Here is a 72,089-nt window from a genome sequence, read left to right as displayed (position 1 = left end):
TAATATATATGGTAGACCATTATAACCTTGATTAAACCTATCAAATCTACACCTTAATCTAAATATGTTTTTTGATCTTAAATAAGACTAAAAGTGGTATTTATCGACATCTCATTAAATGAGACTGTTAATGAAATTTGAATCTTGATGTTTGTCAAATATGCTAATGAATTCAACCAATCCATATTAGACATGATTTTATGCTATTCTTCCTTTCCAATCTATTTGAAACTTTCTCTTCTATTGAGAGTGTTATATATGCATATATCTCAGCCTCCCTTGTATTTTGCTCTCTCTAGTTGGGAGATGAAATGAGTTTCACAAGTGCATTCAAATGAAAGAAATTCAGAGCATAACTTTAGGAAATGATTGAAGTGCATGTATGATCCACTTTCCCCTTTCCATTAATGTTTCTTTCTTCCACTTTAAGCCATGTTTTTTCTAACCTATGAGGATACATTTCAACATATCAATCATGCATTTTGATCCTACTTAGATAAGGTGCACCAGCAGGCATATAGAAAGCATAGGAATTGCAGTGAACATTTCATATCTCTGAGTGGATATATATGATGAATTAAATATAAACGGAGGCACTCAAATGTTTCATAAAATTAAGAATGCAATTGGATGACATCAACTTATTGCTTTGAAGTAGCTGGGAGCTGCTTTGCAGCTATCAAATCAACACCTGCATCCATTTATTTCTCAAAAATGCATGCAAAGACAAGCATTTTAAATAGGGTAAACTACGTATTTAATACATGAACTATTAATTTTAATTCGTTTTTGAGCCTAAACTTTCAATTTTTTAAATCATACTTAATATTTAGTTTTTTTTTCATTTTAGTACCCTATTGTTAAAAACTTATCGCATCTAGTACCTAAACTATCAATTTTGGTTCGTTTTAGTACCTAAAACTTACATTTCTTTCAAAACTTCTGTTAAATTTTGAACTTTGAACAGAGGTACTAAGATGAAACAAAAAGTAAAAGTTATGTATGATTTCAAAAAAAAATGAAAGTTTAAGTACTAAACGGATCAAAACTGATTGTTTAGGTACTAAACATGTAAATTTACCCTTTTAAATATATTAATCTATTAACTAATGTATGTCTATAAGATTATTTTTGGGGGGGAAACGGAGATCATTGAGTTGGATATTTTGACTGGAATTAGTCTCTAGAACATACTTTAATTTGGTTCAGTTAGTTAGTTGCTTGTAATTGTTCGAATTATTATTACTTGTAAATATAATAGTATGACATGATTATTATTTTGAAAAATTATTAAAAAACAAAAGTAATTTGTTCTTTGATTAGGTGTGGTTCGATTAATATTTTATTAGTGCATTGTTACTCCTCAAATGTTTACTTTGTACATCACTCTTTCTAAAAATATTATATCTTGCTGAGAAAAAAAAAACGAATTATAAAGAGCCTGAGAAAGAAGTACATCGCAGAGATAGAGCATACAACTTTTTAGCATATGTATTGATATTTATTAGTATTATCATGAGTAAATTATATAATAAAAGTTTAGGATGTTATGGCAGCAAGTATCATTACGTGTATAGAGAATTGATGGGTTTTGATTATCGTTCTCATGAGTTGATGGATTTGGATTTTCGTGCTTTGTATCGGTTTGTTTACATTAAATTCTAAAAAGGAAACCATGAAGTTTTCACTCAAAAAAAGTGCATGCTTGCAAAAAGTAATGAATTGATGGCATAAACTCAAAGAGATCTTCATACAGTTTTGATCAAAGATGGTATCCAGTAAATAATAAATGGGCTCGTGTTTTAGCTCATCTAAGTGAAAAGGCTTTTAAAATTATATTACATTTTGACGTGAACTATTATACAAAATTTATTAAACACAAATTTGATCTTTTGAAATGAGGTTTTAATTGTTTATTTTAAAAACTGTACAAGTATAAAATGCTCCCAAATTCATGTCCCACATTGCATAAATTATATTTGACATACTCCTTCCTTTCAAGGTCTTTCGTTAATAAAATTCCAATTGAGTCGTATAACTATAACCAAATCCTTTCTTTAGGGTTGACCATATGTTTGAGTATCAAATATCAATTCAGATTAAAGGTGGAGCATACCTACACTACATGAATCTAATTTTTTTTTTAAAAAAAATCACATGATGCAAAAATAATTTAGATATGACGTGCTAAATGCACCGTTGAAATTTAACGAGGTTATTTCCTGCTTTTAACAACGTGTTAGTGATTCATATTTAGAGCCAAAAAAGTCCAAACCTCTATGGCCATAACCCTACTTTAGCTATAGCTGAGAGAGTGGAGAAAAGACCTCCATTTAGACCCAAAGGCCGAAGGCAAAGGGTAAGCGTACAACGGTAAGAGCAAACTTGTGAGAATAGTGTTTTGCTTTTCCCTAAAACTATCTCCAACAAACTAAAAGTAAAATGATTCATCTACATATCTACTCACGTGAGGTGAAGTACACCTAGGTATGCATCTGATTCTGATCATCCAAAAGAATCTCAGCCCTTTCTCTATACTCAGATTAGCACCCATTTCTGGGAAAAGGAACTGAAAATGGTTTGATTCTTTGATTTCTTCCTTCTATTTTATGCTCAAACTCCAGCTTAAACGCACTAGTTTTCATCCCCGTAAAGCTAAAAAGGAAATTTTTACGACACTGTGTCCAATGGAGAAAGAAACAAAGCCCTAACCCTAACCTGTTATCTTCCACAATTTTCGTTGGTAGACACAGATCAGGTGAAATGATTTAGTTCCCTGAGAAAACACTGTTTTGCCCTTGATATGCCCGTTTTTCTTTTGAACTTGTAGGTTTCAGAGAGAGAAGGGGGATTCAAGAATTAATCAACCCAGCAAACCCTAGTGGACAGAGAAAGACCAAAACCTAGAACGTTTCATAAAGAGAGAGGGGGGGAGATCTGATTCATGAGACCACTTCTGGGAAAACCCTAAGAGAGATGGAGGGAGGAGAAGAAACCCAATAGTTGAAAAAGCTTGAAAGTTCCATCATCAATGGAACTGGAAAAGACAGGCTAAAAGTTGTTGTGAGGCAAAAATCTAGGGAATATTATTTGTGTCTGAGTGGTTGGAGCAATTCCAGTGGTGGGGATTTGCAGAAACAGGTAGAGATATACATAGAAAAAGATAGCGAACCAGAAACAAAGACATGACCCTCTCTCTTTCCCTTATCCTTTCTTCTACCCAAAACCGGTGGGTGTATGTAACCCATTGGTAGTGCAGCCAAAATAATTGCACTTCGTGTTTCGAGTCATTTTCTTCATCAAAAGTACCTAATCCTAATCAATCTCTAACATGTTTTTGGTCTTGCCCTTTCAAATTTCTTTTTCATCTCTTTTGATAAGTATTGTTAGAGTTTATGGTGTAAATTTTGTTTTGATACACCTTAAAATTAGGGTAAAAGAAGTAGACTGATTTTCTGTCTTTAGTTTTTCTTTTCTTTTTTTTAATGTAAATTACGAAGTTGTTATTTTTCATCTCATATATATTGATTGTTGTTATCTTTTCAAAGGACATTAGGTACAATATCTACTTGCAAGCAGGGCCACACACATGCGTTCAATGAACATATTCACAACCTGTCTTTGTCTTTAAGTGTTTTCTGAGGTTATCAGTTGAATGGAATAAGTAAATGGAGTCATGACGCTGCAAGCTTTGATACCACAGACTAAAAAGTGAGAGCATCATTGATAAATGTTTTTCCACAGACACGATGGAAATGCAATTATCTCTTCTGGTTTGTGGGATTCCCTAATGCACGTAAATGAAATTTTGATGTTACATCTCAAAAGTCGAAAGTACAAAACATTTCCTTTAATTGAGCCCTAGGTAAACAGCTGAAAATATAACTATTATTATTATTATATCTATTTAGAGGCACAATTTCAGCTCAGATGCAAATTACAATTGACGTTCCAAGATCGGTCTGATTACCAGTCTTGCTTTAAGCTGATAGAAAAATGCTAAATGCACAATATAAACATTCCTCGGGTTTTATTTGTTTGAGCATCTAGATCACAACACTAAACTGTAACCACTAAACAGGCTGGAAATTAAAGGAAAAGAAGCAGTAGAAAAAACCCATGTTTAAAAGCAAGGAATTCATGTAGGACGAAACCAAAACAGAGGGATTGACAAGACGGAAGATTACCTTGGATTCTTCGACATCCACCCTTCACTTGAAAATCTTTGATTGGCGAAGAAATTGAACTTTGAAAATACCCATCCTCCAGCTATAAAGAAGGGTGTGAAGTAAAGGAATTTGTGGTTCATTTTCCTCCCACGATTTATCATCAAACACCTACCGTTTTTATGGCAATTTTACTCCAAAATTAATGGAATGAATTAGCCTTTTTTTCCTCGACAGTGAAAGTGGTACGATACAACCGTTCTTTTTGACCGTCTGCACCTGTCCTTTTGGAGGCTCTAGGTCTGCAGAACCCGAGCGAACTACAGCCACACACGGCATTGTTGCTGCCTAAACCTAAAGCCGAAACTAAAAATCAAACAGAACTAGAAGCGAAATGTAACACAAGATCAGCAACAGGCAATCGATGAGCTCAAGTGTATAAATCAAATCAAATGAGCCGAACAAATCTCCCAAAATCTGTAGCCAACTGCTTCAAATCTAAACGACTTTCCTAGGCGGGCTAGCTTAGCCTGAACTACTGTTTTAAGTTTTTAACTGTAACAAACACCTCTTATGTATGTAAACCGAACCAGGTTTTCTCTCTCTTTTTTATGTAACCCGCAAGTTTTCACTGCCACACTTAAATCTATTATTTTTCTCACATAATCAATTTAGTCAAACGACTCCGTTGCTAAACACCACCGACTTTTTTTAAATGTTTTTTAGTACACATCAAATATAATAAATAAATTATTTTACAAATAATTTTCTGAATGTGAGAATTGATTGTTTATACATTCCACATGGGCTTTGGTGGGAGGTTTTGACTTTTAAAATGTCCATGAAGTTTATAATCACCAACAACTCACTTTGCGTTGTATTCCAAATAGTTAATGCATGGTCAACATCCCCACGCGGCACTGCCATGAGTTCCAGTTGGGCTCCTTTTTTGTCTTTTGAAAGTTCGGTCCGCACTTTGGGAGGATATGTTGAAGTAAGAATTTTTTTGGTTAAGAAAATGGTGGTGAGCTAGTGTCACACTCTACCATAATGGATCTCTGTCTTCCGCTCTTTCTTATGCATTCATCTTTAGGTTATTTTTCACCTTAAATTTATGATTTTAGGTTATTCAAATGATATGATCTCATAAGTTTAGATAAAATAAAGATACGATATCAATTAAGTTTTTCGTTTCATAAAAAAACTTATATGTTCTAATAATAATTGAATGTTTGTCTTAATAAAATGCCATTAAATAAGGCGTCCTCTCAGCGAGAGATCCTAAGATAATACATTCCCATGAAAAAGGTGTTTCCCTCGCGTACAACTTGATCCCTTGGATTGTTATAAAATTAAAGTCAACGAAATACATATGCTATGGCAAACGGGTCCGGGGATGGGCAATTTTCCAAGTGCTTAAACTTTTGGATGTCGGCCAATTTAATAACTTGAGAATTTTTCTACGAGAATATAAATGGAATCCCCTGACTTAATAATTAACAAAATTGAGCCATGTGTTTACCAAGTTAATCCAGACTGTTACCACTGTCAAACACACACACACACACTATATATATATATATATATGCACCCTCTGCCACAGCCGCGTAACGTGTGTGGATAAAACATCCTAATATATTTATGGGTTAACTACATGATTTGTCACTTATTTTTATATTTTGTTTACTTATCTTCACTGATTTAAAAAAAACATAATATATGGTTATTTTTTTTATTAAGATGTGGTCACCATAAATTAATTGTCGTTAACAGATTAGATGACATGACAGTTAAATATTTTTGTATAATCACACATTTAATCCATGTTATTCACACATTTGGTTTCTCAAGTGACCCAGGTTCGAATCTATGTGGTCTCGATTTACTTTGCTTTGTTTTCTTTCAACCAGAGAGTGACGTATGTCACCAAATATGTGATTAAACCAAAATATTTAACCATCAAGTCACCAAATATATTAATTGTTAACGGCAGTTAACTCGTGGTGATCACGTCATAATTAAATAAAAATGAACGTGACATATCTTGATTAATTAAAAATGAAAGTGATCGTATATTATGTCTTTTGAAATCAATGAGAAAAAGTAGACAAAACACAAACAAGTGACAAATCATGTGTTAACCCTATATTTATTTAAATTAAATTATACAAAATATATGTTAATAATAAATTATAAGCATCATAAATGACCTTCTTTTCCTCTCCAATAGATCACTAGCATTGAAGCAACCCAATCTCTCTAAAACCCCCCATAACATGCAACACTCTCCTCATGAATCTCCCTACCAATGGCCCTTAACACTACCATTCTTCGCCTCTCTTTCTTGCTTTTATTCTTTGCCTCATTCGTCAACGCTAATAATAGCAGTTGCCACACTTTGAGCACCAACCGGAAACTCTTGTCTACCAAATTCGACTTCACTCCATTCCTACATCATCACCACTACCACCACAGACATCGCCCCGACAACGACAATGCCAAACCTTCCGGTAATGAGATCGATCCTCGTTACGGTGTAGAACAACGGCTTGTTACTACTGGTCCAAATCCCTTGCACCATTGAGGTTCCCTTGTCTCTTCTTCTTCGTGATTTTCTTATTTATTTTACTCTCATGTATTGAAATTCATTTATATGAATTCTATGTATATTTGTTCAAATTCCTTGAAATTACCATAATTCAGATATAGTACTGAAAACTTCGGATCTCTCGTTTATTTATTTTATTATTTTTCAAATTTAGGATGTTCATGTGTAATATTACAGTTTTAGTTCGTGGATTAACATGCGAATAATATATTGTTTCTTGTAATTTAGTACGTTTTATTCCGTGCTGTTGAGAAATAACCGGAGGAAGAAGAGTAGCAGTGACGACACGGCACATCACGGGAAGCGTAATTTTAGCAACGCTGCCCATAAGAAATCTGCATATTGTTTCATTTAGTTACGATAGGAGCTCTAAAAACACTTTACTGCAAATAGTTGAATAGGTAAAGAATAATAAAATTTAAAATTATTTTATGCTAATATTTATATACTTTTATAATTAAATATTAAATAATACTTTTGAGTTTTGTCAATTTACACCAATGGAGACTGATCCATGTTATTGATTTGTTGGGTTTTAAAGATTTATTTCTCTATAGAGAGCCCATTTTTTAGAAAACTTGTTTGGGTTTTTAATTGACCCCATTTATTATTGTCTTTTTTCGAAATAATTATAACAAATAGTTGTATCGAAAAATAAATAAATAAAAATTTCTAAATTTTATAATTTTGAGAGAGAATAGTTTACGAAATTAGAGGTTAATTAATCATATTAGTTGATTATGTATTCCAAAATCATTAAAGAACAAATATTGACTACTGAATGATGTAGATTTAAATAACTATATAAGGAAATTAAAAAGAGTTAATCAAGCAATTCAAAAGGCATAAGATACAAACAAGTTACATTTCGTTGCACATTTCGTTGGTGAAAGATAGGTTTCATCAACATTAATATAATAATAGAATATGGTAATAGTTGACAATATTACAATTTAAACACGACGTATTTGAAGTGATTGTGAATCCCTATTAATAAAAAGAATATTCAAATGATTAAAATGATGACAAATCAGTAAGATAATCAAATAACCACACACTAAATTTGAAATAAGAACTTTTCTAAATCAAGAAAACAACATGGTAAGAGCAAATAACAACGTCCACTATTTTTATTAAAAAATCTGTTAAAAATGATTTTTTTTTTAAAACTTTTGAGGTATATTTTAAATGGGTAAAGGTGAAAGTTTGAATCATAATATTATAATATTTTATTTTACTCCATGAGATTTTTAACAATTACAACAATATATCATATACACAAAATAATTGATTGATAAATAAGAAATTGATGTTAAAAATAAGTTAATTAAGAATATGTTGAGGAAAATAGAAAGTTTACGACCCACATTGATGTGATACAAAGCATGCAAAGTGTTTATATACGTGAACCAACTTAGATGTTGTAGGATTTACAAGACAAGATTTTGATGTGTGCAACAGTGTATATTGGTGTGAATACAAACTTAACGGAATTAGGCAAAGTGTCTTGAACATGTATTTATAAGTTGGAATGAGTTTGAAGTCGTATATAGTCGTTGGGATGTTTTGGAGCCGTTGGGGATTCATTTTCTACAAAATAAAACTGCCCAGAATAAGTAGTATCAGTACCCCTTCAATGGGTATCGGTACTACCTTTGTAATATTTGAAATTTTTTATCATTGGGCTTGATTTTACTGTAGCAGTATCGATACCCATTTTGCATTCTGAAATTTTTTAGCATCATTACTGTTCACACAGTATCGGTACTATTTATACAATATTTGTACTATTCATACAGTACATTACTATTCATATAGTATAATACTATTCATAAAACATTTTTGTGCTCAATTCCAAATTAAATGGACTTTGAATTATTTTTGAAAACTTTTAATGAATTCAATTCAAGTCCAAAAATATTTTGTTATAAATTTTAAAAAATATATAGTTCAACAATCTCCCCCTTTTTGATATAAGAAAACATTTGAAAAATTGTTTTTGGCAAAACTTCCCCTTAATAAAATGTTTAATGAAAAAGACACCAATTGTTTGGAAAATATATGAAAATGTTAAGTTCCCTTTTTAATTAATAAATTGAATTTTTCAAACCAAACTTCTCCCCTCTTTTTGTTATATAAAAAATAATTCAATCTTTAAAGATAAAAATAACAATAGAGAGTAAGTGATAATTTTGATATTAAAAAATTATTTGAAAAATCAAAGCTCCCCTCAATACGTGCATTCCAAACAAAATTTAGCTTTAAAAACTTGACACTTAAACAAAATTGAATTTCAAAAAAGAATAACAAACATGTTAGTAGCACATGAAATTCAATGTATCCAAGTTTAAAATATTTTATGCAGTATCAATTGTTTAAATTAAGTGCATATGCATAAAGCTTTCAAAAATGCTATGCATTTGAAGAATTTGATATCAATTGTTAGAGATATATCTTTTGCATTTAAAACACATGCATAATCATTTAAATTTAGGTCAAAAATTTAAAATTTGAAAAATCAAAGTATTTGAAAAGTTTATATCAATTTTTAGAGAGATATCATTTGCATTTAAAATCAATTTTGACCAAAATTCATTATAATGAACTAAATATTATGAAAAATCATTAAAATTTTAAAATGTTCATCATAACTTGCTTTTAACATACATGAGCTAGAATTTTAACACAAAATCATTTAAGTTCAAAACTCATGCATGTACAAACCTAAATGAGCAACCAATTAATGAAAAACAAAAGTTTTAAGTTTAGAGGTTACACATTTCTTTTCCAAGTGTGACTTGAGCATTTGAATATCTTCACTTTCATCACCATTGCTCCTACACACCTACAAGAGACATTTATTTCGATTTTGGTATCCAAATTGCTTTGGATCCTTGGACGTTAGTTTCAATGCCCCTTGTTCCCTTAGGAATCCATACTTGTCTAATTTTAAAACGTTTTTCTTTCTTCAAATGACAATTATGTTCCGTGTGACCATAATAATGGCAATATGAGAATTTTGCCATTATTAAACTAGATGAATTATTTAAAATGATTTCTTTTTCTTTTGTTAATCATTCAAGCTTAACTTTTAAATCAAAATTTTCTTTTTCAAAACTTCCAATTTTCATTTTTGAAAGCTCAAAATCCTTTTTCAACATTTCATTTTGATTTTCAAAATCTATTTTTGCTTTCAAAAGGAAATCGTTTTCGATTTTAAATTTTGAAATCATTTTTCTATATTTGGAGTTCATGGTCTCAAACTCCGAAAATAATTCATCGTAGGCAGCTTGTAACTCATCAAAAGAATATGAATTAATTCATTTGAGCTAGAAGATACCTCAGGCTCTTCATGAACCCTTAGAGACACCACCTTTGTTGGTTCTTCTTTCTTGTTTCCATAAAGCTTTTCAAGCTTATTACAAAGCTTATTGACATTTGAACAATAAGAAACTCCTTCATATATATATGGACCAAATGCACAAAACAACATGTGCATGACCTTGGCATTAAGTTGAGTTTTCTTCCGTTCTTGGTCACTCTACTTCTTATCCTTCTTCTTAGGAGAAGAGTAGTCGTTCTCGATCATCTCCCATGTATCAAGATCATTGGATTGTATGAATAGCTTCATTAATTTCTTCCAATGACGATAGTTTGCTCCATTGAAAAGTGGAGGCTTGTCAATCGGTTGGGAATCTTCCATGTAGAACGAGCCGGAGGTGGAAGCCATTTCTTGTCGGTTGCTTTGGAAATTGGTAGAGCTACTTCTAGGATCGTCTCAAGATGGTTAAACCTTCTAACGAGTTAGGCTCTGATATTAATTGTTGGGTTAATCGATCGGATGAATCGGCCAAGAGGGGGTGAATTGGTAATTAAAACGTCAGTGGAAGCTTTTGCAGAAAATTTAAAATATTAAAATATAGTTCAACAAAACTCTACGGTCTCACCAGCGATCCATGTACGATAAATCCAAAATTGAGAGGAAGAGATATGATTTTTTACATTGAGTTCTTTGAAAAACAACAAGATTGCAACTACGGTAAAAGTAATCACGAACGATTTGAATCGCAAGCCTCCACGATAAACGTCTCAACCTCTACTCAGTTCACCTAGTTGAGAGCAAATATTTTCTTTTCACAAAAACGGTTTTGAGAAAAAACGGCTAAAGATAAAAAACGACTGCTAGACCTTGCTTATCTTTATATACACAAGTTATCCTAAACTTTAGGGTTTATAATTATGAATTAATTAAATTTGTATTTAATTATTCTGAAGTAAATGCCCATTAAAAGAGTTATAATCAAAATTATATTATTTTAATATTCATTTATTATATTTGGGGCAATTAATATTATATATATTAAATATACATATATTAATTATATTCTTCAATTATGTACAATAAATTGTACAATAAAATTCATTTAATATTTGCTCATTTCAACAATTAGGTGTGACCCTATAGGTTTCTGTAATGTTAGTAGTAATAACTAGAATCATTCTAATATTACAAACAATGAGTGACATCTAGCAATATATCATTGTTACCTAAGTTACAGGAAGTAATGACTTGATCCATCATCTTCGTGACTAACTCTTTTATGTATTACATCATTTTGTCCTTAATATCTAGAATATGCACAAGTATTGAAAAAATCACACTTGTATAAACCATCTATTATTTTTTTATATCTAGAATATATTATAATTAACAAATAATTTGTGGTATCTCATATCAACTTATTCGAGCATGACCATGCATGTTTAAATGTATAAAAACATACAACAATATATGTTGAGATAGCAGTGATCTCAAGTATGAGGGTCATACATATAGTCATCATCATGAGCAATGTTGTGATCATCACATAATAATCAAAGACATATGCTCATAGTGGGTCAATCCAATATGTCGTTCTCTAACAACATATTCATGCATTGATTCTGACATCTCTATGTCAATGATAATGCATTGTCATCAATCAACAACATGTTAGCCTTAAACGTATTATTATTGTCCATGCCCATAATAATACTTGACTAAGGACATTTCAATAATAATCATATCATTATATGAACACTATTATTATTTAGTTTATTTAATACACAAATATAACAAAAAAATAACGGTAATGCATTTATTCGATAAATACGGTAAAGATTGCATGTCAGTACAATCATCATATGATTAGTCTTTGGGCATACTCTAACACTATATCTATATGCGAGTAAACAATTTTATTCTTTTCTTTTAATTCTATATTTATTATATTTGTTTAATTTAATAATAATATCCACTTATTTGTATTATTTTTATTTTATATTTTGAATTATCGTTTTGTTTAATAAAATTAATTTATAAAATAAAACAACTTAAATCTATAAAACGAAACCTAAAGGTACAAAATAAGAAAAGGAGATGAAAGAAAGATTATGCAGGGATGGAAGGACTGTTTTCACACAATATGTTTTATTTTAATATTGCGAATCAACTGAATTAAAATTTATAAGCATACTCTTTTTATTATTATTATAAATCATTATTAGTATGAGGTATATTTTTTCATACTACAATAATATAAATTTTCAAATAAAATAAATAAAAATCATTGTTTAGAATTTAAACACATACTCCTACTAACTTTATATGTATTAATCCATCAATAATTATTTGGTCATTTAAATTTTTAAATGTACTTTGTTAGCAAATTTGCTGTCACGGTTACTTTGAGCAATGTCAATGATGGTGGGCTGTGGGTTCGGCCAATTTTCTACCTTGCCAACTATAATTCTAAAGAATTTACGACGTTAACGCGGACCCGCAGAGCTTGCCTCGATTTCTACCCGCTTCGAATTCGTGTTTGACGAGTCAGGTTTAAACTTTGTCGGTCAAGTTTTTAATCATTAATTACTATAAACAAGATGTAAACATTGCATGCTAAAAATTTCAAAATAAATATTACTCATCTCTACAAAACAATCTAAAGCCGCCCCTGGTTATAATGATTATGGTGGGTGCGTATAAAATAAGCGAGGTGCATTCCCGGGGGAAGAGGAGACTTGGAACCAGGCATGCCAAATGAGTCGACTCATAAAATTCTTTTTCTTACCTCGGCTGAGTGAAAGACACGTTGAAAGCCTTTATCTGGGTGTTTTGCTTCCGTAGCGTCCTCAAATTGCACTAACTACTCAAGTTACTACACGTGGAATCTAGTTTCTTTCCACTCTTGACTTTGTGTCGGGGCCCGGGGAACGAGAATGGAAGAACGTAGAAGACAGTTTTTTTTTCACGATTTAAAATGACATAAATCGTTATTAATATGAGAACTCTTCATCTATATTACCATAGATGAAAGGTTTACTAATTACAATCAACCTTAGATCTAAAACGGAATGTAAATCGACCTAAACTTAGATCCCATCCAACCAAGCTTGGGTAAACGATTTCAAACCACGTCCGACTCCATGGGTGAGTTGATATTTTCAGACACGATTAACATAACACATTTAATGCCCGTCGTATCAGATTTTATTATTTTAACGTATTTGATAGGTTTACGTGTACACTAACCAGCAGTTCTACGTCCATGATAAAACACCTCAATGAAACCATAAAATGAATGTTGAAGCACCAAAGCATTCCCAGGACCCAAGTGTCGCATCCACCTACGAGACTCAAATAATTAAGTAGTTTTCACAACGAATAACCGCTCAACTGACTCTCCCCAGGCAAAATCCCTCTGAAGCCGCCAAATTTTCTTTAAAAAGAGAAAAACAGAGATAGAAACGAAAATGAAAGAGAGGATCATGGATTCACCGGAACACGGCTCTACCACAACAAAGCAGCGGTTAACCCTGGGCTTCGTCGTTTCATTCATGGCTCTATGCGCCAAGCACGCCAGCCGAGTTCCCAAAAAGCTGAGGTCAAGCCTAAAGATCATTTCGGCTTACGTTCTGATTCTCCGAAATTCTTCGCGTCGCCGAAATCTGCTCTAGAATCGCCGAGGCCGAAGCAGCTCTTGACGACGCTGAGCAACAAGGCGGTCAAGTTTATGCATCGCAAGAGGCACGACAAGGCAGAGGCGGAGGAGGATATCGGTGACGGTGGAGTATTATGGCAGAGGGCGATCCTGATGGGACACAAATGTCAGCCGTTAGATTTTTCAGGTGTGATATTACGGGAATCAAGTGGAGGAGTTGCCATTTCGTTCCCCACGCGCCAGTCCAATGCCTGCTTACCTCAGCTCAAAGAGGGCGATGATCAGGTAACCTATGTTTTAAAAGGCGAGAGGCGTTCAAAGACGATTAACTTCTCGAAAATTTTAAATTTTGAGACGTTTTGAAACGAGAGATTCACGTATGTAAGACACTTCTTTTGAATTACACAGAACATTTTCTCCTCTCTTGGATTTTAAAATAATTGTATTAACACCATGATCCTCGTCACCCCTACTCGACCCTACAGACTATTACTAAATCAAAACATCATCCGTTTCAATTTGCAACTCACAATTCTATCCCTCAATAGACTTCTCGTTCCCAACCCACTTAACATACCCAGTATGATTGGATTTCCTAATTGAAGTAGGTGCAATATCATAGTCAACTGAACGTGCAGAATCATCCGAAAAGTTTGTATTTCTTGATTCCAGACTTACGTGCTTTCTACTTATTTTTGTCCTATTATCACTGTCAACTGACAACCTACTAACTTTTAACATACTTCTTAACATTGCGCCCATCTTCTTTATCAGTTTTATCTTGGCTCAAGGTGACGACTCTCATGCTTAAACTCCTTTTTCTCCCATCAACAAAAACCCCCGACACAATCTGCTGTCCTGAAACTCCATCTAATACTATCTCCTCAGAACATAAATGGATCATTGTACGTGAATCGTTAAAAGTATCGCCTCGTTGCCTCTGACGACTGAATCGCCTCGTCGCCTCTCGCCGCCTCCGTCGACTGAATCGCCACCTTATGTACCCACCATTACCTTGATGGTCGGAGCCTTTCTTCTAAACACCTCGCATCACCTAGGGCCTCAAAGCGCTTTTTAAAACACTGCAGGTAACCGCTCAAGGGTTGTTTAATAAATAAATGTCTTTGTGTTAGTCCTGTAAGTGGGTGTTACCTATCCTGCCAAATTCGGGGGCGGTCTCTTCGTCGTTTTAAGAAACACTCGTTAAATTTAATTTAATTCGTTAATGAGAATAAAAAAAATTGTGTACCTAAATTTTTAGAATAAAGAAAAAATAGTTTAGATTTTATAAAATTTATAGTATTTAATACATTAATCATGTGATTAATGTATTAAAAGTTGATATATTGGATCTTTAAGTCCGACAACCATAGAAAACTCAAGAGTTAATTTTGGCTATAGTTTTCCATTTTTTAGTCTCGAGTATATAATGTGTACAAAGCTGTGGAGTTGGACAAAAATCAAAATACATATATTCGCGGATCTTACAAATCATGACATCGGATCTATTATATCAAAAGTTTCAATTAACAACAAAGATAAAAAATAAAAATGAAATCTAACATTGCTCAAGCACCAGGAGCAGCATTCTTGACCCTGTTTTGCAAGTATCCACTATATTCCATAGCATAATCCTTAACATGGCCAGCCGTATCATAAATCGCTGAATCAACCCGATCCCACCCAGGCGGCTGCATGCCCCAAAGTATCGGTACATCCAAGTCGTCGTCCCGGCAACCACAGCGACTCCGAAGACCCACGCCGACAAGAACCCGGCGGCCGTGAGGAAGGCAGGGCACATATCGGGAACCAAATGGGGCTAGAAACGATTACAAATGGCATAACAAACATGAACCCGAAAACAGTGGAGGCGAGGGCGATGCCGGTGAGGATTAAGAGGATGGACGCCGAGACAACGAAGAGTACCAAGAAACCGAGGAGTTGGGTGGTGTTTGGTGCGTGGGAGTGGATTTTCTGTAGGAAAGTAGAGGCAGGGGAGGCGGTGTGGTTAGTTCTCGGGGTTTGCTTGTGTTGGTCCGTCATGGTTTTGGGAAAGCGGGAGGCGGGGAAGATGAGAGAGAGAAACAGAGAGGCGGAGATTGTGGTTAAAAGTGATGGAAAATGAGTAGGACAAAGACTGCTTTTGAGTTTTGAATGACAAGAGTGGAGAAGGTATGTTTTGGCATGAAAGGGAAACACGTGGACACCTGGCGGGAGCATGATGGCAAACAAGCAGGTCTGGTGCGGATACCTTATCCCCATTTATATATCTATCTAATATTTTTTAATCTACCACCCGCTCATCACCATGATGGGTAAAAATTTTCAAATCCACACCCGCCCACGCGGATACATTCTCAAATCTATCCCCACATCCACTATCCAACTAGAGATGTACCCGGTTATACCCGTTTGACAACAAACTTAAGTTATACATAAGCAACAAACACATAAATAAAACTAGTACTTACTCATTTTGCCCTAAACTGATATCAAGTAGTCTAACCTCTATTCCAATTTGAATTTCAGTACGTTTCCACAGTTTCGATAAGTTTTGAACTGTTCCAACCAGTATCAATACATGCAGATTGATATAAGATTTCAACATTTTAACTAAAAAAATGAGTATTTTATTATGCAATCCCTTCTAATATTCTAAGACAGTGAATCCTTTATACCAAAAACACCACAAAATCCAACATCATTTGAAGATCGGCAGAAACTTGATATTAATATATGAAATTGAAAAATACGTAGAACCCAAACTACTTTTGAAGATCGACACAGTAATGAAAATGAAAGGTTTGAAAGTAAAAATATTATGCATAAACTTAACTTATCCCTAATATTTGGTTAAATAACAAGTTATATCTTATACAATATTATGATTTATAAATTAGTCTTTAAAATTACACCTAAATTCATAATGACCAAAATGTAATAGATATTTAGCTAGGCGGGCGGGCAGATGCGGGGCGGGTAAGGTGTCAAATCCATTACCCGCCACTACCCGCGACGGGTACTACTTTCTAAATCTACACCCACCCACTACCTATTAAAATTATACCCATCCCCGCTCCAATTGGAGCGGGTGCGGTACGGAATCTATGAAATTATATCCGTTTGCCATCCCAGGAGTTTTTGGAATTCCTGTATGGTTTGGTTAGCTGAGGGCTTACGTCACCATATATATACGGATTGAATTTTTTTTTTCTCTAATCATAAATTCGAACTGATCCAACTCCTATTTTTCCAAAATTCATTTTGATCTAAAATTTTTAAAGAACTCACTTTTATCGAATCAAATCAGGACCTCAAATTCAGATGATTTTACCATCAAAATACCTACATTGAAGGCTGATGATCAAGACTACCCATGACGAGTATATCAAATCAATCTGTCTGTTTTCTCAGGTTAGCATCCCCACACTCTGAACTGTACATGAATACATAATCTTCATATCATACATACAACAATAACAAGGAAATTTAACGAAAACTGGGTTCACTTTGGTTTCTTGTCGATACCAGTTGTGCTAATATCTGCAGCAGCTGCTGCAGCCATTTCCATCAATCTCTCGCAGTCGATCTCAGCTGACTTGTAATTCAACTTGAGACCTCCTGAGTCCACGATTTCATACAAAGGATGGCTTATGTGCTATCATGTGGCATACAGAAGCGTTGCTTCTCCATCTCCTCGGGTTTCACTGAAGTAGCTTGGACAGCCAAGAAGTCTCTAGCCATGGAAGAGAGCCGAGGGTAACGCGTGCTGTTGACCTTCCACCACTCCAAAACATCTGTCTTTGTAGGAGCTGGAGACTAGGAGAGATACTGAGTGAGTTCATCGGCGGCGTTGCTCATGCTCGCTCTTCGTTTCTTTCCAGCGATTTCCTCCGCGAAAGAAACAGTTCCCCATCTTCAATATCTTGAGTAGTATCCGCTCGTGGTAGATGAAAAATGGTTGGTATAATAATTCCTCACAAAATGGGCTGTCGCTTCCTCAAGATTGTTTTCTGAGTTGAGATCCTTGGGTATGAGTTCACATTTAGCTCGGGGATCAAGAATGGCTGTCATGTAGATGATGTTGCAGACTTGATTGTTATAACTTGTGAGCTTTTTTACTATGTCCTCAGCAGCATTCTTTAGCCAATCCGGAAGTTGCCGTGTTGGAATTGTATCATAAATGTGATCCATGTAGACAACAACCATCTCAATAGTAGGAGGGTGTCTACACATCTCAGTAACAACTTTGTACAAGGGCTCCAAGTAATTGTGAACAATATTCTTCTCGGCAGCATTCAACATCCTATTGTCCAGCATTTCCTCGTTCTTACTTACAACGGCTTCCATCTACCTCCCAGCCTGCTTCAATATTTAAAATATCAATATCGAATTTTATCATTAGCCACCAAACCCCATACCTTAATTGGAAGAAAACGGATTCCAAATGCCTTGTACTAAATGAAAAACAGTATCTTCTGAACAAGATTAATCATTTAGTAATTGCCACTCCACCTTGCCGAAGCATCTAGCGGAAACTGCCAACTGCCTTCTTTATAAGCAGTTGTAAATTGAATGAAATCCTCTGAGATATCTGAGGATGCATTTAACTCTTGTAAAAATTCCCTGACCTTGGCGATAACAGGTTTCGTCGTTCTTAATGCGTCGTCTATAATTAAACTTAAAGTACGAGCGCAAGGGATAAAACAGAAGGGTCCCATTTTCTGAACATCCAAGTCCTCCTTTAAAGTATGGCATTCTGACTGTTTCATGGGTGACTGATATATTTCGGAACCCGTACACGGATAAGGTACGTGGCATATATCAAGAAGCACCTTCTTGAAAGACCAGTTTTCGTCAATCCATTGACACGCAACACTCATAAAATATTTGCTCATATAAAGTCCAAAAGTCAAGAGCGATCGAGACTTTGGAAGACCTGTTCCAAAGTTGCTCTAACATCTTCTCTCATGCTCTTGAAAACTTCAAGAAACTGCTTTGTACTTGTCACCTGGCCATAGTTGTATCGATGGGTTCAAAAATTTAAAGGAGTTCGCTAACCACTTTTCCTCTAAAGTCGATGGAGGAAGAGTAGCTAAAGCAAGCCATTTAACAAAAAACCAGTTCAGATGATTATAATCAATCTGAGATCTCTTGCTTGTGGTCGAGGTTTCATCATGACAGTGGCGGTGGTGGCAGGTGCGGTGGGCATTGGTGCTGAGCTAGTGACATTCTCGTCCGTCTTATCATATCCAGGATGCCGATTATTAAAGTGTCTTCCTAAATTGCCTGCACAATGAAGGTGTATAATCAGAAGATGAGATGGATGAAATAAGAATATCGTGTGCATCATGATGACATGATCATAAGCTAAAACATGGCAATAAGAAAATTGAAAGATACTGGATAATAAAGTGCCTATGAATCATTTTAAATGAAGCAAAAAAAGGTAAACGGCAAACAGAAGCAAGTCCACAAGGCTTACCTGTTGCAGTTGCAATAGAATAGCTCTGTCCACAAAACTTGCACCTCCTAGTTTTCCAGTCTGGAGCCGTCTCAAAATATCTGAGGTAAACTGATGTCATTGTCTTCTTCCTGGGTTTTCACTATTTCCCTTCTCTGAAGAACCAAGTACAATATCTATCGAATCCATACTAGGAATGAGCACCATATCCATTGTGGATTTCGGTTCCATGTCTGCTACAAAAAACAACAATTAAAAATATATAGACTCGTAAAGGAAGCTGCGCTTAAGTTTGAAATCATAATTCCAAAGTGAAATAAACAGATAACAAATATAAAAGTTTTGAAATTTAAAAACAAATCAAGCATAACCAGCTCAAAAGCACAATAATGGAGATCGTGTTTTTTATCCTTCTCAATAATTCGGATATTCCATTTCCCTCACCTTATGTATCAGTAGGTCTCTTGCACAAGAATGAAAAGGAAATTCTCTTCTCTGTAGAGTTCTAGCTCAAAGGACAGTTACAACACACCCATATCTAATGTGTCCAAGTAATATAGCTGTAAAATGCATAACCAACAGTATCTCATTTCTAATTATCCCAGCAAAACCAAACAGCAACCTCCAGCCTAAAACTATATTGCTCCGACTCTTGATTTTACTTTAAGTATCCATGTCCAACACGTGTCCAATACATTTCTCAAAAAAACTAAGGGAAAAAGAACAGGTCTGTGTTTAACAGACAACTATATCTGGCACTAAGATCCGAGTTCGAGAAACCTAGCTATAAAAGGTGAAACTCAACAGAAATCACTGGAAACCTCACTGTAACCTCCAAACCAAATTAGAAATAGAATCCGTTGGTAAGGTTCAATGTAGGATTATCATGGAGCTTGAATGGATGCCACACTCATAAACCATCTACATCAATGTGAATTAGACAAAAATATCTTATGTTAATGTTTGATCACAGGGAATCAATATATGTCCAGCCACAAAAAGAAGGATTAGAAGGTACCTTTGTAACTTTTGAAGGCATTGTTTACACTCCACTCCATTCTGCTTCCAGCTCTATCCTTAAAAAAATTCAAACAAACTGAAAAAAGTGCAGCACAGCAGCTAATACAAAACACTTCAAGTTCAAGAAAATGAAGTTTACCCCAAAAGTTATATACAGTGCTAAGATCAGCTGAAGTTCAGCTTAATTTGATACCCAAAACTAAAATTAAAATCCGGAAAACAGAAGAAAAATATATTAGAGGCAGTTTTAAAGAATGGGTTTTGTTTGTTTGTTTCCAAAAAAAAGAAGTTTGTATTAGAGAGTAGCCTTGATGACAATGAATCTGGGCTATTGTTCTTCAATTAGTTCATCTAAGCTTCGAAAATTGCAGAAATTAGAGGTGAAAGAAGTAAAAGAAGAGGAGACGAACGCAAAGAGAAAAAGGAGGAAGAAATTGGAGGGAAAGAAAAGAGATCGGCGTAGATATCAGCTGGATCTAAGCCGATGAAACCAAAGAGGCAAAGACGGAGAGAAAATAAATAAAAAGAAAAAACAAAACAGTAGCTAAATTGAAAGGAGCCGTGGAGCGAGTTGAGTCTGCGACGCGGATGTGGCTGGGCGGGAGGGAGGGCGATGAATCCTTTCTTAAAAAGTATGTGGCTGGCTGGCTGGCTCAAGGTTAAGAACAGTTGGTTCGGTTTGTTGTTCCCAAGCCAGGCTAGGTTGGTTGACTCGCTTAGAGCTTGTCAAAGGTTGTGTGTCTGGCTCAAATCAAACATTCAAATTTTATTACACAAAAATTTAAATATATGTGGCAATTAAATATATTTTCAAAATATAAAAACTTAATTATTTCCCTAATAATATACATACTAATAATCGTTAATTATTTTAATTAAATTATTGTTATTTAGCTCATGATATTATAACATAATTATCTTGTTTAATATAAAGGGCAATATTTATATATTACCACATTTTCATTTTAAAAAATAACTACCTACTATAAACAAATTTATTACTTACAATCAAATTCAAATAAAAAAAATAAATTAACAAAATATAAACTACAATTTGAACCGGGCTTGTACCTATATTTAGTCATTTGTTGATATTTGTCTTAACTCAAAGCCCAAGCACATTTTCCAGTTTTCTTTTGTGAAAGCACCGCACTGCAGGATCCACCGCCGCCCGGTCCATTTCCAGCACTCGAACGCTCGTTTCTAGGCCTTCGACAACAGCAGCAGAAGCTGTGGTGACCGGAGGGCAGAGCCGCTATCACGAGCACATAAATGTGGAACTTTATCAGGAAGCGCGATCCGAATATCCATAAGAAGCGTCTACTTGAACCATTCCTTAGTCACCGCCATTTTCGAACCCGCGCTGTTGATAGACAAAACGCATCCCCCACCGGTCTTTACGGTTTTGATCACTTGAAGTCCCCTAAAGGTTTCCAATGCTTCGTCGACGACGCCATTGAGAGGTAAGGAGTCTCTCCAAATTGCTTCACGAATAACTTCAATATATATATATATATTATCCAAAGTCTTGGCATTTCTTTGGTAGCTTTGAGATTCAATAACTTCGATCAGCTTTATGTAATCAGTAAATAATTTGAATTTATAGTCATGGCTTCATTTTAGGCTCACTTTTAATTTCTAATAAATTTATTCTTATTTCGGCTATTAGGTCTGCTGAGCTGGTTGATTATATATCTGGCATGCCATCTTCGGCTGAAATAATCCGAGCCATGGATGAGATTTCGGATACTGTAGGTTAATTTTATATTCATATATATATATATATATATATATTACTTAGTTAATGTCACTTTTTAAGAAATGTCTTCATTAAAAGTTTCACTTTTGTAGGTCTGCTCTGTTGTTGATTCGGCAGAACTCTGCAGACAAACTCATCCAGGTCTTTTATTGTTATTATTGAATGAATATAGTTACGTGCATTGATTTAGAATTTCATTTTTATTCAAATAGTTTTTACTTTTGCTGTTGCAGAGGATTTGTAGAGGAGGCTAACAAAGTATCGATGAGAATTAATGAATATCTACATGTGAGGTGACTGATGATGTTAACCATAGAATTCCTTTCTCCCTTGTGTGTATGATTTTTTCTCTAAATCAATGATATCTTTCCATGATCGTTCGGGATCAATAGTTTATTTTGAGAAGACTACATTTCAAAAGTAATTTTGTTGTAGTGTTGTAGTGCGGTCAAACTGCCATATTTTGCTTTTATTTTTTAGAACTTTCCATGTGCATTGATGATTTATGTTCTACTGGAGAATAACAGCTTTGCTGTGTTTTATTGTCATTACAGTTTCTCAATACAAATCATACCCTTTAGAATGCGGTGAAAAAGGCAGAGCAGGATGGTCATTTGCTTACCGCAGAAGCTCGTAGAGCTGCACTCCACTTACGCATTGACTTTGAGAAAGGTGGCATTCATCTTCCTTCGGGTATATATTCTTTTCATACTGACAATTATGTAGGAGCATAATTTTTCCCCATTTAGGAACTAACATGTAAACATCCAATTCCTATTGAAGGAAAATTAGATAGAGTTAATCAGCTAAATCTGAATTCTCTCAAGCTATGTAGTGTGTAAGCATTTTACCCATTTTTTTCTGGTGCTCTGTCTGAATCTCAGTAGCATTATCATATATTGTTAGAACAAGTGCCTACAGGGTTGTATCATGTATGCTGCTGCATCCTCCCAGGTATGGTGAAAATATTATGCTTGACCCAGGTCATGTGGATGTCTTTCCAGCATCACGCATCCCGAGACAAATATAACATCTCCTTAAGCCTATCTATCGGCTAACATCTGGAGATGAACAATAAAAGGGTTTCCGGATCATAACAGAGCCACGGACTCTATTCCCTGTTCTACAATGGACAGCAGATGAACAGGTAGCTTTCATCTTTTGGATTCAAGAAATCAGCAACTTTTTTCTGCAGTTTATTGACTCCGGAACTTGCTCTGTTAGGAAAATCTGTGTTCCGGCTGCTATATTTGGGCAAATAATTTCTTTCTGTTATTGCTATTTATATACTCTAATATATTTTATTAATCAAGACACTAACCTTTGAGAGCAGGGTAGAATTTTGAATGGGGTGTCATTTAATTGTAATTATTAGTAAAATCTAATTTGTAGAACTAACCAAATCACTTCATATACTTTCTCAGGTTAGGAAAATGGCATATTTGAAAGGGAATTCCGTTCCGTGCAAACCACAAGGTTCTTGATGAACTTATAGATTCCAGACATGAGTTTGCTCAGGTAATTTATACTCATGAACGAATTTGGCAAAAAACAATAACGAAATTGGAATTTTTATGGTGTGAAGTTTTGTTACAATAATTACTTCATACATACGTGCATGTTTTCCGAATGTGGATTACTACTATAAGCTTTTCTAAACTTTAAAAACTGAAAAATCCTCTGACGTTGCTTCTAAAACTTATTTAGTTTTCTATATTGGTTGTAATTCACAAGGAATTTTGAGTCTGGTTTTAGGGAAGATAATATTGATAACAATACTGGAAGGTGATGTAACAGAGCAACAAGATCAAGATATCCCTCTAGGATCAGTTGGAATGTTGGACTATATTTTCTTATTGTAGCAGTGATGCATCCCTTCTTTTTTTCGGCTTTGTTTTAGTAACTCAAAACTATTTTTGATGTTTCAATCTTTCTATTGTTTAAAACTTACTTAGTGTTTCCTGGAATTTTACCATAGTCTTTTAGCAACATAATTGCAATTAATTTTAGGATAACTGTGTGCTTGATGAGGAGGAAATTTGTATCAATTTGGTTTTAAATGGTTGTTGCTATATGTTTAGAAATAATAACCTGCTATATCTTAGTTTCTTTGAATATTTCGAAATGGTTGTGATGTGGGTAAAAATTAAAGTTGGCTGGGATTATTGATTATTTTCACATTATAGAATATAATTTTTAAACAAATTCTTAAATTCGCGAGCTACTAATTTTCTGCTATCGAATGATGCAGATAATGGATCATAAGTCCTATGCTGAATTTGTAATGCAACTAAACATGACTTCATCACCAGAGGTGGTTGTGTCCTTTTTGCTTGAGATAAGCAATATGGTCAAAGCAAGGGCTGATGAGGTATAATGAGTTTCTTATTAGAACTTGTGAGATGTGGTGTTGATTAATAGGTCGTTGTAGATTCTATTGCCATTGCATTACTGATTTCTCATTTTCCCTACAGGAGTTTAAGGCAATTAGAAATTTGAAGAGGGATTTATGTGGCCAAAGATGTGTAGATCTAGAACCATGGGATGAGGCATACTACACGACAGTGTTGAAATCTTCTGCCTACAATTTGGACTCCTCTGTAGGTTATAAACTTCGCGGTTTTGCTTACAATTTATAATGATCAAAGTTCCATTTCACTTATACTGATTACTGTCTTAAAGTTCGAGTTTTTACTTTTTATATTATAGGGTCTCTTGAGAGTTTTTTATCCCAAAATTCTGGCAGGTTGTGGCATCATATTTCTCTCTGCCACAGTGTATTGAGGGCTTGAAACTTTTGGTAAAGTCACTCTTTGGTGCAAGCTTTGATAGCTTCCCCATGGCACCTGGTGAATCATGGCATCCCAATGTGCTTGAAATGTGTATTCATCATCCTGAAGAGGTATGTGAATGGATGATGGAAAGGTGTAGAGTAGTTGGGAAAAAACTTCATACTGTGAAGAATACTGAGGAGACGGAAAGCATATGTCCTGGTCTCAGAATTTATTTCCTTCATAAGTAGAGGATGATCCCTTTAAGATGTTTGATTCTTTTTTTATCCTCAAAAGTTAATTCTTTCCCCAACTGTTTAAGGTTCTAAATTTTCTTGATAGCATTAAGTCCTAACTTTTGTTTTACTATATTGATGTTTGCGTTGAACACTTAGAATAGTTGCGTTCTGGAGAGATTTGAATTTACCTGTTTTATTTCTAATTCTGAATTCAATTTGAGCCCACATGCTTTATTCATCTTTTTGTAACAGAAATACACTGGATATAAGAAACATGGATGCTTCGGTCACAAAGTTTATGCATGTTGGAAATGTTATGCCAACTTTTCTTTAGTTTCATTTATATTACACCATTGTAATGAGGCATTATGCATTTGTTTCAGGGTGACTTAGGGTATCTCTACCTTGATCTGTATTCAAGGAAAGGCAAATATCCTGGTTGTGCTACTTTTGCTATTAAAAGGGGACGAAAAATTTCTGATAGTGAATATCAACTCCCTGTAACTAAACACTTGTTAACTTTGTTTGCATACTTTTCTCGCTTTCTAGCACTTTGTTATGTTTTTCATTTAAACAAAATTTATTGTTTGTCATGTACTTTAAATGAAATTCTTTTTCTCTCCCTGTTAATTGTGAAAATTATTTTGTTGTTTGAATATTAATTTCATTTGGAAGTTTACTTAGATTGGTATTTATGCAGCTTATGGCCCTTGTTTTCAATTTTTCAAGGTCGCATGATTCATCAACTGTGCGACTTAATTACAGAGAACTAGAAACTCTATTTCATGAGTTTGGACATGATCTCCAATGCATTGCACTCAAGAACGGTATTTTGTTGAGACTTTACCACTAAGCAAACTCCGTATAAGTCTACTGTTTTCATCATAATCATTTGGCTATTCATGTAGGATTACCAACATTTTTCAGGCACAAGGGTGGCTCTTGACTTTGCTGAGACACCTTCGAACCTATTTGAGTAAGTAGAATGCTGGAGTTGCAACTGTAACATGCTGACATATTTCTTCATTGCCGAGAAAACTAAGATTGCTTTTGGAATATATGACTTGAAATAAAGCAAATCTGAATGGATACTATTAAAATGCATGTGTTGCTCCGCACTATGGGAGAGATGTATCTATTTGTGTTCTCAAGTTGATTCTTATATAGGGTTCGTTTTAAGTTTGACGTGCTCATTTTGTTACTTCCTAACTGATATCCTAGAGAGGGAGGGAGACTGTGCATGCATGTGTATTGTGAATTTTAATATTTTTAACATGTGTCCAGTGCCTTATCACAAACTGACGGATTCGATAATGCTTCTAGGTACTATGCTCGGGATTACCGAGTCCTGAGGAAATTTGCAAAGCATTATTCAACTGGAGAATTGATTCCTGAGAAGTTGGTAAAACCACTAAATGGTGCAAGGGACATTTTTGCAGCAACTGAATTGCAACGCCAGGTTTATCTATTTCTCTGAATGAATCTGTATGTAATGTTTTAAAGCACATTTATTCCATGGAAATGAAAAATAATTGACAAAGTTTTATTTCTTTCATGTGGCATTTATAGATATTTTATGCTTTGGTTGACCAAACGCTTTTTGCACAACATTTATCTGTGCCAAGAGACATCGGTTCTATTGTTTCAGATTTGAAAAGACAACACAGCAATGAGAAGCATGTGGAGGGGACACACATGCATCTACGGTTCAGTCACTTTCTCATCTATGGTGCAGGTGAACTTTACAATAATAAGTTAATGCATAAGAATAAAGTATAATTGTTCAGTTCTTTCGTACGTAAAATATAAATATGAGCTCGACACATTCTTACACAAGCTCAAGGAGCTGAATGCAGCAACTTTATAGATCTCAAATTACGGCACTAGAGCACCATAATTTGTGTTCACACTTTGCACGGATGTCTAATGAAGTAATATATATATATAATTTGTAGACTGATCTGGTGGGTGAAGGGATTGTAAGGTATCGCAACGGAGGGATAGTTCCTGATGTCACGAGTTGTTTGGAAGAAATTAAACTGTTGGACAATGAACACCTGCTTATCGGTAAGTGGTCGGAGATATAATATAGATCTGAATATGGGAGGAAAAGAAATAATAAAATTAACAGACGGTCTAGGGGTAAAAGAACATAGGGACATCAGCTGTGAAATTGCCAGGTTTCTAACTTGTAAGCGATCAAGAATTTCTTGTTATCATTAGAGCATTGTGTAGGGGTTTTTAGCAGCTGATAATCGAGATGTGCCGCGTAAGTCGATTGCTGTAACTTATACATTACGGCACTGTACACATTCTTCAGTTTAGTTGGCTGCTAGTGTACACATTTGAATTGTTATTTAACATTCAAACTAATAATGAAATGATGAAATGACTTGATGAAGAGTATATTAATATTTTGATGATTGAATTAAAATATTATAAAATTTAAAATGCCGTGTAATGTAATTAAATCATATATCGATTTGTCTCACAAATGTCTTTGAATATTTATTTTAGTTGTTAATATTTGATATGATATGACTATTCTTTTCATCCAACTATTGAAAGTCAGCATGTCTTTCTTTTAGAATCTCGGACTTGAAGAAAGGTTTTCGATATCTGTGGGTATGAGGTACAGCTGGTTTTATAGCAAACATCTTAATCTGACTTGATGTTGAATAGGATGCCGGATACTGACGAATCAAGTTCTATATCCAACATACACGAGGTTATTCATCTAATCTTCACAGGTATTGTCGATACAAATATGAAACCTACTTTATTATAGGAGAGACGTATATGTTGTTTGAATAAAGGCAAGACTAAAGCAAGTTGGTTGATTTTTGTAGGCAAGTTGAAATTCAGGAGAAGTGGCTGTTCACATGGCTTTTCTATTACGCTACAACTTAATTTTAAATGAATCGACTTCATTTAATTAACAACTAAAACATGTTTACAACAGTGGCGGAGTCGCGTGTAAATCGAAATTTTCTTAGATTAGTTATTTATTTTATTGATATTCTCCATTTTAAAATTTTATTTTATTTGTGGATGACGACTATCTTAAAATTTTATTTATGCGCATTTCATTTAAAAAAATTATATTGTTAATATATATATCTACCTTTAAAAATATTTTTGGATCTATCAAGTTTATAACATTTTCTTAAAATAATAGTCTATGCACTTTTGCAATTTATTATACGTTTGGCTACTCTGAGGTTATGGTTTAAATTTTATATGTAAACTCTTCAATTTTACGAATCATTTTGTTAAATATTAATACTTGGTAATATTCGAATCTAAGAGCTAAATTATTTTTGTAATAATTATGGCAAGGTACAAAAATTATATGTTAAACAAATGGTACCCAAAAGTAGGGGCAAAATCAACGAGATAATGCATTGAATTTTTTTTTTCACGAGATAGTACCCTCGCCAGATTAATTGCTCAGATGGGGTGATCTCTACAGTCCCACGTTCCTGGGGTAGGTCGTCATGCACGTCCAACGACCTACCAAGTCGCCATGCATGTCCCAACACGTTGGGCATCCGAGGTCATCCGACCGAGGCCATCCGACCGAGGCCATCCGACCGAGGCCATCCGAAAGCATCCGAGGCCATCCGAGGCCATCCGACCGAGGCCATCCGAACGAGCTATGCGAAGGCAACCGAGCGAGCTATGCGAGGGAATCTGAGGGCAACCGGGCGACCTTGTAGGTCGCCATGCACTCCGGGCGATCTACCCTCGCTCGGTTGCTCGGATTTCCTCGCATAGCTCGTTCGGATGGCCTCGGATGCTCTCGGATGGCCTCGGATGCTTTCAGATGGCCTCGATCGGATGGTCTCGGATGCCCAGCGTGTTGGGACGTGCATGGCGACCTTTGGGGGCTGCATGGATTGCATGGCGACCTACCTAGGTGCATGGCGACCTGGTAGGTCGCTGGGCGTGCATGGCGACCTATATGGGGACTATAGAGATCACCCCATCTGAGCAATTAATCTGGCGATGACACTATCTCGTGAAAAAAAAAATTCAACGCATTATCTCGTTGATTTTGCCCAAAAGTAGGTTACAAAAACAGTTACTGATCAAGAGCATTGGGTCCAGTACAGTAACTCACAATATGGTTCCAAACCCATTGAACCAAGTACCTCCGTCTGATCCCATTCATGTTATACGTGGCACCATCCCTACCCTCCAATACCTGTCCCATATAAGAACCACCACCTCCAGTTCCATAAATACCCTCGCATAAATCAGCTATTTCAACGGGAGCCACTGGGTCATCCCCCGCGTACCAAGCGTTCACCAATGGGTTCGTCGCCAGCTCAGCCAGCTCGTGCCCGATCACGCTTATCATCCCGTCCACACCCACGTCGCCGTTGGGTGACTTTAACGGCTGCACCCCCTGCATGTATTCCGGCACGGCGAACGGGTAGGCGCATATCCCCGGGCAAAGCTGCGCGGAATTACCCACCCATGCGTACGGGAGCGTGTAGCCCACGATGGACGGGAACGTGAAGTAGTGGAACCCACAAACTTGGCCGCAAAAATCCTGCACGTACACGTCATCGGACGTGAGAACCAGATAGAGCCCGCTTTGTGGATTTATGGGCAACGGCTTCGTCCTCGCGGTTACCGCGCTTTTTATGACGGACTGCAGCGACAAGCGCGTTAGTGACTTTCCCTGGGAGTAAAAACGATCGTTCTTCTCCTGCCCTAAACGCACTTCACCGGATACGTTGGCGCCCGTTTGGTCGTCGTAAAGTCGTACGGTCTCCCACCACCCAGCAACCGAAGGGTGCTCGGCATTGACGGCGGAGATCGAGCCGATGAAGTCGCGGATGATCTTCTTTTGGGATTTCTGCCACCCTCCGTACCAAATCGTGTGGACGGTAATGTTGCCGGTGAGAACTGGACCCATGTGGTATCTCATGTGGACAAAACTCGATGAACCCTCGAATTTCTTGGAGCCGCCGAGCTGTAAACCAGAGCTGTTGGGTTTTAAGTGGGGCAATGGACGATATCCGGTGACCGGAGTTATTGTCACCAGCGTAGCTGCTGTGATGAAACTTAGAAGCACCGGACCAGCGTGCATTTTCAGAAAATGTATTGAAATACTGAAAGAAAAATGGAGGTCTAGAGTACTTGGGTTTCAGGGACTAACAAGTGCACACACACAAACATATATATATATATAGAGAGAGAGAGAGAGACCCTTAAAATTTATAAAGCTGCTGACAAATATACTCCTCGTTTGTGCTTACGTGTATTTTATTATATTTTTAAAAGAGAAATAAAAAAATATGAGATGTAGATCTTAAAATATACAACTCTGTGTATAAAAGACCTTCCAAATGTTGTATAAGATTGTTTTGAGGTGAAGAAGGAACCGGCCAACCACAACTAACGAATGATCCAACCATAAAACCAAAATACCTTTGCCTTGTGAACCATTGGATCTTGTTATACATATAATAACCCAAACAAAAAATAGGCACTAAATCGAATTAATTGCATTTGATTATTAATTACTTATATAAATTAGTATATCGGGCGGGTTGTTTTTTTATAGATTTTAATAACTTAACATTTTGATGTTTATGATATGTATTTATGGTTGGATTAAGTTGGATGGATTTTATTAAATGTTTTGATTCAAATCTATTTGGTTTTGAGCGTGTGAATCACGAGAAATTGTTTTGGAAAGCGAGGTAAAGCAATTTAGGGCAGCTTTGATTTTTTATTGCTTCGTTTTCATGTGCAGTTGATGCTAACAAAATTTATAATTCCATTTCAGATAATGATGTTTAAAACTTTTTCCTATTTCCATCTGTCACCCATATTTTCTTTTTAACTTTTTTTTAATTATTTGGTCAACGTTAACTTTAAGTAAAATAGAACAATAAAAGTCAAATAATTTAAAAGTTTAATTGAATTAATTAAATATTAATTAAATTTCTAATTTCTTCCATTCATGCAAAAGATTTATGTCCACTCAGTGCAAGTAAATGCTTGATGAAATAATTAATCTTGACATAAAACAGTTATGATAATAGCTATGCAATTTCCCCCCTTTCTTTCCTTAATATATTGGACTATATTTATTAACTAATATAAAATAATAGACATGTATTTGACCCCTTGTGGGGTCATATGCATCCCATCCGACCCTACTAGTAAAGTAAATATGTACTACTTGGATGAAAGTTCTAAAATCATTATAATCTCTTCTTTATATCAATAAATTTTTAATTTGTTTATCCATTAATCGTATATAAAAAATTTCAAATAAATTCCAAAGGATTTGAAAAAGGGAAGAAGCAATTGTATTCATGAAATGCTTGCCTACGAGAATGGCTCCATGTGTGAGAGTAAAACTTAAGTGGTCATAAGTCATATTGATGGGTATACATTAATTAGGCATAATAGGGGAGGCTCCTTCTCCTTTCCCTTTCCTGCATGTAGATGTAGAGAGTGTTTAAATCATGAACAAGGCAGAGAAGGAAATGTGAATGGAGTAGGTGGGAAACAGACACCTATGGACCTTTTCCTTTTAAGCTGCCATGCTGGCTCGTAAGAATGCATTTTTATTATAAGATTAACATGAAATTAACGCATAATTATATAGGAGAAATTGCTTTAAGTCTTGGATAACAAGTTGGAGATAGCTGTTTGAGTCTATAGAACACTTTATTCAACCTATAACATCACAATGCAAGAAATTGTGGGTTGTTTGAGACATTAACCGAGCGATGTCAGTGATAAAAGAATTATTGTTATTTCATGAGGTCCCAGATTCGAGCATCATAAATGTCAGAGTTTCGAGAGTTCAATACTAAATGACTGAGTGTTATCTTTGAACCGATAACAATTTGTATCTACCCCATATTAATAAAAAAAACAGTGATTGAGACGCACAAACGTTTTGGTCAAGAATTCCAGGCATTGTTGAAATTGGAATGAATGAGACCAATTATATTGGTGGGGTGGGGGTTGACAACCAGAAATCCTATTTAGGGCATCCAAAAACTGCAAGTTTGTTGCTTTGCGAGAAATTTCTCATCGCAAATTTGACCATGGTTTTTAATTTCTTATGTCTATGTCTTCAAAAAAAAACATGTCTTTATCTATTTAGTTCCTTGTTCAATGTTTTACACGATTGAAAGTGTTTTATTTTAAAATATCATTTTCAATATTTTAAAAGTCCCCTAAAGTTGATGGTATTTAAAAAAAAAATTTATTTTACAGTATTACCTTAAAAAAGGAAAAAGAATATTTTACCATGAAAAAATTGTGAATGTTTTTCTTGTATATTAAAAGATAACTAATAAAATTCACCCGACATGACATGAACGGCGATTATAGGAAAAGGGAGGGGTCATTTTGTTTTAAAAAAACCACTTTTGGTTTTGTTCGTTTGTAGAAGCTAAAGAGTCGTATCCCCGAAATCAAACAATGAAGATTTTGCGAGGCTTTAAGTGTTTTTGTTCTGTACATGAAAGTTAGTAAACAACAATCAATTAGCGATTGTGCATATTTTCCAAATGGACGTACATGATGTGACATTACACATTATTTTGTCACGCATGATTGATGCCTTGAATATCGATCCATTACACTTTCATTTAATCAAATCATTATTTTATGCCAAAACTTAACATTAGTTTTTACTTCAACAATTACATGATTGGATAGTTAAAACCACGTATCATATAATGTAATATAAAATTCGTGGAATATAATTATTGGTTTGCTCTAGTAACATAAGATAAAGTAACCCGTTAATCAAACGAGGTGGTTTATAATAATTTATGAATGAAATAATCATATTTACGCAAGTCAATTAGATGCAAAATCTATTTTTTCCCGTAATTGCACAAAGGATTCTATTTTTTTGTTATAAACTATTTATCTTTAATTTTTATATTTTTTAGGTAATGAGTACTAAACTTGTTAAGATTACTATTATTTTTCTTCTAGAGTTTTCTTTATTCATTTTCTTTATGTAAGACTAGATTTACAATTAAAAAAACATTTTTCAATTTATGAATCAAATAGGATATTAACTTATTAAATTCAAAATACTGGTACAAATTTTTAGTGTTATTGCGTGTTAACGTAGACTATAATATATATATATATATATATAAATTATAGTCTTATTTTGTGTTAAAATTTTAAAAAAATTATTCTCTTTTTATTATCACCGTAAATTATCATTCTCTACTACCTTTTTTCGTTACCCTGAAAATTAATTAACTCTTCTCACCTAGGCTGTAAATGAGATGAATTAGATCGTTAGCTACTCAAAATTACTTCGATCAAAGTTTGATGAATATTCAACTCGAATGGACTTGACTTGATCTTAAACTTTACTCAAGTCTTTAACGAGCCAAAATAAGCTACTTGATACTCGAATCGAAAAGCTTGAGAGCAACTATAAAATACAATATATTCATATTTGTTATGAATATTTATTTATGTGGATGTCTATCTCTATCTTTAAGATAGGGTTTTGATACACTTTATTATTATACTTTTATATCAATTAGAGTTAAAGTTCTATATGATATCTACTCCTTATGCTTATAAATATGGAGTTAAGAGAAAGCATTGTACACAACTCATATTGAGATTGTCACACTCCAAATTAGGGCCTAAAATTTTCTTAAAATTTATTTCGAGTATTAAATTAAAATTTTAATTAAATTTAGGGACCATAGTGAAATTTTAATTAAATTTAGATCCAAATTAATAAAGCAACTAAAATTGGAAGACCTATAGTGTAATTATACTATTTTTTAAATGTGGTTTAAAAACCCAAAAAAATAACTTTCTTTTCAATATTTCCTCATTTAAAAGAAAATATGTAATCGATATTTCGTCGACGACTGTTATTCCGTTTTTTACACCTCCCGCGCCATTGTGTTCCTTGCATCGTCTCGAGTTCACCGATGTCCATCTTGTCTCCATTGTCGCCGGTGTGTGAAGGGGTGAGGAACAATTTTTTGACGTTGCGCAATCAAGCTCTCCGCCGTTCACCGTTGTGAACCGAGCTTGATAAGTGTCTCAAAACCCCTTAAAATACATATATAAAATTTCCCATAATTTTTCCAACCCCCGAAGTCCCCGCACGCGCCCTCACGTGTCGTCGTTTCGCATGGGGAAGGTTCACCACCTGGTGGGCTTCTAGAAGCTACCTGACCTAACCCGCCTGCCCGATCCAATCCGAACTGACTCAATCAAACCCGAACCGAATCGATCAGCCATTGACAGTTGACCGACCATTGATCGTTGGCCATTGATCACCGTTGACTTTTTTTCGAAAATCACTATCTTGAAATTTTTCGACGTCCTGAGTCTGATTTTGCGACCTGTTTTGCCAAATTCTAACCCGAAAGCCTTGAATCGAGCATGTTAATAAAAAATGCTTAGTATTTTTAGCATTTTTGCTTATTTGTTTAATATTTGATTATGGAATTGATTTGAGTATATATTTTTATGAACATACTCGTGTTTCCCCCAACCAATGGTCGATTAGATCCGGTGCTTCTTGTCTGTCAGATTCGCTTGATCTGCGTTCTTCGAGAGTTACTCGTAGGTTTCTGTAAATTGTCTAAATAGAGGTTATTATTATTCGTATTAGGATTATAATATAGATTTTTTTGATTCGTAGGATCTAGTGTTGCCGCTGATCGTGATCGGTAAACTCGGTAATAGGTTTCCTTATCAAACTACTCAGACCGGTACAAGTGTGTTTCCTGATAGTGTTACATTACTGTTTTAAACTATTTATCTAAACTGTTTTAGATTTTTTATTACGCTGAATATTTTTACAACATGATACCTGATTTTCTGAATATTGTTTATCTGATATATGATTTACTGTATATTTCTGATACGATATTTGGTTACTATATTCTGTATCTGGTTTCTGAGTATGAAATATGTTAATTTTTTAATGGATTAAACTACCGTTTTCACTTGAATACATGCATGTTTATTATTGTCATTGGGGGTATTATTGGAGGAAGTATATCAGGCCTAGTCTATGACTTGTAATGCCTTACCTCAGGCTCATCTGCTAATTTGTGCATAGGGTAAGTCATTTCCGCAAGTCCTTATGCTATATGTATAAGGCCCTTGCCGGGTGTACACGTGAGTGTATGGTTTTAGGGAACCTATACATTCTGGTGTTCGGATGGAGGTAGTGTTCACATTTTTAAAGCATGTTTGATGAACTGTTTTTTTAACGAAGTATTTTATCTGTATGTTTTTATAAACCGTAAGGAGCACACTTGGCTATTTAGCTCATTTTGTAAATTTTAATCTTTCAGATAGTAGTAGACCGTAGATTAGCAAACTTAGCATCAGGAGGATCAACTACTCATATTTTTGTACCACTGTATATCTCAAGATTCTTGATGCTAGTCTAACTTAGGTTCAAATTCTTTCTGTATATCCTTGTAGATTTATCCGATAAATACTAGAGGTCGTAGGCCAGGCTGTGGCTGTGGTCGAGGGCGAGTGACTCAACCTTTTGTTACGGTAAATGATCTGATGTTACCTCGAGATCCTCTTGTTTCACATGTAGATCAGTCTATTTCTCGTGATGATCTGATTACACCTACAAGAGACCCTCCCGTCATTGAGGACGAGGACACTGATTAGGATGAGGATGAGGATGTTATCTTTCGTATTTTCCAGAAAGTTGCTAGAGTCCCTGATAATATGTATGTGGTTGAGATTTCAAAGTCATTGGTAGCTGTTGTAGTAGTTCTGTTCGAGGACATTACTGGTGGACCTCCGAATGATGTTGACTATTAGTTGGAGGATACATAGAGGATTATAGATTAGATGGATCTGGGCTTGAGCAAAAGTTAAAAGGTGCCCTAGATATGTTCAAGAAAGAGAGTTTTAGATGGTGGCAATCGATTTTCGGTATTATTTCGGGGAATCAATGACTTGGGATCTTTTCAAGGCATATTTTTAGAGTCGCTACATCAGAGAGAGATACATGCATGAGCGACGCCAGGAGTTTCAGAATTTGGAGCAGTGTGATATATCTATTATGGATTATGAGATTGAATTTATCAGATTGAGTCGTTATGCTACTGGATTGGTTGACACTGAGTTAGATCGATGCTTGAGATTTGAGAATGAACTCAGGTATGAGATCAGAAGTCAATTTGCTACCCACCGGGAGAGGAACTTTGGTGCCTTGGTTGAGATTGCTAAGACCGCTAAAGGGATTGAGCGAGTGGATATGGAGCGCATGAGAGATAGAGACCGAGACCGAGATCGATTCAAAATGCATTTTGGTTCTTTTGACTTTTCTACATGCCCCAACAAGAGAGGCAGGGGTGAGACTTTTCAGAGATGCGGTGCGAGTGCCAAGCCTGTGACGTTAGGTTCGTCAACTGTAACGCCTTATTGTCAGGGTGGTTCTTCTGGGTTGCAGTCTTTGCTGTCATGTGAGCACTGTGGGAGATGTCATTTTGGTGAATGCAGGAAAAAGTTGGGTACCTATTTTAGATATGGTTCTGGTGACCATCTTCTGAGGGATTGTCCAGAGCCAGCTCCTACAGTTCAGACACCAATTCGTACCTCTGTTCTTACTCAGAGTACAATTTAGACTCCAGCTGAGGGTCATAGTCAGGAGAGAGCATCAGGATCGACTAGTAGAGAGTAAACTTCTCATAATAAGGGTCCAGCCAGATCTGAGGCCAGACAACCTGGATTGGTTTACGTTGCTAGACGTCGATTGGACACGATGAGACTGATGTGATTGCAGGTATTGTTACTACTCATTCAATTCCCTACTTTGCATTATTTGATAATGGATCTACCCATTCTTATGCGTCGCATTATATTTCTGCGAGCCTTAATATTCTGGTGGAGAATACTGAGAGTTCGGTGACAGTTCAGAGTCTCGTAGGTCAGTCCATAGTGTTAGATCGTATTTTTAGAGGGTGTCCTAAAGAGATCCATGGGGAGATCTTTCTGACCGACCTGATGGAGTTACCTTTGGGAGAGTTTGACTTGATTCTTGGCATGTATTGGTTGAGCAAACATCGAGTTAATCTCGATTATGAGACTAAGAGAGCTATTCTAAAGACTCTTGATAACCAGAAGATTATGATGATTGAGTAACATCATGGATTCCTGATGAATGTTGTGTCTGCTTTTGTAGTTGAGAGGATGATCAATAAGGGTTCCAAGGCATTTCTTACTTATATTCTGGGTGCTAAGAGTTCTTGACTTGACATTGAAGACATCCGAACCGTTAAGAAATTTCTCAATGTTTTCCCTGAAGAATTGCTTGGATTGTCACCGGATAGAGAAGTTGAATTTGAGATTGAAGTTTATTTCGGTTGATGTATGAGTTAATTTTCTTTCAAATATGGCATATCTAATTTATAAATATGTTGATATTGCATAATATTTAATTTATATGGTATGTGGTTAATGTTCTTTAAGTATTTTATTTTTTGTATTTATTTATTTATTTATCTCTTGTAACCCCCTAGATCCAGTGTATGAGTTACAAATGAATAAGGATGACCATGTTGGTCACAAAAATGACCCACGATAAAAATTTATTTAATAAGTCGTTTTGAAAACATTTACCGAATGCGAAATCATAAATAAACTCTTGCCACATTTTAAAAAGGATGAAAATATTTGTTAAACTCCATACAATATATAATCGAAACCACATATTTGGTAGCCAAACTGGTCCTATAACTGGATAATCTAAAAAATAAAGATAAAAACAGAGTGATCTACAATGCTCAGTGTGTTTTCTACAGTAAACATATATCATTAAATATATAATAGCAAATAATGCGTAAATGGTAATATAAGGATTTAATTATCAGAGTGTAGTATTGATAATACTCAACCATACCTTTCGTCGTGGATAAATAGGATAGAGATTTTTCCTCAAATGAGAATCCCCAATGAGAATGGGGTTTTAGCCCTCAAATGAGAATCCCAAGTAAAACAAAACAGGGATATAATCTCATACATGTGTCAGAACGACGAATTTATCTCATGCAGATGTCAGAACCATGAAAGTGTCAGAAAAGGGAATTTATCCCATGCAGATGTCAAAACGTGGATATAATCCCATGTAGAATCAGGACGAGGGTTATGCCCTCCGTAGAGGATCCCATGCAGAAACAGAAATGCATAAATTTACAGATTTAAAATGATGCAGCGGTAGTTAGCATCAATCATAATCCAAATACATGTAACCAGAATACGTACAAGCGTACAGATAATATCATACAACATAATAAAAAATAATAATAGAAGTACCAAACATGTCAAATGGACACACCTATAGTAGTTATTCGATACTAACTAAGCCTTAGGCTTCCCATGATTAGTAGTACAAGGTGCAGAACGAAAACACATATCTCGAATCTAACATGTAGAGTCGAGCCGAGTTGAACATAGATAATTCAGACTTATTAGAGAATGGTACAGAGACATGCGATCACCTTCAGAATATAATATCAGGTATTAAGTTCATAGACTTCAGAATTTACTTAAAATAACTATATTGTAAAATACTAAAATATGCAAAAATAGGGCTTTCAGGTCAGAAATTGACAAAACAAACTACGAAAACGGACTAATGACGTCGAAAAACGTTAGGATAGAGGTTTTCGGAAAAAAATCAATTTCAACGGAAAAGTTAACGGTCAACGGGTCAGGTCGGTCAAAGTCAATGGGTCAGGATCAGTTCAGAGTCAAATCAATTCAGGCATACCTGCATAACAAAGCCCACTCCTGCCCGGAGGTGTGTAGGGCCTTCTCCGGTGGCCAAAAAATTTTTGAAAAAATTCTAGAAAATATTTTAAGGCACGATGAGTCATTTACAGGTATCGGTTTTTTGAAAAGACTGACGGAAATTGGTTTTTTACAAAACCCGACTATTCAAACCTTCACCGATTACAAACAATGACGGTAAACGAAAATCCAAGAACACTGGATGAACGGAGTCAACAAAACAAGCACAATAGTACTGGAGGTGTTGTACACCACCTTAAGGTTAGCGATGAATCGAAGAAAAACCAAAATGGGAAGAGTGGGAGAAAATGCTTCTGGTTTGGCACGAACAGGGAAAAAAGTGGAGAAAAAAGGTGTTGGTTTTTAAACTAACTTAATCTTTTGGGTAATTATGCCCTGAGCCCCTAAACTTCCAGAAACTCACAAACTAACATTGACTTTTACAAAACATTTAATTTAGTCCTGATTCGGGATGTATTGCCTTGATTTTGTTTAGATTGCTTTATGCAGTCATTATGAATTTTGTTTATTATTTTTATATTTGGTTTATAGATAAATATGTGGACATTATGATTTTGTTGCATGCATTTTTACCGTTTTAATGCAATTATTAAATAAAAGAGACATTCCTTGTCTCTATGATTTTTATTCTTTCTAAAGTTGATTATAATCGATTATATTTATAAGATATTAAGTCGGTTATCAAGTTAGGATATTACATATGAAGATATGTTAAAAAAACATAAATTATCCTTATTAATGATTATTGTTTTGAGGTATTCTATTTTCTAGTAATTTTTAATGAGACTTGAATATGTTCATTTCACGTTAATTTTATACAGCTTTCAAGATTTCTATTAAATTGCTTGCCATGAAGATAAAGATTGTCAGATTCATTATCCTTAAATGCTGATGTGATTTTCCCATTATGATTCTGCCCTTGTTTTTACATGAATGATTTGTGCTTGCTTTGAGCCCTTATCATTAGTATATTCTCTTTACTTTATTTCACTTATTTAATATTGAGAGTTGCAGACAACTTTATTGACGATCTTTGTTATTTCTATGACAATTGATAAAAAAGCGTAAGTGTCAAAACGAAGATAAGTCGATCTTCTACTTTATTAATATTCCTCTTGAAATCTTATAGATGAAGTTATAAATTTATGTGCCATGCTTAAAATGTCATGGTGTGATCTGTTGTTGATTTTAATATATATATTAAGGTACATTGTGTTTAGAATTCAAAAGACAGTTAGACTCATATGGTTAAATTCTTTAGTTCACTTTTGTATAGACATTCTATGTGCAATTTGCAAGGTAAGTCTTACCTCCCGATTATGTTGGAATATGGTAGTATAAACAAAGACTTTGTTCTAATGATAGAATTCCAAATGTGCTTATTATTATGACTAACGTGAATGATTGAAAACTATATTGCAAGGTTAATGTGCATTGGATCATTCCTCCAATTCGAAGAAAAAATCTGATTTTATTTTATTGGTTTTATAATTTGATTTCCTTGAATACAATCATTAAAACCGATGTCGTTATCGAATACTATAAGTTGATAAGAGATGTGGCCTAAACTTTTATCTTCTTTTGATATTTTTACAAATACCTATTTGTGGTTGTGATATTATGAAAATAAAGTTTTTTTAGTGTTTATGATAGTTTACGGAAGAACAATCATGATGATGATGACATAGTTGACAACCTTTAGGTACACTTACTATAATTTGTATTTATTTGTCATATTTCTCATAATGAATTAATATTAATATGTATAATACAAAAATTTATTGCAAGTTTCAGAAGAGCTACATGTATTCCTATTTGAATGAACAAGTTTATGACATATATTGTACTTTCGAATTTTGAAGAAATTTGTATCTTAAAATTGTCTATCTTCTTTTGTCTGTATTACATAAGTTATAGTAAACCTATATTGCAAAAGTTATTAAAAGCTCTAAAAGAACTAAATGTATTTTATTCAAATATATTGTCCTACAGACATAATATTTTGAAAAAAAGAATCTAAGAAGTATTTTTTAAGTTAGTATTTTGTTTTATTGTGGTTAAAAAAAAATCACGAGTGTCGATTTACTTCATTCTCTGAAGTGATGTGATATCTTATAACAAAGACCCCTTTAGCAATTATGGTTGTGGTAATAGATGTGTCCATAATTGCGGTCATAATCAATGATATTGTGGTCATTTTAAGAATACTTACACTCATTAGAACTGAGAATGATTGAAAATTTAATTTATTATTATTTGTTCTAGTTTATTACTTGTTGTTCCTAGAAATATGCATATTGGAAAGGCACCAGAGTATGAGATGGATATGAAAATCGGTTTAACGCAAACATGTCTCTTGACTAATATTGTTAATTTGTATATATAGTTCTTTATTAACGATTATGTAATGTTTCAGATAAAGGGAAAGTTTATGGAAATGAGAGTTGATAACTAATACGTTGGAATATGTGGTTATATGGTATATTCCAAGTTCATACTTTCATAAAGGTGTGTACCTAATATTGAATTCAATTAATTATAGAAATTTATAATTTTTTAATAAGATTAAACTCATAATAACCGGAAGTTTACAAGTTTGTATAAATAAGATTGAATCAAATGTTACAGTAAACCGGAAGTTTATAAGTCTAAATTTTAATTAGTTGGCATGATTGGTTAGACCATCTCAATCAATAACGATGCAAAAGTTATTGGGATTTACAGAACCTGAAGTTCTTGTGTTACTTGTTCCCAAAAGAAATTCAGAACATCACTAGTTAAAGTCGAGACCGAGTGTCTTGCATATCCGATTGAAATATGGGTCCATTTATCAACAAAATAGAAAACTTTGATATGATTTCAGTAGATGGATATACAAGACAAATTACATATATTACCAACTCACAACCTGTAGTTTGTGAGAAAAAATGAAAAGCTTCAGATTATGCAATTAAGAGTATTCATCTTGATAAACTTAGTGAGTTTATATTCCGGGCTTTCAAAGATTATATTGTATATCAATTGAAATAACAATTACAAACCCATAGTTTATGAACAAACAATTTGGCAAAAATTTTTATTGCTTCCTTTTAATAACTAAACTATGAGAACGAAGTTCTAGTATCTATATAGTAATTCACATATAGAACTATTACACATCAAGCCAATAACTTATACTCCTCCTTATGATTGGCTTATGGTCAGAAGCCAAATATTTCCCATTATAAAAGTTTTAGTTGATTAATTATGTGTTTATATTGATCCACCATGAATGCACAAAAATTGATATTTGACGTAGATTGGGAATAATTATATATATTGAATATAAGTCTCAATTTATTGAATGCTTTGAGATTCAATTATTTTTCATCAGGGGGAGAGAAGAATCACCTGGATGAAAACATAAAGGAATTATCATTTTATTTAGATCCTCATACATAGTGATGTGAACCAAAAGTTCATAAAATAATTCATTACAAGTTAACTGCCATAAATATTTACTGACCTAATGAGAGTAATCAAATCTAATATACCAGTGAAAAATGCTCTAAATTTGAATTGAAATCCCAAAAGGATAACATGTTAGAGCAAATGAATGTAAACCATGCCTGAAACATGATAGTTTCGACGATTAAAATTCTCGTAAATGAAAAGTTGTCTAAGATGGTCATATACCGGAGGCGGATCTTAAAGAAACCCAAGACATAACTAATAATACAATTCTAAAAGAGTTTCAGGAACCTGAAAAATAAAAATAAAAATAATGAATAGATCTCGATAAGTTATGTCATTACGAGAAAATGATGGAACCAAAAAGAAAAGTTGTCGAAAACGATTTTACAAATAATATTTCTATAGAAGTAAAGAAAGAAAATGAGGATCTTGAATTGAAATCTATCCAAAAATATATATGTCAAAATAATTTGAGATACATGGAAAGACGTTATTCAAGTTAAATCAACTTCAAAAACATGAACAAGTAGTCCAAACACCTAAAGGTAATAAAAGTAAAGTATAAATGAGTAGTTGTAACATATACAATACGACTTAAATCATGAAGGTTTTACTTCGTGGTGGATTTAATTGCTTTATTACTCTGGCAGTTATGGTAAAACTCTATGATGCGTTTAATGATTTGCGGATCCATATATAGTGATATTTACCTTATTAAAATGCCTGAAGCATTTGAAAACTTTTTGGAAATTTGTACATATATATTTGATTAAATATTTAGATAAAATGAATCATTATTAGTGTATATGGCATATCTGAATTGATGAGAGCTTACTAGCTCATATATTTTATAAAGACATCAAGATCAAATTATGTTATTGTATACTTTGAATTGAAACTCCTAAAGGGCTTTCAAATATAATTCATGAAGAGTTACAAAGTATCTTGATTGTTTAAAGAATATTTGAGATAAAGAACCTTGATATCAAGTTTTGTCTCGACCTGTAGATCGAGTACTTAAATTAGATCAATTGAAAAGATGATACATCAAAGGAAACATATTTTTCTAAAGTTTCCTCCCTGATCTTCGAAAGAAGAATAATGTAAATATTTGACGAATCAATTCAAGTAGTAATTTGAAAAGATGTATTCATCGATATATCGTTTACTTGAACATTTGAAGATTGTATTCAAGATTGAGTTGTAATATTCAAGGATCTTATGTGATACTATTATGAGGGGGAGTAAATATGTGTTGTACTCTTTTTCACTTAACAAAGTTTTGTCCCACTGGGTTTTCCTGGTAAGGTTTTTAATGAGGCAACATGTTATGCATATTAAAGATATGTGTACCATTTTTCTTTCATTAAGATTTTCTCCCATAGGGTTTTTATCCTAATAAGGTTTTAATGAGACACATTATCTTCGTAGACACCCAAGGGGGAGTGTTATGAATATTTATTTATATGGATGTCTATATCTATCTTTCATTTCTATTTTAAGATAAGATTTTGATATACTTTATTATTAGGACTTTAATATAGATTAGAGTTAGAGTTCTATATTATATATACTCTTTATGCTTATAAATATGGAGTTAGGACTTTAATATAGATTAGAGTTAGAGTTCTATATTATATATACTCTTTATGCTTATAAATATGGAGTTCAGAGAAAACATTGCACACAACTCATATTGAAATAATAATTCAATTATCTCATTTATTCTTATATCAACTGTTCTTCTTGTTCCTATTATTGCTTCGTTTCATTTATTTCATAAAAATATATTATTTAAAAAAATAAATTATTAACAATATTAATATTTATTTAATGAATTTTTTAAAAAATAATATAAAATTTTCATGTATTTAAGGTTTAAACTCGAGTTTAAGCTTCAATCGAGTTAAGTATAAGATTTTTTTTTCATTTCAAGCTTTTACGAGCTTGAATTCATAGTTTTGTATTCAAGGAGAGCTTTAAAATATTAGGAAATAATAAAATTAAAATTAAAATATTTCAAAATTCAAGTTAAAACTCAAAGTTAAAACGGATATATATATATATATATATATATATATATATATATATATATATATATATATATATATATATATATATATATATATATTTAAGGAAGGAATCACAAGTGTTAAACCAGCATATTTTAGTGGGCTCACACATGGAGCCTAATTAGCGATGGTTGGGCAGTGAAATTAAAATGGCCAGACCCGTAAATCCAGTGAGTCAACCAAAAACCCTAACTCTAAGATCATCACCTCACATATATATCTTCTACAAAGCTTTCATTCTGTTTTCTCCATCCTTCTTTCAGTAACGAGGCAGCAGCGGCACACAACTTGGCGCTCTATTTCTCTCTCGTCCTCAGGTTAAAAGCTTGCGTTAGAGTAGGGCCTTAGATCTTTATCCTGGAATTTTTATAGTCTTTATCTTTAATCTTAATTGTAAAATCCCATAATATTCTGGCTTGAATCATTTTCCGTTTTTGCAATATATTCACTTGCTGGAGTTGTTTTATTTATTTATTTCATCTGAAAAGGATTAACAGTCTGTTCCCTTTGAGCTTATTTCTTTAACCTTTTAAAGATAATTATGGGTTTTGAGCTTTACAAGGAATATGTGAAAGTTTGATTTCTCTTGTAATTTTGAACTTTGTTGTTGAATTCCATGTCCTGATTTATTCCTATGTTTTTTTATTTACTTGTTGATGGGGTTATTTATTTATTTGGAATTTAATTATTCTGAACAGAAGCAAAGGATCAAGAAGCATGGCGTATGCAGCAATGAAGCCGACCAAGCCTGGCTTGGAGGAGGCTCAGGAGCAGATTCACAAGATTAGGATCACCCTCTCCTCTAAGAATGTGAAGAACCTCGAAAAAGGTACAATATTTTGTATGCACAACGGATTATATTACATTTGTTGCGATTACTTCACTGGGCATTATTGTTAATTTATTCATTCAATTTACTTTTCCTTGGTGGTACATTATATACAAAGTTTCCCGATAAAGAAAGTGTTTTTGAATGATTGATGATATGGATTCAATTGATATCCGACTGACCAGCATTGGTAACATTTTCCTGTTTGACTGATAGTTTGTGCTGACTTGGTTCGTGGTGCCAAGGATAAGAGATTAAGGGTTAAGGGACCAGTAAGAATGCCCACCAAGGTTCTTCACATTACCACAAGGAAATCTCCCTGTGGTGAAGGTATGTTCTTATGTTGCATCTTACGGTCTGAATGTTACTGGACTGCTTTTAATTACACACTTTGATCATTATCGTGAAAGCATGTTCAAAAAATTTTAAAAAGGACTTTATGTGTATGATTCCCGTGCCCTCTACTCTAGTTTTAATATTGGAACGATCAGTAAGGACTTCCTTTTCTTAGTTTGTGCACGTTTAAACATATGGAAAATTTGTGTTTAATTGAAGCGTTTAATGTTTTAGCTACCTGGTGCGCATCTTCCTTATCCCCCTGCATAGATGGAGCTTATATGTTAAATTGTTCTTTTAGTTGGATTCCCACCGGTTTACCATTGAAAATGATAGTCAGTGTAGGTTATGGTTGGGGTTTTACATGCAGGCTGATAAAGTGAAGCATGCTAAGATTTTCGTGTAACGCGAGTAATTTGTATGGATGATTGATGAGACTATTTGCATTATTTGTAGGAACTAATACATGGGATCGATTTGAGCTTCGTGTTCACAAGCGAGTCATTGACCTATTCAGTTCACCGGATGTGGTCAAGCAGATTACTTCTATCACCATCGAGCCTGGGGTGGAGGTGGAGGTCACCATTGCAGATTCTTAAATGTACCTCACATAGTCTTTCTAGTTTTGTTGGATTTGAACTCTTTCATCGGATGTTACCTTTGCAGATTTTGACTTTGATACTTGAAAGATTATGGTTGAATTTTCTGTTTATGAATTATTTGAGATTAAAGTATCACGAAATGAGCACAGCTTCGTGTTGCTTTAAATATAAAATCCAATAATCATTCATTTGTATTGCTCGGGATTCGGTAATCGAGCAAAGGGTATGGCAACAAGTGATTCCCTTTTCTTCAAAACAACCCCAAATTTCTCTTCTACATCAGGTATTGTTCCACTTGGCGTTTTCCATTCAAATGAATGCACCAACGCACCCAGGAGGATTGCCGCCATTTTCTTCGCCAATGCAAGTCCTACACAAATCCTCCTCCCGGACCCAAATGGTAAATACTGAAAGTTATTCCCTCGATGATCAATATCACCTCTGAAGAATCTCTCGGGCTGAAACCTAAGAGGATCATCCCAAAATCTAGGGTCTCTTTGCATGGCCCATGCATTGATGAAAACCCTGGAATGTTTAGGGATGGTATATCCAGCAACAATGGAGGTCTGGCTGGGCGTGTGAGGCAAAAGCAAAGGAATAACCGGATGAAGGCGGAGGGTTTCTCTTACAACAGCGTCCAGATATAGTAATCGAGGAAGATGAGTCTCCTCCAATTTGTTTTGCTTTCCGACCACCGTATCTAATTCCTCGACGAGTTTCATCATTATGTCTGGATGTCGTAGTAATTCGGTCATTGCCCACTCTACAGTAGTGGGTATTGTATCTGTACCCCCGACCATCATATCCTATCCACAAATTCAGATATAGAGATTAATATCGTAAAATTTTCAGAACCATGTAGTGTAAATAATTTAATACAGTGAATAGTTTAATAAGTTAATCTTTCAAACTTAGCGTAATAATTGTTTTCATCATGACTTTTTTTATTTGTTAGGTACAATTTTAAAGATTAATTATAGGAATACGAAAAAGAAATACCAAATGATTTTGTGGACATTAATTATTACCAGAAGTAGAGCCTTTATTTCGTTATTGGATAGAGAGCTGTTACCATCTCCTCGTTGGTTCAGCTCCAACATCTGCTGCAGAAAATCTCTATTAATTTTATCATCATTCTTCTTTCTATTGTCTTGGAGCTTCAGTCGGTTCATAATCACTGATTCGAATATCCCATAAAACCACGACAGATGCTTCTTCGATTTGGATACAATTCCTTGTAAATCAAACGGAGCAATAACTGGGAAAATATCAGAAATGTTTGGTGCTAGAAATAGTCTTACAAATTCATCTAATCGCTTCTTTAACTCAATCAAATCAGTGTTTCCTTCTGATGTACCACCCCATAGCGTGCTTATCATCACTTTGACGGTAGTTAGCGCTATTTGTTCACCAAGATTAACCGGCGAACCGATTTTCCGGTGAATATCCTTCACCATTTGTCTAATCTCTCGTCGACGAAGCTCGTAGCAAGAGTCGAGGCTTCTTTTGCTCATAATTTCACGAATAACAAGCTTACGCAGCCGGTTGAATTCGGGACCGTTTGGTCTCCAGGCGATGTCGAGGCCACCGAAAGTGCCCTCTATGGCGGCCGCTGGTAAATCACGGTTGGCGAAGATAGCGTCCTCGTCTTTGAGGATCACTTTCGCAAGGGATGGTGAACTTATGACAACACAAATCTTTGTCCCGAGCTGAAGGTTGAAGATGGGACCATAGATTTCAGACAACTCGGTGAAGTAATGATGTAAATCAGGTTTGATGAAAGGAAGGTTTCCTAATATGGGCAAGCCTCGAGGACCAGGTGGCAGAGGAGGGTTTATTTTGGCGAAACTCTTACCCCAGCACCACCATGCACAACAGAAAATTGCTAGCGCCGCCGCGACAAGAGGAGCGAATCCATGGGCACTGCTGCAGCTCCATGGGCGGCCTTCGCAGGCAAGAACTGTGATCTTTTCGTATAAGTTGGGAACCATTGTGTACCGGATTTTTAAGATCGAAAGTGGAAGAAATAGACTTACGTGTGTCTTGCAAAGAAGCGTTATCAGATTACGTACATAGCTTGTTTCCTTGCATCTTCTTTAATAATTGTGGACTTTTGTTCGTCTGCCCAAGCAATAGTTCATAGCCACCTGGACTTCTTTTGTAAGGGGTTATAGGAACTAAAGTCAGAATACAATGGCTTCTTTGAATTGTTCATATGTAGTATTACGCCTGATGGCTCCTGTAATTATTGCAATCAACAGGCGGCTTCAGGGAATTCAACATCTTTTGCTCCATTTGTGATAATATGAAAAGGAAAGGCTTTGGAAAAAAGAGTTCACTTCTTTTATTACTTGGATTTTCAATATCTCTGAAGAAGACCAGCTTATTTATACTGCATGATAAAGTCGGTGGCAGTAACCTGAGTCTAAACAATTTCAACAAATAAAGATAATTAAACATTTTACCACGTAATTCGATATTACTGTCTACTGGTATAGCTCCGAAGAAACGTGTACCTCCTCACCAGAGCTTTCACTGACACTAGCAGTTACATTAAAGTCACCTCTAATGAGCCAAGCAGAATCACCAATTCTAAAATTAACAACACTAAACTGCTGCTGAAGACCCCTCTTACTCACCCCATTATTATTGCCATAGACTGCAGTAATAACCATACTCTCGCCACCCAACTATCTTGGATAGAAAGTCTGATCAACTATATGTAAAACAGAAAAATGAAGCCCTTTTTTTTCTATAGAACCCATATCCTACCATTAGCAATAGAGCTATAGTTCCAACAATAATTCCAATCAGCAGCTAAACTATTTACAATGTCAATAGATTTATGTTCCTCGACTCTAGTTTCAAGTATACAAAAGACCTTAGCATGCAATTTCTCAATTTTATGCACGACCCTAGCTACTTTTTTGGGATGATTAAGTCCTTTTACATTCCAAAAAATAGCATTCATTGAGCAGGAGAGGAAAAACCAGCCCTTCGAACTTTTTCCAGTTGATCATTCTTTTTGGATTTCAGATCCTGCAAAACATTAGCCACCTCTTGAGAAGCTAGCCTTGGCTTCCTTGCAGTAATTTCCACCTCTTCTAAGCCGCCCCCATAACATCAAATCGATTTGAGGAGCTGGCAAATGTCACCCTTCCCTTATATCCCTTCTTAGCTTGGCCTTTCCTCCTCTGAAATGGAGAATCCAGAGAAGGAATGCTATCAGGCTTGGCTTTACCACTCTCAATTCCATTAATACATGCTTCTTTACCCTTAACAACATATATTGTTCTACTGCCACTCACCTCCCCGGCTTCCTTTTCTTCAGTCACTTCCTGACTAACACTCAGTTTCCCCAACAACATTGACCACCTCATGGCCCTGTACTATTCCGATGGGAAGTAATCCAAAGATTGCTCCTTCACCCCAGAGAAGAGCCCCCTCCAATCCACAGCCCTTCACAAGAAATCAAGCTTCCATTGCAGATCTAGTCAACAATCGAGCAAGCAATAACCAAGAAACCCCCCCCCCCAAAATCCCCAAGAACAATAGTTCTGCTATGAGAGAGAAAAACGGTTATTTTCCACGGTTATTTCACAGTTAATTCTATTCAACCTTAATTTGTTTTATGTAGTAATGTGAAAGTACACTTGGAGATGGTATAAGTAAATTTTTAAGTCTATGCTGTATTTAAATAAATATATCAAAACAAAGCGGAAAGAGTTTCACCCTTTGTTCATCCCATTTTTTATAAAAATACCCTGACCCATCGACATTCAAGTTTTCAACACCTTGATTTGAGGATGCCAAATTCATTACCAGGAACTAGCCACCGTAATTGAAAGCTCAAATTTCAATGATATCACTTGGACGAAGCTGCGGTCAAGATGGAATGTAATATATTGGACTATTGCTAAGCCCACCCAACTTGCTATTAAATGAACAGCCACTCTCATTGAAAAACTCGGAGCGAACAAATGGAGCTTGATTTTTGGGACCTAAACTTTGAATAGGTACAGGTACCAATAATGTTTGTTAGAGAGTCTTGGAAACTCATTCTTGGTCTTTGTAGTCTGGATCATGCGGTGCCGTCATTAGAGCATGAGTTGGAGTGGGCGGTTAACTATTCAAAGGATAAATCTTTCTTCTCTTACTAAAATTAGCTAGAAATGCTTTTATTTATTGCATTTAGGAGGGAAGAAATAAGAGTATTTGGAGGCTTGGTTAGTGGAGAGTTGGATGTTCTGAATCTACAATGGAGGTTGTTCGATTTAATCTCTATAGAAGAAAGTTTGATAGAATTGATTTTGTATATATTAGGGTTTGCTTGACTGACTATCATCTTCTTTGAGATGTTCTTTAGATATAATACATACGACTCGTCAAAAAAGCAAATTAGTTGCCTGCGAGTTTGCGTCTAGAGACATCAACAATACATTTAGAATAAAGCAGTGCACGTAAACTACAAAGTAATGCTGAAATCAATAGCACACTCTTTAACGGACGTTGCGTAAAGTTTATGATTTTTTGAATGCAAATCAAACGCTTTTAAGATTTTTGCATGCAAATTCAACGTTTTCTACTATATAATACGACGCTTTTATTTATTTATTTTCATAATTTTAATTATTGCTCATTAAATAATTTAATTAGTATTATAACATTAAAAGAAATTATACCTTAAATGGTCTTTCATAACTTAATCTATATTTATCAACGTTGTTTAAAAGAATAAACTGTTATTTTATTAGACCTGAAACGAAAAAGAAAATAACACTCGAAATAAGTTGGATATTAATAGATGGGCCGATTGAATCACGCTATGAAAGAAGAAAAGGTTTTGAGCCAAAAAATCTACTAGTTTTTTTATTATTAAACGGTGCTCTAATGTCTTCAAAAAGACGAGCTTATTTATACATGATAGAGTTGGGTTCTGGTTTAGAGTGTTGATCTAACATTCAGCCTGATCAACCTCTTAACCGATTCTAGCATAAAAGAAAGATGATATACCATATGGTACAACATAATTCAGTATTGATCACCGAAATGCATTAAATATACAATCAAATGAAAGTTTAGTGGTATAGCTCCGAAGTAGAAAGTCGAGCGAAGGGTATGGCCACAAGCGGATCCATCTTCTTCAAAACAGCACCGAATTTCTCTTCAATATCAGGTCTCTTATCCCCCGGCAGTTTCCATTCAAAAGAGTGCACCAACACAGCCAAGAGGAGCCCCACCATTCTTTCGGCCATTGCAATCCCAGCACACATTCTTCTCCCCGAGCCGAATGGGATATACAGCAGATTATTCCCTTGATAACTGAAGTCGGCTTCCATGAACCTCTCGGGCTTAAAACGAAGAGGGTCTTCCCAGAGGTCAGGGTTCCTTTGCATGGCCCATGCGTTAATGAAAACCTTCGAGTTTTTAGGGATGGTGTATCCACCAATAGTGGAGGTCTCGCTGGAGTAGTGAGGCAAAAGCAAGGGAGCCACCGGATGAAGACGAAGTGTCTCCTTTACAATAGCATCCAAATAGGGCAATTGAGGAAGATGAGAATCTTCCACCAAGTTTTGAGTCCCGACCACCGTATCTATTCCCCCACAAGTTTTGTCATTATATCCGGATGTCGTAACAGTTCAGTCAATGCCCATTCTACGGTGGTTGGAATTGTATCTGTACCGCCAATCATCATATCCTGTCCAATCGTAAAATATTAGCATAATCTATGACAGATAGATGACAAATATGGGAAGAGAAAATAAATAAAAAATCGTGTGGACGATACTTACCAAGAGCAAGCCTTTACTTGTGTGTCGGTAAAAGAGGTTTTATCATCTCCTCTGCGGTTGATATCCAACATTATCTGTAGAAAATCCTTGCTGCTATAATCCCCACTCTTTAACCGGTTCTTAATCACTGATTCAAACATCCCATAAAACCAAAATACAATGCTCCTCGATTTGGATACAAGCCCCTGTAAATCGAATGGGGCAAGAACTGGTAAAATATCAGAAACGTTTGGTGTTCCCATTAGTCTCACAAAATCTTCTAATTTCGACCTCATCTCGATCAGATCACTGCTTCGTTCCGATGAACCACCCCATAGCGAGCTTATCATCATTTTTACGGTGGTAACCGCTACTTCTTCTCCGAGTTTAACCGAAGAACCAGTTTTGGCGTAAATCTCCTTCACCATCTGTCGAATCCCATCTCGACGAAGTTCGTAGGCCGCATCGAGGCTGCTTTTGCTCAACATTTCACGAATAAGAAACTTACGCATCCGGCTGTATTCGGGTCCATTGTTTCTCCATGCCACGTTGATGCCGCCGAACGAGCCTATCACGGTGGCTGCTGGAATATCACGGTTGGCGAAGATAGCATCCTGGTCTTTGAGTACCTCCTTGGCAATTGAAGGTGAGTTTATGACGATACAAGTCCTTTTCCCGAGCTGAAGTTTGAAGATGGGACCATAGGTTTCGGACAACTCCCTAAAGAAACTATGTAACTCGGGTTTGAGGAAAGGGAGGTTTCCTAAAATAGGCAAGCCTCTAGGACCAGGTGGCAGCGGAGGGTTTGGTTTGTTGAATTTGTTAGCCCACCACCATGCAAAGCAGAAAACTGCCAGCAACGCCGCCGTTATAGTGGCTGCGGTTTCGGTAGTGATGAGGCCATGGTAGTCCCATGACCAGCCTTGGCAGGCAAGAGCTGTGATATTTTCGTATATGTTGAGCATCGCCGTGTATTGATATACGATGATTGAAAGTAGAAGCCAAGGACTTGTGTTGCTCTTGTACAACGAGGAGGAATTTATATGCTATTTAGCTGACAATGACAGTGGATTATTTTCTTAGCTCCTGTATGATATTTATTGATTTTTTGCCAAAATTATCAACATTCAAAGTTTGATCCGAGGAATCGGATTTTATTATTAAAGAAATTGTTTTTGCATGTTACCGTGCCAACTCTCTAAACTTTTATATTATTTTTTATGGCAACTGAGGAGGCTAAGGCCTGACCACATCAACTATCAATATAACATAAAGGCAACACCAATTGCGTCGGTAGCAGGTATGATTTCAACTTGTTTATTTTTAAAAGGATTAATACCAAAATAAGTGCCCAAATTATACTGTTTTTCCTAAATAGGTACCTAAACTATTTTTTGACTCATTTATGTGCCTAACGTTACAAACGTTACCCATTTAGGTGTCTGGGCCGTAAACGATGTTAATTTCTTCGTTAAGTGCCAAGTATCATCTCTCCGTTAAGTGATATGTGTCACACTCTGGTAAATTTAAAATTTGTTATTTAAAATTAAAAATTACAGTTGTATATATTTTAAAAAAGAAAACACAAATTTTGAAATAAACCCAAAACTTTGGAAACCTTTATTTCAACCCCTAAACCTACATCGACAGTCGCCTTTTTCCTTCGACGAAGCTCCACCTGATTCCCCTCCCATGGGCGACCAAAACCCCTATGAAATTGTGACCGATCAACGGTTGATCGGTGACGAATTGACGTTTTATACTATGTGAACCCTAGGTTAAAAATTACGATCCCACACGATTTCTATGACTAATCGACGGTAAATATTGTGGCTTTTGACTAGGAGGATGGCATGGGATACGTCGACAGTGATTGTTCTGGAAAGGGTGGCGACTGCGGGTTAAGGTTAGGATTTGGGAATTTTAGAAATTTGTGAGCTATCTTATAATTTAAGAGAAATTAGGTTTTTTATTAACATAATAATATTTTGAATGTTTTAAAAAATTAAGTTTCAAAATCGCCAAATTTTGACATGTTTCACTTAACGATGAAAATTAACGTCGTTAACGGTCCGGGCACTTAAATGAGTAACAGTATAGTTTGGGCATTTATTTTGGTATTAAGCCTTTTTAAAAACAAATATAACAATAAATCAATATATAATTCATCGTTGATGTATAAAATTTAAAATATATTTTTATTATTTTATTAATTTTTAGAATTATAAATTAAAAAATATTTTTATCATTTAAAATGGATTAAAATTAAGGATGGACATGAGACCCAAACCTAATGGGGTTTCGACCCACTCTACCCAATCAAGTCAATTTTTTAATAAAAAATTCAGGTTTAACTTTACCTTATGTATTTAAAGATAATTACAATTATGTCTCTCTATATATTATTTTCTTTCAATTAAATCTCTATTTTTATTGAATAAAAATAATATTTTCTAATAAATATATTATTTTGGATCGCGTTGAGTTTAGATTTTATCTAAAAAATCGGGTTAGATTTGTTTCAGGTGAAAGGAGTATATTTTTTAGGTCGAATAGAATATTTATAATTTTCAGATCGGGTTGGGTGGATCAAAATTTGACCCCACCCATGATCATCCCTAATCAAATTACAATTTAGTTATATATTAAATTATAATTTATAATTTCAGAAGGACTTGTAAATAAGTTTACTATTTTAGGGGCACCCGGTTACCTCCCTCTTCGCCGCCGGCGTCTATATTTATGATTAATAAAAAGTCAAATATACAATAAAACTCAAACCACGTTTTATTATCATTAAAATATAGAAATATTCTTCAGTAAAAATATTTAAGCAGCCATCAAAATTTTAATAGATTTTAGTTTTTCTACGGCAGATGTTGACAATGACATTGAAGTTCGTAAACTTTATAGTTTTATTTTATATAGTTTTTTTATGGAATTATTTGATTTGTCAGTTCGATTAATTAGACTTGTAAATAAACTGAACGTTCAGTGAACCGTTCATGAACCGTGCGGCAGGAAGTTCGTTTATGTTCGTTCATTTATTAAATGAACGAACATGAATAAGATTTTGTGTTTGTTTAATTAAATGAACGAACATGAACAAAGAGCTCGTTCGTTCATTTACGTTCGTTTATGTTCGATTATATGTTCGTTTATGTTCGTTCATTTATGTTCGAACATAGGGCAAGTTGAATATGTTACGAAGATTATTTGAAGTTGTTTGGATTTTAAGAAGATTGTTTTGTTGAACAAATTAACTTTAAGACTTTATTATGTTCATATATCTTATTTATGATTTATGTATGTTTTTTCGTATTCAAACAAATTAACTCTAAAGTTCCAAGTTATATTAATGAATTTTAAGTTGTTATTCTTGTTGTTTATTTTTTTACATTCATTTATTGTGTTTGAATAAATTTGTTTTTTATGTTTGTGTTGTTCGTTTATGTTCATTTATTATATTCGTTCGTTTATGTTCGTTTATCATTTAAATGAACGAACATGAACGAACTATATTCCTTAATGAACGAACATGAACACAAAAAAATTTATTCGTTTATGTTCGTTTATTTATTAAATGAACGAACATGAATATACTTATGTTCGTGTTTGTTCGGTTCGTTTATAGGCCTACGATTAATTGATAAAAACTCTTAAAATTTTATTAACCATAATCTTTTTTTTCTCCATTAATCGAAGTATTTTAAAAAAAATAATTAATTAAACGGAACAAAGTTCTATTAATTGATGGATTAACCATATAGTTTCTAGTTTGTACGGCAGATGTTGACATTGACATTCAAGTTTGTAAACTTTATATTTTTCATTTTAAATAGATTTTAAGATGTTTGTCTTTCTTAAAAGTTGCTTTAGTCTTAAATATCAAAATTATAAGATTTGGAGAATTTAATATATTAGTATATTTTATTTTATTTATTATTTTTATTTTATGAGATAATAAATTATAAATTATTTAATTTTATCTTGATTCATTAAAATTTTAACAAGTAACATTTGAATCAATCGTATTTACATAGAAAATAGTAATAACTTCACCGTTTTTTGAAAAGCTTTATCCGGCTCTCTTAGAACCATTGCACATTTAACCTTTACCTACTTACCAGCTATGGATTATAATAGAGTATAAATAATAATAATAATAATAATAAATTAAAGGTTTTTTTTTTCAAAAAAGCCTGCATGCAGTCTCGTAGAAAATACCAATAATTCACAGTCAATTTTAATTTTATTCCTAATTTTATTCATGGTCTTTTCATTGCATAATGATTTAAACATTAAGCGAGATCGGGTGTAAATTAGGAATTAAAATATTAAATCATGATTTTGTGCTGTTAAATAGTCTGTTAATAAATGTTAAATTAGGAGATTTTAAAAGAAACAAAAAAAACTTTCCCTCATTCAAACAGTAATTGTTAAAAAGAAACATGTGACATCCTTAACTTGTATTCGAAAATAAATGTGGGTTAAGGGTATTACAGCAGGGGAGAGTATCGATACTCAGGGTACCTAGTATTGATACTAGGCCAAATTTTTAGCAACAGAAAACATTTTTTGTATTGATACTCATAGAGGTATCGATACTTGACCATAGGATATCGAAAATGCAAGTAGAGTATCGATACTACCCACTTTGGATGGTTAGTTTTAACCACCTTAAGGCCCGTAAGAGCTAAGGATGATCCATAATGGTGGAACTTAGTATGTGGGGACATAACTGAGTAAAGATACCTAAAAACACTCGTAGGAGTAGGTTACAACTGATGTAACCATACTAAGTGTATTACGTCATAGTATCTTCAGTCGAGCAATTATTAAATAATCAAGAATAACGATTGTTGTAGAGGATGTACCGATAAGCAGTACGAAAAGTAAATGAGATTCAATAATAGTGGAAATCGTGTGCTTCGAGAACGTCAGTAAACCGAGAACGTATAAGTCGTTCCTCCAATTCAAGGGGCATTGGGGAGAAATATGATAAGAGTGATTAGAGTGTCGCTACCCAGTAATGAACCCAAGTCAAGTATCTGGTTAGTTAGTGTTACAGACAGCGAATAATAGACACATTAATCATCACCTTCATCCGTTCACATTAATTCATCATCACCATCTAATATCATTTCATGGTCATCACTTCCATACACATCCGCTTCAATTCAAAATGTTCATCCGATGATTACTCGAGGAAATGTGAGAATTCACAAACCTAAGGTGTATTTAGTTTAAGGAAATTCTGAGCCCTCAAATGTTCATGAGGCTCTACGAGTCCCAAATGGTGAGAAGCTATGAATGAAGAATATTTTTGCTTTGTTACAAAATGAGACCTGAGAGTTACAAACCTTGCCTCATAACCGAAAACCTTATGGGTGCAAATGGTTATTCAAGGTTAAAATAAAGTCAGATGAGTCTGTGGATGTTGAGAGTTACTGTGTGTTGTATAGTAGTTCCATGAATGCTCACATGCATGCTTGTGTATGGGATGATTAAAGATGATTGTAGAGGTAGTTGGTTACAAGATTGGTATTACTGATTGTGTAACAGAATATTGTTAAGCAGTTTTCAAGCTTGTAAAAATTGTTATATAAGCTGAAAGAAAGTGAGCGTGTAATTATCCTTTTTTTTTATTAAATAAAGAAACTACATAAGTTCTTGAAGGTTTTTTCCTGGTTATTCAACATGGTACCATTTGCTTTTGGTCCTGGATCATTCTGTTGAGCTGTGATGGTGCTCTTTGCTGATTCGTCCTCCTCACAAGCTCGGTTGTTCACTAACAAACGAGTGAATATCGTGCTTAACGAGACGAACTTGCTGTTATGGAAGCAACATGTCCTGCTTACAGTGCGCAGCCACCGTCTTGAACGTTTGCTGAACGATACCTTACCAGCTCCATCAGAAACGATTGTCAATGAGCATGGTGAAACAGTGGTGAATGAAGCTCATGAAGACTTTGTAGCGCAAGACAGTGTGCTTGCGTCCTGGCTTCTCTCCATGATCAGTGCTGAGTCGGTTGCTGAGTATGGGTGCTGAGTCGGTTGCCGCTGTCTGAAATACGGTCCTACAGTTCTTTGTAAATCGATCCACGACTACTGTCATGAATCTACACTACAAACTTCAGTCCATGAAGAAAGGTGATGACTCGATCTGAGTTTATCTCACCCGAGTTAAAGAGATTTGCGACGCCTTTGCTTCTTGTGGGGGCCCAGTTTCTCAAGTGGAGCACATTGTAAGCATACTTAAAGGCTTGCCATGAGAGTATCATCCATTTATGGCAGTAATCACAACCACTCGTGAGTCACTCTCATTAGATTAGGTTTAAGGCTTAGGGTTCAGGTTGATCGGTTTTGGTTCAGGTTTGATCGAGACTTCCCTAGGGTCAATGCGGCGTCTGGTTCATCACGGTCCAGGGATGCATTGGGTACTACTATCTGTGCGCTTATTGATTCGTCAGGATGTGTCTGTTGTAGTGCTAAGACTGGTTATAGTCTTCCTCAAGCACACATGGCTTCAGGTAAACAGTGGGTTATTGATTCTGGTGCGACCCATCACGTAACCCCAGACGCATCCAAGGTGATGAACTCCTCTGAGTTTACTGGACCAGGTAAACTTCTAGTAGGCAATGATGTTTCTCTAAGGGTAAACTCGGTTGGTTCTTCTGTTTTAAATGCTTCTCCTCAGGCATTAATTTTGAGCGATATTTTGCATGTACCAAGAATAACGAAGCATTTGCTTTTTGTGTCCAAGCTTGCTAAGGATAACAAAGTCTTCCTAGAGTTTCATGCTGATGAATGCTTTGCTCAGGATGAGATTACTTGTGTTGTGGTGCTTCGAGGGCAGCAGTGTGAATGGCTTTATACGTTTGCTATAGAACAGTGGGTTATTTTGCAATGTTGTTGCTTCTAGTATATTTGAACTTTGGCATAGGAGATTAGGACATCATGCCTTTCAAACACTAATAGATGTGTGTACTTCGATCAATGTCAATATTTCAAACACTCTTAATTCAACTTGTGTTGCTTGTTGCATGGGAAAGAGTCACAAAGTGCCCTTTGATTCCTCTGCTATAGTTTATATCGTTCTTTTTTAACTAGTTTATACTGATCTTTGGGGTGCTGCACATGTCCCCTCTTGTGGCTATCGGTATTACGTATCATTTGTAGATGCATGCACACACCATACCTGGGCTTACATGCTCAAAAATAAATCTCAAACTCTTGATGCATTTCGATTATTTCAGGCAATGGTTGGAAAACAGTTTTCTTTGAACATTAAATCAGTTCAAAGTGATTGGGGAGATGAATATAGGCAGATGTCATGTGAGTTGACTCGTGCAAGTATCTCCCATCGAGTCACATGCCCTCACACCTCTGAACAAAATGGCATTGTAGAACGGAAGCATCGCCATTTAATCGAACTGGCCATTGTACTACTTGCTCAGGCAGGCTTCCATTCAGATTTTGGTCTTATGTTGTGGCCACAACAACACATTTGATAAACCAGTTAACTACAAGGATGTTAGGTAACATCTCACCATTTGAAAAATTGTTTGGATCCAAAACTGACTACAAGTCACTACGCGTGTTTAGTTGTCGTTGTTTTCTTCATTTGAGGCCTTTTCAACAGCATAAGCTAATGTTTCGTTCTGCCCCGTGTGTGTTCTTGGGTTACAGCTCACAACATAGAGGATTTCAATGTCTTGCTCAGGATGATCAAGTGTATATTTTGAGACATATCAAATTTGATGAAGATGTGTTTCTGCTTGCAGAAAAACAACAATCTGGTTGTGTATCTGACATTCGTGTGTGGCAATCAGCACCTTTATCGGTTGTGTCAAAACGAGTACACGCAAGGGTTATGGTTGAACCTTGAATGCATTCTCACACGTCTTCGCATATGCATGAAGATTCTAGTAGTCAAAATGATACAGGTTCTAGTGTTCAAGGTGTTGTTGATAATTTAGACAGTACAGCTGAGCCTAGAGATACTGAATCTACCCATTTATCTCCTGCAGCGCCTGAACATCTCTCTAGTGATCACATGCAGTCTGCTCCTGAGTAGAATATGACCTCGACAAATCAGTATCCTATGCTAACAAGGAGCAATTGTGGGATCTTTAAGCCCAATGCATTTGTCAGCTCCTTGAACGACTCTCTTCTTACATCCATTGATGAAGCGATGAAGTCTAAAGAGTGGAGGGCAGTGGTTCATGCAGAACTTACTGCACTTCAGAGTAATAACACATGCACACTTGTGAAACTACCTGAAGGGCGAACCACAGTAGGTTGCAAGTGGCTTTTTAAGATAAAACATAATTCTGATGGGTCTGTGCAACGATACAACGCACGACTGGTGGTTAAAGGGTACTTGTTGAGTTAATCGAATGACGAAATTGGCCAAGAGGGGGGTGAATTGGCAATAAAAATTTTGTGGAAGCTTTTGCAGAAAATTGAAAGCAATTGCACAGCGATTTACAGTGGTTCGACTTTCTCAAACAAAGTCTACGTCCACTACCTTAGCTATCCACACTAAGGATTTTCCAACAAATTCACTAATTTGTTCTTTCTTTTGAGGCCAAAGAGATAACCTTACAATTCCCTCAAGAGTATACCCCAACTCTTGAGAACACTCTTTTCTCAAAGAGAAGATTACAAATTTGCAAACTTACAAGAAAACCTCACAAGGTAAGATGTTTGCACAATTCTAGAACAAAGAAAAGAACACTCAAAGATGAATACAATTGAGCACAAAAAGTGTTCTTGAAAGCAAAATGAATATTGAATAAAAATGGGCTTGAAATGCTCAAACTTGAGGTTTGATGCTTTCTCTTTGATTCTCTCTTGATTCTAGTTGCTTGATGTTTCTTGTTTTTGATCAATGGCTTCTAAGCTTGCTTAAATACACCTTGGATCACTTCTGAACGTTGGGGATAATTAGAGAAGATATTATAGCCGTTTTAGTGTGAAAACATTTAATAAAACAGCTTGGACAGTGGGGGGAATCGGTTCCCTCTCATAGGGAATCGGTTCCCTAAGTGTAAAATTCAAATATTTCGACCGTTGAGCAAGGGGGAATCGGTACCCCCTTGGGGGGAATCGGTTCCCTCCGAGCATTCTGGAAATCTCGGAGCCAAACCATTCAGGGGGGAATCGGTTCCTCCTATGGGGGGAATCGGTTCCCTCTGAGTAATTTGGAATTTTTGGCTTTGAATTGGTTCGAAATACTTTATAAAATATTTTGAAATTGTTTTATGATTAAAACTTAATTTTACACTTAAGTAAGGATCAAAAATGATTTTTGAAATATTTGGAGTAATGTTTTGATATTCGAATAGTTATATCGAATATACTTAGAAAATCATTTGGAAAATCTTAAAATCCATTTAACTTAATTTGTTATATCGAAATATTAAAATGTTTCAACAATCTCCCCTTTTTGATATAACAAAACATTTTAGTAATTTTAAGATTTTTGAAATCAAGTTTTGAAATTAGAAATTATTAGAAATTACTCCCCTTACTTTAACACTTAATTCTTCTCCCCCTTTTTGTTAAATCAAAAAGTCATTGTAAAACAAGGTTTTGTAAATCATTTAGACAATTGATTTATTAATTATAAGCTTAAGCTGCTAAGATCATAATCAAAAGAGAGGTTAGCCATTAGTTTCATAAATCAATATTCATAAATAATGTGATATGGCAAAATTGGTCATATTGCTAATGATAATGTAAATGATGCAAAATGAATAAAACAAACCAAACATATAAGTTCACACCATTCATATATCCAAAATCCAACAATCCACAAAATCAAACATATCAAAATGTTGAAACAATATTCATTTTGTTCAAAGTTTTAAAGCTAAACATAAAATCAAGCATCCGGATCGGTAGGAGGAAAACGGGCTCGCATAGCGGCCATCTCGTGTGTGAGTTCATTGATACGAGCGTTGGTTGATTCATTGTTTGCACGCATCTCCCGAAGAATCTCTAATTGTTGAGCTCCCATTGTGGATAAATGAGACTCTATAGAGGAAAAACGCGAGTCCATGGTAGCGTATCGGTAATCGAATGTCTCCATAAAGGATTGAAAATATGGAGGCATTTGATGCGTTTGTTGTGCTTGCTCCTCGGGCTGCTCTTCGGGCTGATCAGGTTCTTCTTCAACTTCATCAATATCCCTCATTAATTGTTCAAACTCGGGATCTTCGTCAGCTTCGGGTGGAGCTTGTGAAGAACTAGCTCCCGGAGTAGAAGAACGAACCCATTCACCGGTTTCTTTGTCCTTTACCCATCCCGCTCTCGTTAAGGAAAGAAGATTTATTTGTTTCTTAAGAGGAAAAACGGCATCTAGACCGACTCTAAGCCCAGCTTTGGAAAACAGATTACTCAAAAAGCAACCGTAAACTAGAGATGAACAGTGTTTCTTGTTAGGAACAAGATTTACGGTTTCAACAATTTCAGCAAAAATAATCTGAGGTAGGTTAATTTTAATACGGTTTTCAAAACAATGTAACCACCAAAGATCCAAAGCTCTAAGAGTAGAATAACGACCTCCGGATGGTCGAAACCACCAAGAAATCATTAGATGAAGAAAACGCTCATGTAGGTCTAAGACACTCGCACTATCCCTTCTTTTATAACGAGAACCTAAGATTTGTTTTTCATTCGAAATACCATCATTATCTAATCCAAAAGTATTGGCTATATATGCCGGGTCAATATATAAGAATTGTCCTAGAAGGTAGGAACGAATTCCTATGGTTTCGGTTTCAGCTTGGTTTTTAACACATACGGCATTAGAGTAGAATATACGAACAAGTTGATGGTAAACGATGGGTTCAAGATCAAATAGTTTATCAAATTTCCATTCTTGTAAAATGGGAAGATATTTAAAATTGATAGCTAACATAGCTTGACGAGAAGGAATACGTTCTTCCCGGATTTTGTAAGAATCGAAATACTGATAATACCAATATCGGTGATTTCTAGACCCAGGATGATTGAAACACGAATTTTGGATAGTCAAGTTAGGATCAGTGGGATTGGGATTAGAAATTGGAATAGAAGGAGGATTTTGAGGTGGATTTGGTTGACGACTAGAACGACTAGATGAAGACCTAGGACGTTTAGGATTTGACATGGTGAAGAAAATCGGAATAGATATAATAACCTGCAATTTTAAAACAAGTGTATGCAATTCAATTAATCCCAAAACTCAAATGAGTCCTCAATATTTCAAGATTCTCTAAAACAATCCTAATGGGCAAAGTTTTTGAAAAACTTTTGAAAAATATGGTTTTGAGAAACAATATATGTATAGTTTTTCATAATAACAATATAATTTGATCAAAACACAATAATTTGAAAAATAACATTTTTTTTTTTATTTCGAAAATTTTAAAAAATTTGAAAAATTCTTGTGTTTTTGATGAAATTAGTTGTAACATCTAGTTTCTAATCACTAAATAACCAATGCCCGATCACTATTTCAACCTAGAACTAATTGAAACTAATCCTATGTTCAAAAATAATGAAATAAAGAGTTTAGAAAAATTTACCTTGAAATATGAAGATTGAGGGGATTTAGATGTTGTTTGCACGATTTTAATGATTCCAACAGGTTTGGAAGATGATTTATGAAGCAAAATCCGATTATTATCGTTGATTTGAGGCAAAAATGGAGATTTGAGGGTTTAGAGAGTGAGAACGGCGGAGAGAGAGAGAGGAAGAGGGTTTTTGGAGAGTTTAGGTTATTCTGCCCGATTTTAGCAGAACCCCAGGGGGTATCGATTCCCCTGTGGGGGGAATCGGTTCCCCTTCAAAGGGGGAATCGGTTCCCTCAGGGGGGATCGATTCCCTCTGCACAAAAATGCTAAAATCCGAATTTTTAAGCACAAAATGCTAAATTAATCTTTTCTAGTGGTATTGGCAACTCATATATCAAACTTTAATTATGTTCAAATAATTAAATTAATCTTTAATTGATTTTTGAACATAAAATTAATTTTCATTAAGAATCACAAACTCCCCCTAACTAATAGCAAGAATGCAATCAAAAAATATAAGCATTTTTCAAGATTTATTAAAAGTGCTAAAATTATTTTAAACACTAAGTGAAGATAGATTGGTCAAACCTAATTCTCTCCTAAGTGTCCAAAATCTTTCCTTGTCTAAGGGTTTTGTAAAGATATCCGCTAATTGGTGCAAAGTATCAACAAATTCTAGAACTACATCTTCCTTAGTGACATGGTCTCTAATGAAGTGATGTCTTATTTCAATGTGCTTAGTTCTAGAGTGTTGGATGGGATTTTTAGTGAGACAAATAGCACTAGTATTGTCACACTTGATAGGAATAGTACCTACTTCAATTCCATAATCAAAAAGTTGTTGTTTCATCCATAAACTTGTGCACAGCAACTACCGGCTGAAATGTATTCCGCTTCAGTGGTAGATAATGCAACACAATTTTGTTTCTTTGAAAACCAAGAAATCAGCATATTTCCAAGGAATTGGCAAGTACCGGAGGTGCTTTCCTATCTAATTTGCATCCTCCATAATCCGCATCAGAAAAAGCATGCAAGCTAAAACTAGAGTCTCTAGGATACCAAAGTCCTAAACTAGGAGTGTCCTTAAGGTATCTAAAGATTCTCTTAACAGCTAGTAAATGTGATTCCTTAGGACATGATTGAAATCTAGCACATAAGCAAACACTAAACATAATGTCCAGTCTACTTGCAGTTTAGATAAAGCAAAGAGCCAATCATTGACCTATATAATTTAACATCTACACATTTACCTCCTTCATCTAAGTCAAGCTTTGTTGAAGAGCTCATTGGAGTGTTATGAGGTTTCCCATTTTCCAGTCCAAACTTCTTGAGCATATCTTTGACGTACTTAGCTTGATTAATGAAGATGCCATCTTTTCTTTGCTTGATTTGGAGTCCCAAGAAAAATGAGAGCTCCCCCATCATGCTCATCTCAAACTCACTTTGCATTAGCTTAGAAAATTCTTGGCAAAGAACATCATTAGTAGAACCAAATATTATATCATCAACATAAATTTGAACTACTAATAAATCTTTACCTTTTCTTTTTAAAAACAATGTAGTGTCAACCTTTCCTTTTAAAAAATCTTTTTCAATTAAAAATTTGACAATCTTTCATACCAAGCTCTAGGAGCTTGTTTTAAACCATAAAGAGCTTTTGTCAATTTTAAAACATGATCCGGAAAATTTGAATCTTCAAAACCTGGAGGTTGTTCCACGTACACTTCTTCTTTTATAAAACCATTTAAAAATGCACTTTTAACATCCATTTGATATAATTTAAATTCATTGAAACATGCAAATGCTAATAACATTCTAATTGCTTCCATCCTAGCTACGGGAGCGTATGTTTCATCATAGTCTATGCCTTCTTCTTGAGTATAGCCTTGAGCAACAAGTCTAGCCTTGTTCCTCACTATATTACCACTTTCATCAAGTTTATTTCTAAAAACCCATCTAGTACCTACAGTAGATTATCACTAGGCCTTTCAACTAATGTCCATACTTTACTTCTCTCAAATTGATTTAATTCTTCTTGCATAGCCATAATCCAATGTTCATCTTTTAATGCTTCTTTGATGTTCTTAGGCTCTATGCATGAAATAAATGCAACATAATTACAGATATTTCTAAGAGAAGATCGAGTAGTTACCCCTTTTGATGGATCACCTATAATTTCACCATCTTTGACATAGTTGTACTCTCTTGGAAAAGATACTTCCCTTTCTTCAATGGTTGGATTCTCGAGGGGATCATGAGTTTCCTCATCTTTTGTTTCTTCCTTTGATGATGATTCTCCAACGTCATATCTAACGTCATTTGCTTGTACAATACCTACATCATCATTAACAGAAGAATCCTTCCTCGGAAGGGGATTATCATCGAAAACAACATGTATAGACTCTTCTACAACTAAAGTTCTTTTATTAAATACACGATAAGCTTTAGAGTTTAAGGAATAACCCAGAAAAATTCCTTCATCACTTTTAGCATCAAATTTACCAAGATTTTCTTTACCGTTGTTTAAAACAAAACATTTACATCCAAAAGGATGAAAATAGCTAATGTTAGGCTTTTTATTTTTGAGAATTTCATATGGAGTTTTCTTTAAAATTGGCCTAATCATTACTCGATTTATAACATAACAGGCGGTATTTGTGGCTTCCGCCCAAAATATTTTGGCAAATTATTTTCACAAAGCATGGTTCTAGCCATTTCTTCTAAAGTTCGATTTTTCCTCTCAACAACTCCATTTTGTTGAGGGGTTCTAGGTGCTGAAAAATTGTGGCTAATACCATTAGAATTACAAAACTCAATAAATCCAAGATTTTCAAATTCAGTTCCATGATCACTTCTAACACTAGTGATAGAGTAACCTTTTTCATTTTGGATTATTTTGAAAATGTGATGAAATTTTCTAATGCTTCATCTTTAGTACTTAAGAATAGAACCCAAGTGTATCTAGAATAGTCATCTACCAAGACAAATGCATATTGTTTTCCTCCCAAGCTAGTAGTTCTAGTTGGCCCAAAAAGATCTAAATGGATCAATTGTAATACTCTACTAGTTGATACATCATTAATAGATTTAAAAGAAACTCGTTTTTGTTTTCCTTTAGCACAAGCATCACAGATTTTATCATTATCAAATTTAAGCTTAGGCAACCCTCGAACTAAATCACCTTGAATTAGCCGTTGCAAAACACTCATACTAGCATGACCTAGTCTCCTATGCCATAACCAACTATCATGCTCATCCTTAGCAACTAGGCATAAATTAGTCATATCAATAGAATCTAAATGCACCATGTAAATGTTTCCTATTCTATGACCAACAAGCATAATCCGATTAGATGCAATGTCAATGACTTTACAACCATTAATTTCAAATAAGACATTGAATCCTTTATCGCATAATTGACTAATACTCAATAGATTATGCTTTAATCCATTCACATATAAACATTTTTAATTTGTATGGAAGAGGTATTACCTATTGTACCAATACCTTCAATGTGACCTTTTGAATTGTCTCCAAAAGTCACTTCTCCTCCATTTTTGGCGTTAAGCTCAATGAACCGGCTTTTGTCTCCGGTCATATGTCTTGAGCATCCACTATCAAGGTACCATGAGTTTGAATTTGTTTCCCGTGCCTTGTAGCAATGCTCCTTTCCCTACAAACATAGATTAATTTTTGATTTTTGGTACCCAAATTCTTTTGGGTCCATATTCATTAGTTTCCAAAATCCTAGTTCCCTTAGGTATCCATTTTTGTAGGATATCTTTATCTTTAGTAGTAATGAGTCCTTTAGGAACCCATATACTTCTAAATATTTTACCATTTAAGGTTCGTTGAGGATTTCTATGATTGTAGTTTCTAAAATCTTTTCTAACAAAGTTGGATTTTGAATTTTCTCCTTTTTCAAAACGTTTTGTTCCAACTTTTTCAAAAGAGATTTTAAGATCATCAATTTTCTTTTGATGATCATCATTGACCTTTGAAAGTAAATTTTGCAAATCTAAATTTTTCTTTTCAAACTCTTCTAGTTTGATTTGCAAATCTTTACTTTTACTTTCAAGATCATTGTTGGTTTTGGATATGAGTTTATTTTCATTTTTCAATTTTGAAACATCATTTTTATATTTTAAAAATAATTTCTCATAATCCGAAGCCAACCCATTATATTCCTCTAATAGCTCATCATAAGATAAATCATCAAAATCAGATGAGTTAGAGGTTACCTTAGAATCTTCCCCGAATGCCATCAAGCACAAGTTTGCTACTTCTTGTTCCTCTTCATCGGAACCTTCTTCATCGCTCCATGTAGCCACATGAGCCTTGTGCTTATTCTTTGATTGACCCTTTTTCTTCAATTGTGGGCAATCATATTTGACATGCCCCGGCTTTTGCATTCATAGCAAATGATTGGGTCCTTCTCTTTTGATTCATTTTGAGGCCTTCGTTTCGTTTGAATTTTCTTCCTTGGTAAGGTCTCATCATTTTTCTGAACCGTTTGGCAAACAATGCCATTTCCTCGTCATCATCATCATTAGAATCACTCTCATCTTTTGTGGATTTGAGAGCAACTCCAATGTTTTTCTTCTTCTCCTTCTCCTTTGGTGTCTCTTCAACTTTATCAAGGTCCACCTCATCTTCAAGCATCATCTCATGAGTGAGGAGTGAACCGATAAGTTCTTCAAGAGTTAAAGACGATAGGTCCTTAGACTCGATGATTGCCGTCTTCTTTGATTGCCATGATTTTGGGAGGGAGTAGACTAACTTCCTCACAAGCTTTTCATTTGAGATGATCTCTCCATATGATTTGAGACCATTGACAATCGTTGAAAATCTATCCGTCATAGCTTTGATGTCTTCATTTGGTTTCATCCTGAAATTTTCATAGCTATGCGTTAGAATACTAATTTTTGATTTCTTTACCTCATCTGTACCTTCATGTGTGACTTGAAGTTTGTCCCATATTTCTTTGGCGGTTGTACACGATGAAACTCTTCCGTATTCATCTGGTCCAAGAGCACAAAAATAATATGGATGGCTTTGGAGTTGAGCTGGAACATTCTTGTCTCTCCTTCACTCCACAACCTTGGATGAGTGAGAGGTTTGATGTATCATTCTTCTACAGCATTCCATGCTCCCATGTCACTTGCTTGAATGAAGTACATCATTCTATTCTTCCAATAGGCATAGTTAGCTCCATTGAAGAAAGGAGGCTTGTTGACGGGCATCGAATCAAGACCGGAGTCGAAGTTTGAAGTGGAGGCCATTGATGACTTTGTAATCGATGTAACTCTTCCCGGATCGACTCAAGAGGCGATTAAACCTTCAAATGAGTTAGGCTCTGATACCAATTGTTGAGTTAATCGAATGACGAAATTGGCCAAGAGGGGGGTGAATTGGCAATAAAAATTTTGTGGAAGCTTTTGCAGAAAATTGAAAGCAATTGCACAGCGATTTACAGTGGTTCGACTTTCTCAAACAAAGTCTACGTCCACTACCTTAGCTATCCACACTAAGGATTTTCCAACAAATTCACTAATTTGTTCTTTCTTTTGAGGCCAAAGAGATAACCTTACAATTCCCTCAAGAGTATACCCCAACTCTTGAGAACACTCTTTTCTCAAAGAGAAGATTACAAATTTGCAAACTTACAAGAAAACCTCACAAGGTAAGATGTTTGCACAATTCTAGAACAAAGAAAAGAACACTCAAAGATGAATACAATTGAGCACAAAAAGTGTTCTTGAAAGCAAAATGAATATTGAATAAAAATGGGCTTGAAATGCTCAAACTTGAGGTTTGATGCTTTCTCTTTGATTCTCTCTTGATTCTAGTTGCTTGATGTTTCTTGTTTTTGATCAATGGCTTCTAAGCTTGCTTAAATACACCTTGGATCACTTCTGAACGTTGGGGATAATTAGAGAAGATATTATAGCCGTTTTAGTGTGAAAACATTTAATAAAACAGCTTGGACAGTGGGGGGAATCGGTTCCCTCTCATAGGGAATCGGTTCCCTAAGTGTAAAATTCAAATATTTCGACCGTTGAGCAAGGGGGAATCGGTACCCCCTTGGGGGAATCGGTTCCCTCCGAGCATTCTGGAAATCTCGGAGCCAAACCATTCAGGGGGAATCGGTTCCTCCTATGGGGGGAATCGGTTCCCTCTGAGTAATTTGGAATTTTTGGCTTTGAATTGGTTCGAAATACTTTATAAAATATTTTGAAATTGTTTTATGATTAAAACTTAATTTTACACTTAAGTAAGGATCAAAAATGATTTTTGAAATATTTGGAGTAATGTTTTGATATTCGAATAGTTATATCGAATATACTTAGAAAATCATTTGGAAAATCTTAAAATCCATTTAACTTAATTTGTTATATCGAAATATTAAAATGTTTCAACAGTACTCTCAGGTGCCCGGGAAATATTTCAAGGAGACCTTCTGTAATACCCCAAAAATTTAGACAATGACCAAAATGAAAATGTTGTAAGTTTGATGGTCAAAATAGAAAATTGGGAAAAAGTTTGAGGAATTAAGTGATAAATTTCCTAAAAAGAATTTTATTCCATAAATGGATAGTTTACTCTTGAGAGTAGGGTTTTATAGAAATCATATTTTTGGATTTGGAATTTAGTAAAGAAAAATTAGAAAGGGTTAAAGCATATAAGGAATCGGTAATTCAGATCAAATTGGAATTTTACAAATATTTGAAGAATGTTATAAAATGGTTAAAAATATTATTTTAATATTTTGGATCAGATAAATTCGGTTTAGAAATGTGCAATTTTTCAGATTTAACCGAAACAGTGGAATTTAGTGACTAAAACACAATTTTTGAAAATTCAAGGGGAATTTCAGAAATGAAAGTCAAATTAATTCATATTTGACTTTGTAATATGATATGGATCAGGTGGCTTGGTTTTTTGGTGAATAGGAAGATTCATTAAGGGCAAAAATGAAATTTCTTATTGAATGAATAAAAAAATGCCATTATAATATATATTACCATGTGATAGATTTATTTATCATTAAATATCAATCATGGATGAGCATTTCCGGCTTCTTCTTCCTCCAAGGGTCGGCACTTTCAAGCAAGAAAGGTAAACATTTTTAGTTTGAATTTTGAAGCTATTTCTTGAGAATTAGACTAGGTGTGGTTAGGAAAAATGTTCTACGTTCAATTCTCTACATTTTGACATGAATATTACTAGGATTCATGTTCAAGTTCATCTTGAGTTGATGAAAGGGGATGTTGATTCTTGTGTTTTATGGGTTTTGAAGAGTTAAGTGATTTTAAAGAATTGGTTGTAAGAATTGATGAAGAACCTAAGGATGAGGTTAAAGAAAACAGTTTATATTTTGAATTTTGCAGTGGGTTTGGAAATTTATCAGAAATTATATAAAAATAATTTGGAGGGTATTTTTAAACATATTGTTCATATATTGATCTAGTTATGTTTAAAACTAACGGAGATCAATTTCATGGTGTATACAAAGATATATGAATTTTTAACCAATGAAAGGTCAGAAAAATCGGACAGCAGATTCTGCAAAACAGATTTTGTTGATCACCTTTGAAAATTCACCATAAATTGTAAGGAATGAATTAGAAGGACTTATTTATATGGATAGATTCGTATTCGAGTCTAGTTTTCAACGGAATAAACATAATTAAATTCTAGTGTGTATATCAATACAGAATACTGATTCTTTAAAGGTAGTGTGAGTTATCTGAATATGGAAAATTGATGGGTTGTTGTGTAAGTGTTATATAATTGATGTATTATGCTGGAATTATTGGTATTAAGAATTTAAGTGGTAAAATGGTGAAGGAACATTTTAGGTAAATTGGAGAAGTTGGTTCCAATGTTATAGGAATTATTAAGTATTGAGTATTTTGATAGAAAATGATTTCAAGTATATTATGGAGTTATTATGGGATATGTTTATGTTAGTACAATACTAACGTGGGTATCATTATGAATTGGTGATTTATACAGATTGTGATTGATTTGTAATCGAATAAAATCAAATATAAAAGGGATTATTGTGGACAAAAGTGAGACACATATATTTTGAAAGATATAAAGTGTCAAGGTGAGTTCAATACATGCATGAAATTATACATGGATGTTTTATACATCATCAGGAAGACTTGCGATAAGTCGACCTTGTTTATGTTGACTTGATATTTATGTCATTTATCATATATATTTGATATATTCTAAATATGTCAAACGTTGAAAATAAATGCATTGATCACTGATTTTTACATATGATGTTATCATGAATATATATGATTTTTATCATGAATGTTATTTCGAGTATGAACTGCCCAATGTTAAATATTGATAATATACTTTGCCATGGATGGATCAAATAAAATAGAATGTACGCCCAAGTAAGTCATTGAGTGACAGGGTATAGTTGGCATGCAATAGAGTCCAGCAGTTGGCTGCATATTCTAGAATACACTAAAGGATACCTAGTGTATATGGTGGGCACAACCTTATGTGTCATATTCGAGATTGTACTTAAGGATACCTAGTACAGATGGTGGACACGACCTTATGTGTTATACTCAGGATTGCACTACGGTGCAAGTAT

The 72,089-nt window shown here is 34.7% G+C and overlaps 4 protein-coding genes and 4 pseudogenes across 6 annotated transcripts; 3 read left to right on the top strand and 5 right to left on the bottom strand.

The window, feature by feature from the left end:
• The first annotated feature begins 6,474 nt into the window (after nt 1-6,474).
• Nucleotides 6,475-6,750, top strand: LOC120209564 (CLAVATA3/ESR (CLE)-related protein 12-like). Its single transcript, XM_039208542.1, has one exon. It carries the CDS (start codon nt 6,475-6,477, stop codon nt 6,748-6,750), a length of 276 nt encoding a protein of 91 aa, XP_039064473.1.
• An 8,486-nt stretch (nt 6,751-15,236) lies between these two features.
• On the bottom strand, nt 15,237-15,860 carry LOC120209561 (annotated as a pseudogene).
• A 1,293-nt stretch (nt 15,861-17,153) lies between these two features.
• On the bottom strand, nt 17,154-20,320 carry LOC120209562 (annotated as a pseudogene).
• Nucleotides 20,321-21,426: 1,106 nt separating this feature from the next.
• On the top strand, nt 21,427-26,820 carry LOC120209560 (annotated as a pseudogene).
• A 2,254-nt stretch (nt 26,821-29,074) lies between these two features.
• Nucleotides 29,075-30,108, bottom strand: LOC120209557 (protein EXORDIUM-like 3). Its single transcript, XM_039208537.1, has one exon. The coding sequence runs from the start codon at nt 30,106-30,108 to the stop codon at nt 29,092-29,094; it is 1,017 nt and encodes a 338-aa protein (XP_039064468.1). The 3' UTR covers nt 29,075-29,091.
• A 14,434-nt stretch (nt 30,109-44,542) lies between these two features.
• LOC120209558 (40S ribosomal protein S20-2-like) lies at nt 44,543-46,236 on the top strand. Of its 3 annotated transcripts, none has more exons than XM_039208538.1 (4): nt 44,543-44,676; nt 45,058-45,188; nt 45,405-45,518; nt 45,981-46,236. In XM_039208538.1, the coding sequence occupies exons 2-4, from the start codon at nt 45,077-45,079 to the stop codon at nt 46,121-46,123; spliced, it is 369 nt and encodes a 122-aa protein (XP_039064469.1). In that variant the 5' UTR covers nt 44,543-44,676; nt 45,058-45,076; the 3' UTR covers nt 46,124-46,236. The 3 variants fall into 3 exon arrangements, with proteins under 3 accessions (XP_039064469.1, XP_039064470.1, XP_039064471.1); XM_039208539.1 differs by having other exon boundaries at nt 44,559-44,676; nt 45,046-45,188; XM_039208540.1 differs by having other exon boundaries at nt 44,559-44,695.
• A 60-nt stretch (nt 46,237-46,296) lies between these two features.
• Nucleotides 46,297-48,156, bottom strand: LOC120209556 (flavonoid 3'-monooxygenase CYP75B137-like). Its single transcript, XM_039208535.1, has 2 exons — nt 47,155-48,156; nt 46,297-46,932 (listed from the first exon to the last, which is right to left on the bottom strand). Exons 1-2 carry the CDS (start codon nt 48,115-48,117, stop codon nt 46,312-46,314), a joined length of 1,584 nt encoding a protein of 527 aa, XP_039064466.1. The 5' UTR covers nt 48,118-48,156; the 3' UTR covers nt 46,297-46,311.
• A 3,029-nt stretch (nt 48,157-51,185) lies between these two features.
• On the bottom strand, nt 51,186-52,880 carry LOC120209559 (annotated as a pseudogene).
• Between the last annotated feature and the right edge of the window lie 19,209 nt (nt 52,881-72,089).

Source organism: Hibiscus syriacus, unplaced genomic scaffold, assembly GCF_006381635.1.
Source record: "Hibiscus syriacus cultivar Baekdansim isolate YM2019G1 unplaced genomic scaffold, ASM638163v2 tig00019143_pilon, whole genome shotgun sequence".
Classification (NCBI taxonomy): domain Eukaryota; kingdom Viridiplantae; phylum Streptophyta; class Magnoliopsida; order Malvales; family Malvaceae; genus Hibiscus; species Hibiscus syriacus.
This window is presented reverse-complemented; position numbering and strand designations above follow the sequence as displayed.

What these genes read in the sequence shown, in the direction of transcription:
- LOC120209558 (XM_039208538.1), top strand. Translation starts at nt 45,077, where the DNA reads ATGGCGTATGCAGCAATGAAGCCGACCAAGCCTGGCTTGGAGGAGGCT. An exon ending in TGTGAAGAACCTCGAAAAAG is followed by an intron (nt 45,189 to 45,404) that starts GTACAATATTTT and finishes TTTGACTGATAG; the next exon opens with TTTGTGCTGACTTGGTTCGT. An exon ending in GAAATCTCCCTGTGGTGAAG is followed by an intron (nt 45,519 to 45,980) that starts GTATGTTCTTAT and finishes CATTATTTGTAG; the next exon opens with GAACTAATACATGGGATCGA.
- LOC120209564 (XM_039208542.1), top strand. Translation starts at nt 6,475, where the DNA reads ATGGCCCTTAACACTACCATTCTTCGCCTCTCTTTCTTGCTTTTATTC.
- LOC120209557 (XM_039208537.1), bottom strand. Translation starts at nt 30,108, where the DNA reads ATGCACGCTGGTCCGGTGCTTCTAAGTTTCATCACAGCAGCTACGCTG.
- LOC120209556 (XM_039208535.1), bottom strand. Translation starts at nt 48,117, where the DNA reads ATGGTTCCCAACTTATACGAAAAGATCACAGTTCTTGCCTGCGAAGGC. An exon ending in AAATAAAGGCTCTACTTCTG is followed by an intron (nt 46,933 to 47,154) that starts GTAATAATTAAT and finishes ATTTGTGGATAG; the next exon opens with GATATGATGGTCGGGGGTAC.